The 54,299-nt window shown below is 38.7% G+C and overlaps 2 protein-coding genes across 2 annotated transcripts; one reads left to right on the top strand and one right to left on the bottom strand.

The window, feature by feature from the left end:
* The first annotated feature begins 725 nt into the window (after positions 1–725).
* LOC137256249 (protein Abitram-like) lies at positions 726–21,381 on the top strand. The gene is made up of 5 exons (XM_067793978.1): positions 726–888; positions 3,511–3,562; positions 4,614–4,743; positions 5,356–5,502; positions 21,084–21,381. Exons 1-5 carry the CDS (start codon positions 777–779, stop codon positions 21,219–21,221), a joined length of 579 nt encoding a protein of 192 aa, XP_067650079.1. The 5' UTR covers positions 726–776; the 3' UTR covers positions 21,222–21,381.
* Positions 21,382–23,548: 2,167 nt separating this feature from the next.
* Positions 23,549–49,382, bottom strand: LOC137256248 (growth/differentiation factor 8-like). Its single transcript, XM_067793977.1, has 3 exons — positions 48,424–49,382; positions 37,818–38,191; positions 23,549–29,468 (listed from the first exon to the last, which is right to left on the bottom strand). Exons 1-3 carry the CDS (start codon positions 49,040–49,042, stop codon positions 29,097–29,099), a joined length of 1,365 nt encoding a protein of 454 aa, XP_067650078.1. The 5' UTR covers positions 49,043–49,382; the 3' UTR covers positions 23,549–29,096.
* Positions 49,383–54,299: the final 4,917 nt, after the last annotated feature.

The following is a 54,299-nucleotide window of genomic DNA, read 5'->3' as shown; positions in this document are numbered from 1 at the left end:
ATAGCTCAAACTAAGAAGAAATATTCTCAATAATTATGAACCAGACTATAGTCTACAGGTTTGTCCCACAAGCACTGATTACAGAAAATCAACTGAAAAGAATAACATTCAATAATTTACCAGACCTACCAGACTAAAGGCTCTTTTTCATACATGCATTAAAGAGACTAAGAACGTTTCATATATCAAACTTACGTAGTGTCTTGAATTTTTAGATTGTTCATTGATAGTGACCCTCTCGTTCCCGAGCTGCTGAATGACCTATAGAGGATAACATTTTGCTCGCTAAACCATTCCTGGAAAACTTTGGCCGTTCTATTATTTCCAACGTCCTCATTCTCAAAAATAGTTCTGCTTTTTTGATTGTTGTAAGTATATCGGTATATCTGTGTCAGACATATAATGTATATCGCATAGCTGATACTCAATATTGAATACTATTAAAGACGTATTAAACCCTTGGAGGCTAGAGGGCATGCCATATGTCCATCGATCTTCTTCAACTTCAAAATTCAAAATATATCGCTTAAATGTGGATCTACTGTACAGTAGGCAGTCTAACATGTCTGTGAAATTCTCGCACAATATTCACATTTGACCGTAAAGACGACTAACGTGAGTAAGGTGTTATTCATATAGGCGTTTCACGTCTCCGTTGTATATCTGCGAGAAAGTTTGAAGCAGGAAGGAGTTACCCCCCTGCTTGTCTTCTTTAATACAAAGTTAAAAAAGTATTGACTTCCGGAATAGAGGTAAACCTCTTTCTACAGATCGAAATGAACAGTAGTGAGCCAAATGCGAAGATGGAAGTTGAAGAAGACGAAGCTCAAGGATCCGAGAGACCCCCTTCTGTTGTGGAAAGATATTTTGAACAACGGTTTAAAATTAGTACGTTGTACATGTAAAATTTAATATACTTGTGATTAGAAGGGAGGTAACTCATCACTTACATCAAACCAGTGATAACTGTAAAATCGTAATAATACTACATGTGCACTGCTCACCTCTTACTATTACTGTTATTAACATTTATTCAAGAAATCAAATATGATTAAGCAATGTCTGTTGTGTAGTAGCCAATGCTTAGACGGAGAATTGGCATTAATAGGTGGGATTCATCGATTGACTGCTTGTAGTTTACTATGTGTTATGCAGTTTACATTAAGTAACATGGGTATAGAGAAAGGGTGCTAAGACTTGCTGAATTGGTTTGATTGTCTCTTATTAGACAGTTGCCATATGGCATTTATAGTGATGCGTATGGCAATAAACAACAACAACCAAACTAAGAAGCTATGTAAATATTAGGGTTATAGCTAAAACGGCACCACAGCAGAACGGCACCAAAATCGTTTGGTGAAAACGGCACCAAATTGGCGAAAACGGCTACTGATTAAAGGGCTAAGACGTCACCATATATCAAACATTGTTATATTAACTTTATTGACTTTATTATTATGTTGACTTTTATGGTTTAATTGTTTGTAATGTTTAAATGTTTATTTCAAGTTATCAAGCATTTTAACTCAGTGGATGGGCCCATGAATTGCCGCACATCTCGTCAGGAGTTGGGACAAGGAGAGATCACCATCCTTGAACTGGTTCCACAGTGGAATATCAGCTGTAGGGGGATCGAGTATGGTGGTTTCAATCGTAGTTCGTTCACGGTCATCATGGTCGTCTGGAGGTGGCAGTGACGCTGATGATATATTATGTTAGATATATCAATAGCCCTTACTTCGGCGTCCAGATCCATAGCTTCTTCTTCTGGGGGATTTGACTAGGCAGTTTATTCCAGACTTAGATGGAAGTTGACGGTGTCCAGCATGTTGTCAAAGGAATTCCCTTCACACCGAACACATACATAGGAAAAATCTTCTTCATTTGCGCATATCTCACAGTAGCGTGATGCAGATATACCGGTGCCACAAACTCTTTGAGTCCATAACTCACACTGGTCGCAAGACACAGCATGTTTATTTCTTCGGACAGTCTTATCGCATACAACACAGTGGTGAAACATTGTGATGAATGATGTGTATTGGGTACATGTCTGTGTTTTAAATACAGTATGAAGGGTGCGATGTTTTTACTTTCCAAACATTGTCGGCAGAGTAGACACATTTATTATCTAAACATACTACACGCAGCTTGGGTATGAGAAGCACTTTCCAATCATTGTCGGCAGAATAGACGTATTTATTATCTAAACATAATGCAAGCAGCTTGGGTATGAGAAACACTTTCCAATCATTGTCGACAGAGCAGACGCATTTATTATCTAAACATAATGCAAGCAACTTGGGTATGAGAAGCACTTTCCAATCATTGTCGGCAGAGTAGACGCATTTATTATCTAAGCATAATGCAAGCAGCTTGGGAAACACTTTCCAGTGCTTGCAGTATTGGTGAGTGTTAGTGTTGAATGTTGATAGGCATACTTACCTGATATATTCCTGATATATTTTTTATTTATATTTAGGTAATATATATGTTTTCACAAAGTCTATTTACGAAACACTAAAGTGATCATATCAACGTTCATCCAAAGTTCACAATCCAATAACGTCTACTTACCTAATATATATGTTTTTATTTCACAAAGTCTATTTACGAAACACTAAATGTTTATCCAAAGTTCCCAATACAATAAAGTCATCATATCAATGTTCATCCTTTTTAAAATTGTATTTGGTGACGTTTTTACCAAGGGAAGGATCCGTTCTGTCCAAACGGTGACGTTTTCGCCAGGTGCCGTTTTGCTGTGGTGACGTTTTAGCCTGCACCCAAATATTAGGGCTGCAACGAATGCACTATGTGGCGAATATAATATGTATCATGAATATGGGTAATGAATACGAATAATCATTCATGAATACAGTATTATAGTTAAGTGATTGATGCACAATATGGAACACCCATGTTAATAGTGCTAAGTTGTCCCAACAATAACCATTTAACTCCTGCCACTCAAATTTGGTATGTAATAGATATAGCTGAGTGCAGCCTTGACAAATTAACATGAGTTACAATACTGCAAACCCAGTACTTGTTCCATTTAGGGTATCTCACATTGGAACAAGACACACCCTTCAAAAAAGCATAAATATTTGTTAATATTTGGTTCTGGTAACCAAGAATATCTGTGAATATTTGATGGCTTAAACACATGTTTGAATTCAATGGGATTTTTCTGGAGGAATGTTCCACAGATTAGCTGTGTGATGAGTTAGTAATGTAAATGTGCAAAGTTTCCTTGTCCATGATACTGGTGGAATACTGCTACGTGCCATGTAAAACCATCCTCAGTGTGAAAATTCAAGTTCATTTGCATTATATTTGTTTCTGTCAATATCAAACAGGATATCTAGGAAAGACTCTTGTTGTTGAAGATATGTAGAACATTTACAAGATGTGTAGGATGGGCCTGACTCTACCTAAGTACCAGGTAGTACCTTTCTTTTGCCCAGCTTTTATGTATACCTCTGTTTTTGGTTCCTTGTATTATAGATGTGAAGGGGAGGCAGAGAGAAGACCACTGTGTACTGTCCCATTCAAACAGGTAATGCTCTTTCTTCTGGTCATCGCTTTTGAACTTATCTGCGAAACTGTCAGGTTTCAATAGGGGCAAGGGTGGTTCAGTCAGTTTACTATGCTGGGTACTGCCTTGAATGTACAAGAAACATAAGATTCAAGTTTTAGTTCCCAGTGATTATGTTTCGTGGTTTGACATTACCATTTTCTTGTTGTAAACATCTTACACTTGCATTGTTTAGGGCATTCCTCCCAAACCAACCTGACGGGTTCTGATATAAATGGAATGTAGTTTAAAATGGTATTTAATGCAATCCAACCAAACCATGATTTTCTACTTTCAATTCATTTTGCCCAGGTTACTGTACCAAAGCTAAAGCACTTTCATAATGACTGTTATTAAGAAATGTGTGTTAACTAACCTGAAATCTAATCTTTGAAGGACATTTAGAAGTGGCATGCATATAAAAAGCAAGATTGTGCATGTCAACTTCGTTATTGTGATTCACAATAAAGAATTGACAGCCATAAATTGTGCTTCCTAAAGGTCAGATACAATGAAAAAAAAAACAAACATAACTAAAACACAATTGTCACTTATTCATGACATATAATATACATTGGTAATTGTGAAATAGCAAATAAACAAAATTATAAGCCTGCAATCCCGAATCAAAAGTGCAATACTTTGTACTTTGGTTTACTTCCCTCGAAATGAAGCACCAGGGAGACCGAACCCGGTCAGAGTGAGTGGGTGTGCACTCAAGTGTAATGGAAACTTTTTCGTGTTTTTTTTTGCATTATGTTATTTTTCAACTTTATAAACTGAATTTGAATATTTGATGATTTGTTTCTGTAAGTCCATACCAAAAGGTATCAGAATCTGCAAAATTGTAGTTTAGGTTGCATGTGACTTTTAAACTGAAACCTGTCAGGAATGAATACATAGATTATATTAAAGTGTCATAATGTAGTTCCTAGCTGGTACATAAGATGCCATTTATTGGTGCACAGAACTTTAAATACACACTATACACAATAACATAGCGTGTATATGTACATTCATCTTTCTTTTTCAGAATCTGCATCATCACATTAGCACAATCTCATCCTGTTGTTGCCCAAAAGAAAACCGTCACATCTGTCAACTTTAAAGTAAATGACAACCTTGACAGACTTGACAACAAAGTAACTGGAAAATCAAAAAGAGTGAGTCTTCTTTTTATTATTTATCTAAATGTTGTTTATCTCATGCTGGGTGCTCGTGTATCATGAATAATCATTCATGAAGCAAAATCAAATGAAATGATGATTACAAATCATCCGAAAAGGACAAGCACTTAGTATGCTACACAGTGTTTTATTTTATGGGATATTCTGACAGACAGGGACTGATTTTGACAAGTTTTCCTACTGATGTGTTTTGCCATGGAACTGATTCATTTTCAGGATCATACTAAAGAAAATTTATTTATGGCAGCAATCTTATAAAAATCATTCAATTTAAAATCATTATGGATCAAATTATCAATGGTGCTTGCTAATGTACTCTAAGAAACTACAGACATCCCATAGCAAGGTGACTTCCGTGGAACCTTTTGTAAACATTAACTGAACTGTGCATGAAAAGAAAACATATTCTGATACTTATCTCCTACATTTGGTAAGCTACACTCCGATTGATCAGTTTGAAAGTGGGATGTGCTTTGTTTACTGACATCTTTTGTGTGATATTGTTGGGATGGTTATCTGCATACAATATTGATGATGAGTTTACAAAGGAACATGGATCGAAGGCTTCATGAAGATACTCCATTTCAGGGGGCCCAGATTTTGAAAGCCAACTCGCCACTGTGTAAAATCACATGTGATGATGGGTCGGAGTACACTGTATATAGCTGCATCAGAGGAATGCTGGTTGAGGTCAATGAACATCTGTCACAAAAACCAAATCTTGTTGTAGATAAGGTAAGTTTTTTTCATAATCTCTCTTTCCTGTTTTTCTGTGTAGTATTCTTGAGTTGAGCAGGTCTCAAATAGGTGATATCGGGTTTAACATTGCTTTCAAGACCATATATTGACATGTATGTGTGTGTTCAGACGTGTGTGTTCAGTATTTAGTCTCTGAATATATACTCATGGAACATGACAGTAGAAGTTCTCCTGTATTCTTGTCCAGGTTTCTTAACAAAGTGTATATTGCGCTGTGGGTGGAGTTCTGGAAATAAATAAAGTAACACTTGTACTTTCATGTGTTTCCTTATTTGTTTCTATAAGTATATATAATTTTATTTGTAACAAAGGAAGAATTGTAGTAAGGGAGCCCAAGTGAGACCAGAGAATCGACTTACCTCATTTAGGGCTTTTGCATTGCAGGGAGGGCAAAGTTGTAGGGAAAATAATATAGTTCAGGGATTGTGAGACAAACTATTGTGTGTTACTGCTTGTACTGGTCTGGGTATATTATGCTTGCCCAGCTTCATACCATGCTGTAGTTTAACACAGAGGCCCAGAGTTTCAAAACTCCACTGGACACAGGTTCTCTAAACTTCCCATATCCACTTGACCAAATATTTAATTTCACTGTATCACAAATTGCAATTTGGTTTCGTTTGCAAATAATTTTTATCTATGTTAAACAACTGATGTAAGCTAGTAGCAATTCAATTCATCATCACAATACATATATCAAAACATGTCAGTAGTTTTAGCACTACTGTTCCCAAGGGAAGTTTAATGTGGATATTTACCTGACCAATCTGAGAATTTGGGCATCGGGCACTGGTATATTTCAACACAGCTGCTAATGAGGCCTTGGTGGTGTTAGCCTTCTGGAATGAAGTTCATTGCTGTGCATATGCGCTGGCAAGTTGAGCATTTTCGCAAGAAAAGAGAGATGTTTCATCATCATACCTTTACTTATAGTGCGTTTGACGGAAAAGCAGGCCGATGAATTGCAATCTAACTCGAAAACTATTAAACATAAAATACCCAATGAAATGCTGATCATAATTAAAACATTATACCAACTCTCTGAGGTTTTTGCAGAATTTTTATCCTAAAAATTAAGTTGTTAAACAAACTATCATAAAAATACTGACACAGTTCACGGTTTGTTACAAGGGAGGAGTATAGAGATAGGGACAGCCAGGTGTTCGAGAAGCACGTGCACAAATGCCACCAAAGTTTTTGATTCATGCGCCTGTGCTGTGCTGTGCTGTCCATCCTTTCTCGCACACCTGGCTGGTCCTTTCTCTGCACTCCTTCCTTGTAACAAACAGTGTAAAGCTCCACTAAATGTATTCATAGTTTCGTATTCATCACCACAAGAAATTTTACTGTATCCTGTCTATGAATACATCTATTGTGCACATAATGAGAGACTAGTATACTGATAAAACTGTTTACCACTTTCATTGTTTAATTAAAATTCCAGTGTTTTTCTTGCACCTGTTTCTTACATTGGATGACAGTATTAGTTATGAAAACACTATTTAGAAAAAACCTAGGGGAATTCCTTGCAATTGGTAATACCATTAAAAATGCATATATTTCGATTATATTTGATAATTATTCACCATGAGTTCTCAGATCTGGCTTCTGATTTCCAACACTATTTGCAATATACACAGTTGTCAGGTTTTCTTTCCAGCATCTGTTGGTGCAGATATGTAGAAATTTGTATCATAGCCTAATGTTATACATATTACTATTTCTATATGGCTAGTGATAATATTTCAGAAAGAAGTACAGCTGAAAAAAACAGGCTTCTACTATGATGTGGCCATGGAGTCAGCAGTATCAACAGAGTTGATTATTATGATCTGAAACTTCAGACTGCAATCAGATCAAGTAATTTGGAAATGTATGTTGATTTTCATAAGTTTAATGTTTTTTCAAAATACTATGGTGCAGTGGATATCTCAAGCATAGATACAGGATGAGTGGAATCTGGTACAGTTTGATATACAAATTTGCTTGCCCTACAGAAAAAAAACAAACTTGACTGCGATGTCAGGCAGTGGATTATTTCCACCTCTGTCAAGAGGCTTCTTTATCAGAAGCATACCATACAAACCATACAAATCTTACATGCTTTTTATATGTAAGTGTATACCAGTCTATTACATACGAAGACGACATATTGGGGTTCACATTTTCCATACAATATCCTGGGGCAAAATATCGCTTTGTCATGTTGGCGTTATGTCATGAACAGTGCTATGACATCACGTTTCTTCTGTGACGTGTGTTCAACATGCGGCCCTGACGGGTAGCCAGCCTATGCATGAAAGCAGATTTGGGTTCATTTTCCTCAATTTGACGACTTCGGAAATAAACAGAATATTATATTCGTGCCCATAGCATACTGTGTTTTCGACACTCATGCCTAAATATTGGTATTTATTACCCACGTGGTGAATGTATGGGTAGTTGCATACTAATGTCGTACGTCACACGCGTCATATCGCATTGACTTATGGCATAATGACTTGACCAGAGATTACAAGGTGATGACCACCAACATGCATCTTGACATCGGTTACCAAGGGGGGCAGGCGTAGTGACATCATTACCGTGTGATGTCATGCTAAAAGTGTACAACAGTAGAACATTCTTCCACATTGTCTTTCTTAAACCGGTTTCTGTTCGGAACCATTAATATAGGAAAAATACACTATTTTGTCAATTTAATGCATGTAAGACATGGGTAATAAATATAATACCACACTCGGTGGTATTAAAAACATATGAATTATACGAAACTCGTGGCCTTCCCATGGTATCTGACCGAGCGATACCATAGCAAGGACACTCGTTTTGTATAATTCATATGTAATGAGACCTCGTGTAGTATTCTCTATATCCCTCGCTCTTGCTAGGGAGGTACCAACATTTAGGCACTTGTGTTGTAAACAATATCCTGTATTATAACTTAAAATGGCAAGCGTGATACAATGATGCCTGGAAAATTTACCAGCCATAGGGCCAGTAGCTGTGGAGATTTGCTGACCAGACTGAATTTTTACTAGCCACAGGCTAGCTGGCCAGTGTTTTTGTCACACTATGGTGAGTATGCATTTGTATGTGGATTTAACTAAAATGGTAAATATAGATGGCCATTGTCATATAATAGTGACATCCCTCATTATTTAGGGCTTATTATTAAGACAAAAGATAAGGTGAAAACTATTTGATTATTATTATCATATTTAGCTATCATATCATATTATTATTATCATATTTAAATAGCATATGTATCCATGTAACTAGTACATGCACAAGGCGCTGTTATTTTTTTCCCTCAGTCACTGGATGTCAATCTCGGTGTCACATTGTATTATCAGTACAGTTACACAGAGGATTAAACTCCTTTAACCAGTGTTCGGAGATGTGACGTCACCATGGCAATCATAGCATGAAAGAAATAGATGTTTCTTATGTCTTAGTCTATGCCTCTCTTCTTGGAATATGTGTAGAATGCAGTAAGTCAGTCTGTGAGATATATTTGATTTGTTTGTTTACATACGAAAGCAAAGAAAACATTAGCTGTTTGAAATAGCTTAGATAGTTATGGCCTCAGTCATTACTTGGATGAAGATATGCTAATGATTGGTCCCAAGACATTCTGATGAGATAACTGGAATAGGTGAGCTTTATAGTTGGCAGGTATTCCAGGGTTCCAAATTCCATCTTCTAAGTGATTGTGCACTTCTGAAATTCATCATGCCATAGTTAGATAAGACATGAGACAGGTTTTATTATCATTAATATTATTTATACTATGAGAAATGAACTTACAAGTTCCATGTGAAGATCTGTGTTAGAAAAGGTCTTCAGCAGTCTATGTATTTTTGTCGTGAGAGGACTCAGTCAGAGACATGTATGTGAGATAGTCTATTGTCTCTTGCATGCAAGATGGGTGAGATCATCAGTTCTGACTGTAGCACTTCACCCTAGTTTATTCAGTCACTGTTGAACCAAGTTGAGTGGATGTGAACAGACCGTAAAATCCCCAGGCATGGTGGTTACATGACTGTGGTGAATAAACGGATTTCTCATTCTCAGATTCCATGCTTTCATCATTTGTTCTAAAGAGATTACCAGTTGTAATGTAATTGGGTTGGTTGACTTGCTAACTTGTGTGATGCACTTCATTGTATCCTTATGCTCATGGTGTCAGTGAGTAGACTATCTTCCTAAACGCACAAACATTTCCAAATCCCGGTAAATGGACCCACACACTGACAATAAGTGTTGGGAATTGGAATCTAAATCCACTGTCAGTTATTGGAGGACTTGTGGTGAAGGATTATCGATTATAATGGAAATATGTACATTTTTAATGTAATCACCAGCTTAAAAGAGTTTTTTCCGCAGGTTTTTGCTGATTGATGTTTATTCATAACTAATACTGTCATGCAATGACATGCACATGTGCAAGAAAGACACTGGAATTGTATTAATAAAAGTGTTTGGGGTAGCCTTGTTGTTAAAGCTTTTGCTCTTCTCGGCAAAGGCCCAGCTTCAGTTCCCCAATAGACCTACACCTGGCTTCTTATACATAGAGTGATATCATCCCTGTGGTTATCATAACCCGTTTGTTAAGAGAGCGTTAAATTGTAAAGAGAGTGTTAAATTTATCTTGGACCACATAGTGGGACAAGGCCTGACCCCAGATCAAACTAAATCATCTCCAGTGTTTCTACAGTCTTATATGAATTAGGAGAACACCAACTTCCCATGCTCTTAACTTATTAAACAAAGAGGTCCTTAGATAGTCGACATTGATCATGCTGTTGTGCACGGATCGTCTGGTCCAGACTCGATTATTTACGGACCAGAGCCATATAGCTGGGATATTGCTGAGTGCAGTGTAACACTGAACTCAGTTACTCATTTTGAACATACATTGTATATTAAGCTGTAACCTTTGACAGCAGAATAGTATGTAATTTTATACTGGAAGAGCGATGACCTGGGCAAATTTGGGATGTTGTAATCTAATCCTGGCAATGAATTACTCACATGATGAAAATATCTACGTCAAGTATATTCTTGCCTCGTTAATTTTTTCAAGATATATTTAATAACTCATTCACCGATATATATTTGCCATCTTGAAATAACTTGAAATGTGGAGAATGTTGTTAATCTTCCTGCACTGCATGTACAGTGTCAGTAACACCACATAGCTTGGACCTGTTGATCAATGGAAACAGGAACAGTGTTAGGAGTTATCTGGCATCATATCTCACTGTTTTTCAGTCCTCTTGAAGCTCAAGAGCCATGTGTCAGATGAAGGTCGTAATTTGTTTTCACTTCTTACGTTTTATCTCATTCCTGGACATAATTGAGATTCTCTGCCACTCTCAATTATCTGAAAGGGGAAAATGGGGGTGAGGACTTCCCTGTGCACTCTTCCTTGCCAACATTTTTGCCAGGTTTCTCATACATACAGGTATCTATGAGTTCACCTTGCTGCATTTGTTACACTGGTCCAACTACTGCACTTACCCTTTGTAATACAAACCAATAAAAATTTGTAGTTATGATTGTTCTTTAAACAACTTTTATCCTAAGTTGAATAAAATTTTGAGATATTAATTTTCAATTTGCAAGGTACAATTATGACGATTCCCAAACGTATTTTCTCTTTATTTGGTTTCCTTTTTGGTTTAAGGTGAAATTCATTGCTACGTTTTCACTGCAAACAGACTATGAGTTGTTCTTTTCTCCTTGGTATACAGGCTGCACAGATGTGATAGTTTGCCACAATGTTAGGTTGGATTTGAATACTTTGTTTAGTTGGATTTTTGCCATTTAGTCAAATTCTTCAAGTAGGAACATCACCATAATGAGTTTAGTTTCAATGTTTGTTTCTAGTGTGTTACGATCTGTTGTCAGATAAGATGTTTACCTCAGGTACTTCATGGTGTATGAATACTTTTATTGATGTAAATAATCAAGTTTTCAAATCACATAGAGTATATGTTTAACGGGGGAGACAAAAGGGGTATTTAGTTTAAATGTTTAATATATATTTTGTAACTAGTTACATATTGTGCAGAGCAATTTATGAATTTGTAATATTATGTGCAACGTCATTTGTGTTTTCTGTAAATCGTCTCATTTTAAATAGTGTATGGGTAGAGAGATAATGCTTTGGAAAATCTGAGATGATATTTTTTATTATATCTGTTGGTATTTTGCTTCTAAGGTAGATAAGGCCTTCAGCAACCCATGCTCGCTGTAAAAGGCGACTGTGCTTGTCGTAAGAGGCGACTAACGGGATCAGGTGGTCAGGCTTGCTGACTTGGTTGACACATGTCATTGGTTCCCAGTTGCAGATCGGTGCTGATGTTGTTGATCACTGGATTGTCTGGTCCAGGCTCGATTATTTACAGACCGCCGCCATATAGCTGGAGTATTGCTGAGTGCGGTGTAAAACTAAACTCACTAACTCACTCACTGTATGTCAGGACATACCTTGTGGCTCAGTTGTCTAAGTTGCCACAAATGGCTGAGTACAGCTCCTACATTCCTCAAGACAGAATGCACAATGATGGATGCTAATCCTAGATTTGATGTGTGTATGATTCTGTCAGTGGTACACTTGTGCTCATAGATTTCAAGAAGATTTCACAAGAATGGTAAACATGTATCACTCACTCACTCACTCACTCACTCACTACTCACTCACTCACTGTGGTTAGTGTAAGCATGGCAGTGGCAGTTGGCAAGCCTACAATTTAAAGCTTTTGTTATCAGGATGATTTGATTACCCATACATTTCTGTTGTTCCCAGAGGTGAGTGATATCCGGTACGTTCCCAAACCTTTACTTATCATTCCAAATATAAGAAATAACAAATAAGAACATGTTTCATAACCTCTTCTTTGTGAAATAAAACATTGTACGGTAGATAAATATTAACTACATATGCTTATCTGTGCATATTCAGGAAAACATTCCAATGTTCAAAGACTTCCAATTTTCCATGCTCCTCGAATAAACAACAATGTGTATCTAACAGAATACTTGAAACACATCACTATCCAGTATGATACTTTGCCTTCAGGTTTACAGTGGGTTAAGGCTTTTATCAATGAAACCATGTAATCAGTTGTGATATTGTTGGAACATTGATGAAATAAGCGTAAATGCATACTCGGCCACTCCTGGTCTTGATCAAGACACATCACGTTTACATTGTGTGTTGCATTGTAAGGGAGACAACTTCTGACGGCTTATGATCCCGTCTAAATCAGCTTCAGTACTGTTCTCAAAGGTGTCGGTACAGCCACACAATGGTGATCAGTCCCCAGGCTTTGACCCTATGCAATGGGAGTGTCGTTATTCAATGACGTATTTTCATTGTTATTGCCACCGTGTTTCTTGGCTTCCCACAGGGTGTTGTGCTTGTGCGTTCTATTGGGTCCTCCGTGTAGTAGTAGTTGAAGTATTGGCCCGTCAGTACGACGACCCAGGTTCGATTCCCAACATGGGTTCGATGTTTAAAGCACCAACGTCGGGTATGCCTGAAAATGAAATGTAGAAACAGTCCTTTAACATAAGAGTAGATTGCCCTGGCGATAGAGCCCTAATTGCGTCTCTACACTTGTGACAGGGATCGTAGGTCATCTTTTAAGGTACCATTATTCAGGTTCGGGGAAACCTGGCGTAACTTGAAAACAGAGAGCTGTTTGGAAAACCCTCACTCACTCATTTGTGATAGGCTTTAACCTAAACAGTACTACCAGCTCGTAGCCGCCACTATGTTGATATGTTTCATAACAGAATGCCACTAGGGGCAAAACGTGTCCAGAACCTATGGAGAATCCGTGTTGGTATTGGTTTGCCAACAATCTTTGCGGGTCGTAAAACGCAACTTAATGGATCTGGCAGCCATGTTTGGTGGGTTTCTTTATTTGTCTGGTCCAGTCTCAATTATTTTCAGAGCTGAAATATTGATGCCGGCGAAAAAAACAGAATTCTGTTAACCTAATAAAGACTGAAGGTTAATGTAAGTCGGCAGTAATCAATGATTCTGTTTTGTAACCAGTGAACTGACAGTACGCTGATCTCCTTATTATAACCTGTTCTTTTAGTGAGAGAGGACGTATTTGAACGGTGATCTGGATGCTTATGCACATGCAAATGCTTATCATAAAAATGCCTCCCAAAGAACAAATTTCACTGTATTTTGTGGCCCATATATAAGCCTGGGCAGTTGAGAACGACGTTAGCCAGCAAACAAGCCAATGACAGTTCTCCTGCTTTGGAAGCTCATTCATATTGGATTGTTAGTATCCAGCCCATCGACCTGATTTGGACACATCGCAGACGTACACAAATGTCCCTAAAAGGGATAATCATGTTTGTACGAAATACGAAAAAAAGCTGGTATATTTCGTGCGCAAATAGCACTTAAATGTAATTTAAACTGGTTCTTTTTGAAACTTTAAATGGAATAAATTGCAGGAAATGTCGCCTGATATTTCATTCTAGATCGCCTACGTTTTCCCCACATCCGTTTATGTGTTGAAATATCTGTGTACTGACATCGGCGGGTGACCCAAACTAGAATATTTACCCCCGTAGTTGGTACGCTCCCTCGCATCGTTCTGTTCATGATCACAAGTAATTGAGACAATTTTATAAAATCTCGTAAACTACAAAAACTTGGTTTGGGGGAATTCAGTGGCTGCTGGTGTAACCTTTCAGAAGGTTTGGATTCTGCGTTTGATTTCCAACAGGGATGGTGTGTTTGGCCTTCGGTTGCATTTGATTGCCAACTTGGAAGATGCATTCGGTTTTCCAACTTGGTGTGTCGTTTGGTTTCCAACATGCAACATGTTTCTATGATCTCTGCATGTACGTCGCGACATGCATGAACCTGTGTGTATCTGTTTTGAGTCATTCATGCATGCTGTGTTCGGTTGTTTAAACGCCATGCACTGCAATAAAGGCTGACTTTGATTGATTGTGGGTTCAACAGTCAATCCCGTTAGTGACATCATGAGCTTCGATACACGCGTTTGGGATACGAAGACATGTATGTACCTATTCAGCGAGTGTTACCACGCACAAGCAATGGTTGTGGAACACCAGTTATGACCTGGATGTCCATGAGGTTATGTGTATTCAGGGACGTGCTGTGGTATGCATAATCACCTCCGATATGTGATGACAAAAATTTTTAAAAAAAAGTTCCAGTTACCTCTGACAACGTGTCTTTGACCAAGCAAACCCCAAACAGAGTGCAATTATGAGATGATAAATATGAATTACAAGGAACTAGTTTCTTCAGATGTGTAAACAATTCGCTCATCGCATCTTTCCAGACAGGATGTTGATGCGCGGATTTATACTGGGAATTAAAGTGATGGTATCTAAGAAACTCGAACGGTCATCGTGGACGGCAAACTTCGTATCGTCAATATGAAATGCTGCACGAGAATCTCGTATTCAAGCATGGCGCCTTTCGGAGACTGTGATGTGTACATTGGTTATTTTGCGTTGTGTACGAGGTGTTATTCCCATTTGATTATACAAATTACACAAAATCTACAGATAACAAAAATAAAACGGAAAAAACAAACACACAAAAAAACGCAATCTACGAGATTACAAAATAGCACTTTATACGAGACTTACGCAATGTGCATAGCAAACGCTGTTTGCAAGACAAAGGCAAGATAAAGGTACTTGCAAGACAAAGGCTATTTGCAAGACAGACTGTAAGGCTATCTGCAATACAAACACTATCTGCAAGACAAAGCAAGGCTATTTGCAAAACAAAGACCATCTGGAAGACAAAAGCTATTTGTTAGACACAGGCTATCTGTAAGACAGAGATCATTTGCATTTGCAGAAAAAGAGGCAACTTGCAAGACAAAAGCTATTTGTTAGACACAGGCTATCTGTAAGACAGAGATCATTTGCATTTGCAGAAAAAGAGGCAACTTGCAAGACAAAAGCTATTTGCTGAATGCAAACTATCTCCAAGACAAAGGCTAACCTGCTTTCTTGTACTTATCCGATTTATCAACGTATCAATGTCTTTTTTATGGTTGATGACATTTATTAGTTTCTTGACTGTTTATTGTTTCGTCTCTGTTGCAGTAAATGCTTCTAGTGTAATAATTATTTCCAAACTGTGATCCATTCTGAAAACTGTGTGATACGGACGTAGAGACCGATATAAATATACTGAACAAGGAATGTCACGTCTGGTGCCATAAGAACAAACTAATTATGTACTACTCAGATGACCGACAAATTATAGTTGTGACCCTGTGTTTATGTTTGCATATAACTCACCTGTTTCATGTTAATTGTATCTTTAGCATGAAACAATACGCGGGGGAACTCTGTCCGAATCGTTGACGTCCTCCTCTGTTGTCGAGGCCTGATCAAGCGAACAAACATGATGTCAATTAATGAGTATCTTCTTGCATGACGTTGAGCTGATCTGAATAGGGGATCAATAATGACGTGGTAACTCGCTGTTAAGATCTTGCAATGTTCTCCTTCATTTTACAGAACAGCTGAAACTCGAAGGACTGAAAGCCGCTCCTTTGTTCCAGGACGATATTGATTGAGAATAAATAGGTCATTTCTGTTCAAAGAAAGGATGGGATAATTCATTATATTTCATTATCCAAAAATGTAACTCTCAAGCGTAAAAAATGCAAGTTTCTAATGAGAAAGCTTTATCGATTTCTGCAACCCTTCAGCGTTTTGCTTGTTAAATGTGTTTAATCCGGAATAATATCTGTAGTGATCTCCCTCAAAACATAACATCGTTAATCATGGCGAGGTGAGGGTTTACTTTGCATTCAGTGTTATTGCACTGCTATCGTGACGTGCATGCGCGGGTGTGTTGCTGCTTGCACTAGTCTGGACAAATGCTGGTTTTAAAGTGCTAATCCACGCCGCAATTTGTCACATACTACATTTTTGTTATGGGTTTTCTTATCATCACGAATCCGGCAGGGTAAGACCATGTGCCATTTTTACATGTCTTTCAGTATGATGCTTCCGGGGAGATGGTTTGGGGTGGTGGATGTGTCGAACCACCTTCCGTTTTCGCTGAGAGTGAGTTGGGTTTTACGCCCCTTTTCTTACCAACAGAGAGCACTGGGGCTGTTATATTTGTGCCGTATTGAAACTATCGGTACTTAACTGTACACGAATTCTTTATTATGCTTGGATATGTTAAGCAAATGGGTTGCTGGTGGGGGTTTGTGGTGGTTTGAAGTAGGTGTGAATGGGTGATGTGAGGCGGTTGGATCATACCCGTTATGGAAAAGGTGACATCTATGTTTGTTTTGTTCTTCGGGAAGCCCAATGACTAAAATAGCCTCACATCAGCACCCCCCCCCCCCCCCCCCCCTTAACATTCTTCCACTATTATGATTGTTGTTTAGATAGGGTGAACTCTTGCATCATTTAATCATTCAGATATGAAATCGTAACTACGATTTGGTCCCTGGATGCATGTAATGGCTAATGAGTGAATAAGTTTAGTTTTACGCCACACTCAGCAATACTCCAGCTGTATCGCGGCGGTCTGTAAATAATCGAGTGCTGACCAGACAATCCAGTGATCATCAACATTAGTTTCGATCTGCGCAATTGGGAACTGATGACATGTGTCAACCAAGTCAGCGAGCCTGACCACCCGATCCCGTTAGTCGCCTCTTACGACAAGCATAGTCGCCGTTTATGGCAAGCATGGGTTGCTGAAGGCCTATTCTACCCCGGGACCCTATGGGAGGGTGTACGGCAGTTGTCCGTCTGACCCCGCCTGCTCACCCATGTTGCTATCAGGGGGGATTTTGTTTTCTGATATTATAATTTATCCATTAATGCTGATGACAAGGGTTAGCATTATGAAAGGATGTCTCGTTCTTAAAGACGAAGTGCTGAGTACTTATGTAATGAAACCTTGTAGATCCTCCTGATACTGTTTCAAAGGAAATCCGGGGCGGTTTGGTATAGCCTTCGCTCATCACGCCGAAGACCCGGGTTTGATTCCCGACATAGGTACAATGTGTGAAGCCCACTTCTGGTGTCCCCAGCCGTTATGCTGATGGAATATTACTAAAACTATTAAACTATACTCACTCACTTAACAGTAGATCCAGAAATCTAAATATGTAATACATAGTACGGTAACCACAAGAAGCACTCAGATCGAGAGTATATAAAGAGATTTTCGGACAAGGAAGTTATATAGGGTTATCACTGTATGCCTTGATAAAGTCCATATACTGTATTGGGTTGCAACCCATGACGCCCATTTTTGCGAAACTGACATGCCGACGTCAGTTAATTATTATTGATGATTGATCGATTAATCGTTTGCAACTGTGATCATCATTCCAGTCCTTTTATTTAATGGCCATCTGGTTTCCATAGAGAAGAGCTGGCCTCGTGCACGGATGACCCTACTCGCTAGTGGATGTATTATACACACTACTGACACAGATGTATGTCATTTTGTTAAGTGCCAGCGGGTTATACTGGGATGGGTTCAATGTCCCCTCTCATTACAACGGAGATAGTTTAAACACTGTCAAGTCAGCGATGTTAACTAATAGCAGCGTGCGAACGAACATCCTTCGTTAGCCTAATTAAGACTACAGAGATTCTCCCATCGCTTTAGTCTTCCACAAAAACCATGTACGTATGTCATGGTAGCAACTGAAGGGGTGATTTGTTTACTCAACTCATTACCCTTGCCAGTTTCAAATTTGTGCTTGTCATTTTTTCAAGGAGAAAGCGCGCAATGTCTTAACGCGAGGCGGTGGTTATTTATCACCGGAGCGATGCGCCTGGGGCTGCTTGATGTATATCCTGGAAGCCTCCAGTCGATAAGAACCTTAAATAAATTGATGTTATGACCCTGGTATGGAAAGCGAGTTCTCTTCTAGTTAGTGATATCATGTTCGTCGTCAATTTCAGTGAGCAGTCCTGTTTTTGTTTCTTTAGATATCTATCATCGTTAATAAGACTTTAATTGGAAACTCAGAATTGCGATAAGAGAGGTGATTATTTTTTCTTGCAGTGCGATTTCTAGTGTAACATCCATGTGTTTTATCTTTCAATTGCTTTTTCGTTTTCATTTCCAGCTAAAATGATTTATCAGAAGACAAATTTCCTTTGCCCGCTTGTTTATTTTGTAACTGATATTATTCTATTAACGACTTCATGTTTGTTTTTCTAATGATTGAGGCCGGGACTTGTATATCTTGTATTGCTGCATGGAACAGGGTGGTAATGTTGGCTTCTGGTAAGGCATAAGTGAATAAAACATGACTGTTTGATATTCGGAACTCAGTGCATACAATAGGCTCCCTACATAATCATTAGAAGCAGACTTTGAAACCGAGTTAGTACTGTGGACAAATGCTTTCGTTACCGCATCATGGAAACATCACTATACAATGTAGCAGTAAGCGACAAATAATACTTGATTATTTCTGGCGTCCCCCTTTGTGATATTGATGGACTATTGCTAAAACTATATTCACTCACTCCTTATCTCCTTGTTAATCATTGGTGTTCTGATCCTGACTCGAATCCTTGACAGGCTACGCCATTACGGTGTAATGATTCAATGCTTAACAGTTTCGGATTTATTGTGTGATGTGTACAACTGATGTTTGTTAGAGCTGTTTTTGTTTGTATGTCACGATGTGTCACGTTTGTCAACAGATTAAACATTGTGGTGACACTCTTTGTTTTATTATCTCCGGAGCGGTGAGGTGGCCTTTTGGTTAAACTCTTCGCTCGTCACGCTGGACCCGGGTTCGATTCTCTCCAAGGGTACAATATGTTAAGCCAGTTTCTTGTGTTCCGGCCGTGGTATTGTTGGAATATTGCTAAAGGCTGTGTAAAACTTCTTAACATGGGCTGTTTATAACATTTGACCCTTTATTTATGACGGGGAGTATATATTTCGAGTCAGTATAATGTTGGGCAGCACCTGTGGAACTACGCCATTGCCGCCTGGTTATTACAAGCTCGTAAACGTACTTGTACATACATACACTACTATGTAAGTTTAACACAAGGTTACGTCTTCTTTCACCTCACCTGAGATAACTTGACTATTGCTGACGGGCGTTATACAACAACTATTTTTGTAAACAGATAATTTGCGAAAAAAAATGCTGACTTGGACGGAAAACACCATTCACTGAGTACTTTTGTGTCAAATATTGACAGCGCTATTCATCGTAATAAAGTGCTTTGGCAGTTAATGAGTAGGAGGAGGACATGATTCTTTGTGTTCAGTCAGGGATGAAAATCAATACTTAGGAGCACTGCACAACATCAAGTCAAATTAGAATGGATGTATGACATCTCAGTGCCAAGAGAATATTCCACAACGTAATAGGCGCAATAAAGTGAAAGAATCGAAAATTGCTGTCAACCGGCATGGTTTTCTTGCCATATATGCATCCATGTAAACTTTGACATTTGACGTTTCTGGTGTTTCATTGCAAACTGGGCGCTTCTTAAGCTGGTTTGACATTGTTTCCGCTAGTTGGATAAAACAGATAAATGTGTTTCCTAGTAAAGTGATCTCAAAGTGAAAAAAAACATCAGCAACGAAAACCATATTGATGGCTGGTCGTATCACCTACGACAGCGTGATGTTGTTGTTGACTTATGAAGTCTGATACAAGAAGGAGTGAGAAGTCTGACGTTAAACTTGGCAATAGTTTGAGTCTTCGCTATCTGACCTGGAGATCATAACTCTCCTTGGACGTCATTGTATTGTCTTTCTTGTCTTATTCCTTAAGGAAGATGATACAGCAGCTCAGAAGCAGACAACCTATAGATGGTGGAACAAAAACATCTGAGAAATAAAACTATTATTTACAATATTGATATCAATGTTTACTCAACCTATATATTGATATAAATGTTCACTCAACCTGTAATTTCTGTAAGTGAGAGTCCCAAGTATATATTTGACTAAGAAGCGAATTATCGATGGTTGGTGGCATAAGCTCAATTACATGATGAAAGACGATATGTGAGGAGGGGAGCTGCAGGGGTTAGGTGCGCGCATCATATAAGTCATGTACGTCCTCTGGTGACAAAGTCTTTATATATCTACTAATATCGAAAGCGAGACTGGCAGTTACACGAGATGTTCTTCCGAAATTATTTCGATGCGACGCTGTTTGTTATCAGGGGTTGGTTTCTGTGTTGTATGCGCTAACATTTATGATCGCCCGTCTCGTATGCAGTCGTTTGCAATGTACGCATAAGTGAACACCAAAATGTTCGATACAGTGCCTTATTTTGACCTCTTCCATATGTTCCAATGTCCTTTCTGGCGGACGGTTAAGTTGACTTTATATCTAATTTTAATGCATGGCACCGGTGGTGCATGATACAAACACCCTTTCACGTAAAAACACGGTGTCGTCCATTAGCACATGCTATACTCTGAATCGCACAATGTACGTTTATCGTTTATGCTTTTGCCGCTTAATTCAGGCTTAAGTTTTACTTTTTAGTTTCAGACCGAAGGATACATTGCTGTCGTTCTTCCACGCCTGCATGAATTCGAGAGGGAAATGAAGTCATTACTCTCACACGAAGATTACAAATCCAAAATGGCTGAGCGAGATTTGGAGGCTCCAGGTGACACTTGATCGTAACCGGTTAATATATTTGAGTGGATTAGAGAATGGCAGGAGAAATCTGCTACACACTTGTAGTTCAGCCTATGCTACGGAAGGAAAATGCAACCTATTTTTTGTATTGCAAGAAAGTAAAGAAACTGATATTACTTTTTCTGTTTATAATATTCTCGAGGATGTCCTGTTTTCTTGTGATATTTTGCATCCTTCTTGCAATATTCCAGCAAAATATTGACCCATACCATCTATTTACTATTCAAGGCGAAAATACAGTTTTGTAGGCATATCTTCTCATATCCTGACGTAAGAATCCCGATTGGACAAGCTGCTCAACATCCATGGGTAGCTGCAAGTGGCCATTAACAGGGCACGGTTGTCAGTTTTGGTGACTTGCTAGGTGACTTGATCTCGTAACTGGTGGACCAACGCTATAACATATTTGTTATTTGACGTTTAAAAGTTCTCCATATTTAATTCTCCTTTGCATTTGTTTTAACGAGTTTTCAAGTATCTTCCTCTCATCTTCTTACGGTATTTGCAAGGTAATACCACCTGAGCACTAAAACATGTGAAGACTGATTACATACTAAGCGTACCAATGAAGCAATGTGTAGAAGGGTGACTTAATAGCCAGTTTCCGTTACCGGGCGACCTCATCCTGCCCTTGCTATGATCTGGGTGTGTGGAAGATGAGTGTTGTTGACCAACTCACATCTTCACAGTTAATTACCTAATAAATCAAATCTTTCCGACGACACATGATGATTAAGTCTACTTTACCAGATTCCGCTGTCTGATTCTGACTGGGATATGATGCCATTTGGAAATGTGGAAATACCAGAATAAATGTTCGGGTAATATAAGATAAAACAAACTCTGGAACAGATAATCGCTTAGTTCAAGTCATTTCGAAAAATGAAATATTCGGAATTATGTATAAATTTCAGAAACAGTGTTTCATTTTTTGTCAGATATAACTTTGGTGCATGAACGTAAAGGAAGGACACTGTAGAGTTGGATTCAGATGCAGATTCCTTCTTTAATAATTTCTTGTCTCTTTAATAACACATGTATATTTATCATTAAATGATTTAGTGGTCAACGCCATCGTCAGTAATGTCATATTTATCTACGTCTGTGTAGTATGCTCTAACCACTGTACGGTACGAGTTGCGGTACGAGGCCTTCTGTTCGGCCAGTTTCGGTTCGGTATATGGGATATGATCAAAATTTAAAAAAACCTGAAAACACAAACATTGACGAAGAAACAAGATCCAAACCATACACTCTTTGGTAACATCGAAAACAGTAACCATAATCTGTGTTATTTTGAATGAACAAAATTATACTTTTATGACTTGACTTGACTAGAAATGACGATAAATACCGCGACATACCTTTTCAACCCTACTTTGTGTCATGGAAAGATATCATTTATTAGTGAATGTAGTATTCGGCTTGATTTGATGTCCATCTTCAATTTCCGCCTCAATGTTTCCGACGAGGAATCAGAAACAGACAGGCCGGCGTAGAATATGCCCTACAGATGATTTCGTTAAAAGGTATACATAAATGTGAACTGTGACACATGCTTTTCTCCACACGATTTCGGAAAAAAGACGAACCAAACGTGACTTGTCTGTGCTTATCCATGTACTTGACCTTTGCCTCTGGGTCAGATTTTATGATACCGCCGTTACCTGATATTGACGCGATGTGTCGAGTGAATGGATGCAAGACGATGGGATGGGTTGCACTAATGATTGGAAGGGTTTACTCTTTGAGGCTTGATTTATTGGATCAACGTAACGATTACGCCACTAAGCCGCCTTATCTGTTCAGTAGTGACGAGTAGCCGCGTGTGTCCATAACCATGAACTATCGACCATGAACCTGAACACACAACCGTAACAAGGGATAGAACACGTATATATGGATGACAACTTCTTTAATTCTAGAGCAGGGCGTTTCTATACAGGTTCTTGTATCGTCTTCAACTATGCACTGCGATGCAAGAACCTGTATCAAAACGCCGTGCTCTACAATTAAAGAGTATCATCCATATGTACTTGTTCTATCTGACGTCCAACACTTAAAATGCCACTCAAAGAAGACATGACAAGATAGGCTTACTCCCCAAAATCCATCACTTAATTGTTTGTTCAAGACTCGATTATCTACATGCCGTGTCATAAAGCTGGACTATTGGCAGTTGGCCAAATTATCACTCAAACGAACCAATAAGCATACAGCTCAACAAATATATCCACAAGGTTGTCAAAGGGTCACTGTGGTGGTATATATACACAATACGTGAAAAAACAATAGACACAGATGGATACTTTTTCCAGCATTTATTACGATATTCGTCGACATTTGCAGCCTTTACAAGTATATGTACATTATTTTATCACATTGTCAGCAATAACGAGATTCCCAATGAGGATGAATCCTCACCATAATCTCATCAACCATAAAGTCACAAACACAAGGGGAATAGACTGCTGCCACAAACATTGACTCATCATCTCATTCTAACTCCGCATCACGTGTCATAGTTGCAATAGTTTCAAGATCACCATTCAGTTTTCATATGTGATACCGGCTACACACGTTTATCTAAGTAACAAGCCAGAAGACATTAAACTGTCACCAAACCGTCTTTTTGAAAGTGTATCTTTCACAAGGCTGAGGTGTGATTCTCAAGCAATGGCTGCGAGTAGTTCCACACTTCAATATTCATATCTAACACATTCGCTACTTATTCAACACTTTTACACTTCCTTTTACAGTGCACGCTTGATGGTTGGTATGGTATACTACTCAAAATAAGTAAAGGACACATCCTTTTCATATGACTAAGTCTGTCACGTATACTCATGTGATAAAGTGTGTGTTCTCTACATCTAAGAAACGTGTCAGATACCAACACTCAAATTATATAACTGTGCAATGGACACAGGATATACAATTTGTATTTAATATTCTTGGAAGGTCAATTGAAACATCAAATCACGACACAAATTAGCAATTGTAAAATATCTAATAAGGTTTAACCTTTGCGGATGGTATTTACAACGGATACCACCTCACGGGAGGAGGTCGACAACATTAAGAAACATAAATAAAACTCGTTTTGCTACAAAGTTTAGTTGATCATTTTTGTGTTCATCTACTAAAAGAATTGAATCTTGGGGCAAAGAGCTTGTATACGAAGGATATAACACAGGAATCGATAGTGTCTTCTTGCATTTGTTATTGATAAAATCAGAATCGACATGAAACGTTAGATCCAACCACTGTAGATGTCACACCCAAAGGGTCACTTCACATCTGGCCCACGACCCTAGCGACTCTTTAGAGACTCCACTTGTGTTCGTCAATTATTAACGGAAAAATAAACGTCCGTTTTTGCATCATTTTGAACACATTTTTCGCTTGAAATACATATTAGCAAGTGTTGTCCTCGAAGACGCGAGATTCTCGGAGACTATACCATCTTTATAAGGAATGGAAAGTTTCATTTCACGCAGACCAAAATATGTCTCTGGCAACACTTACATACACTGATGTCATGCCACACACCCTTATCTGTCCCTCTAACGCTCTTCGTGTTTGCATATTTGCCCACTTAATCTCCCCAACATGTTAATATATTATGGCTGCGGTATCTCGTTATTCCTTCTCCAGTCGTTTACACATTTCTCTTCATATATACAAATCATCGGACGTATCTAGACTAGTCTAGTTATTCTAGTCAGCACATGGGCGGACTGGTAAGTCTTTGTTGGGTTCAGTAAAACTCCACTATTTACAACTTGGCTGGGAGCCATGTTCTGGATTAACTTACATGACACCTGATCTAAACGCTGACCAGACTGGGCTGTTCTGCTGATTCAAGTCAAAATACCACAAGCACATCACATTAAAACACATTATCGCGTTTGAAATAAAGATATAATCCGGTTTGATAAATGAGTGTTAAAAAGAAGTTTTAGTAGGAAGGGACTATGTAATTTGACATTGAGACTGATTTTTAGTTTAGCTTCATTTAAAGACCCAAACAATATCCATAAAGATGTGTTGTGCCACAAATATGTAAATCTTTTGTCTAAAACAGTCTAAAGCACTAATGTTTATTTCGAGCATTTACCGGCACAGTTTCTATCTGTTGGGCTAAAGCTCCACGTCCCCTCCAGAACACTAAATAGTCATCCCAGTCCCAACATGGATGCATCCTACCCTCGCACTGATATTGCCGTACCCACCACCATACATGTCTGAAGTACGGTTGTGTTCAGTTTAGGTTGTTGAAAGGAATAGTAATCTGTTTCGACCCGAATCCTGTGTCGAAACGGATTACAATGAACGTTTTGTAAAGTTGACTGAGAACGGCTTTGATAGAGTATTGAATGATGAAGTCATTTTTTTCTATAACCTAGATTGAAAAAAGAGGGCGTAGGAATAATCATGGCATCCAAGAGAAAAAATCAATCTAAACTGCCCTACAAAAGATACTCCAATCTTATTGAATTCACATCTTAGATGTCACTGCCGCTTAACGAAGATCTGAAGACATTCCATAACGGTTCAAGTTAAAACGACTTTTCGTTGGGCCAGTTGGAACGTCCAGATCAGGAAAATTGTAGTCCGAATGAGTTTTCTGATCATCAAGGCTCGGTAAGGTCAACACAAGGCATTCCGAAGGACAGATTCAGGCTATACGTCTTTTTCCTCGTTGAAAGCTCGCTTGACAAACGTTTTTAACGGAAAAGACTTGTGTCAAGGGAGTTACTGGCATAAAATCTACACAAATAATTAAACAATCAAGAATCTTCTTTCCTGTATTTGTCATATAATGAATAGAGAACTTTGTCAAACTATTTTCCAAAACCCAGTCTGGAAGTCGCCATATTTAAACCTGAGCTGCAAAGCTTGAGAAAGCTGCTTTCTGATTGGCTAATGTGGACTTCTTGTTTGTCATTTCCTTCGTCATTCAAAGTTGACAAAAGGTCGTCCTGACGTGAACGGAATGAGATTCCTCTGATCCTTGTTAAGCCGAAGCGACAACTGAGATAAAATTGTAATGAACTTGAAGATAATCCATCTTTCATTCGATCTGGTTGTGTACTTGATCACACGATTTTCTCAAATGTCATGTTAGTGACTGATCTGCTGTAACAGGTCTCTTTAAATACTTTATTGTGTACGTACCACAATATTTCTGGTCTAAACACTTTTAATAGACATCGTTCAAATGGTGAAAAGTTAAATTTTTCAAGAATTTCAAACGTATGTATATCAAGTTAAGCTGTCGTGTGTTCCTCAAACATTCTTTGCATAATTTCAACATTTAAGAGAAAGGCCCATATACGCAGAACAGTATTATCACAGGTAAAGATCACAAATACACCATATCTATTCAAATAAAGCTCAACAACTGAAACATTATGCAGCGTATTCTTGCCCTATATTCAAACAAAACCAGCCAACTCGTGGTATGTATTATGTCTCGTGGTATGTCTCCAACAGATGGTGTCATCTCTGGGTTTATCTATCGATATTTTCAAGATATTGCACCAACAATTCAATCACATGAGGGTACACGACAAACTCATCATATATCGTTCCCATGCTGGGAATCGATCCCAGGCCGCGCAAAGGACAAGAACGATTAAATTTTCCTACATTGTTCATTGTTCATTCAGAACATGAATGTGATGTCAATCCCTAATCAGCTCAGATCTATCATTAAAATGGATGTTCAGTTTTTGGTCTAACTTGACAATGGATGTTTTCATATTTTAACCTTCTTATTGCAACACCAAGATTATAGTAACGGATATATAAACACTGAATAGCACAGACAAATAGATACCACGAGTTGCAGCTGATCGAGGACATTGGTGTGATGCAGAACAATAGGTTACATGTAACAGTGACACCAGCTGATACAAGACGCAGTGCTGTGTAACATTGTCAGACACTGATAAGTTACCTACATTTTCACCCATACATAAACAAAGTGTATACTAAAGGGCATTCTGTATACTGACATCCCTGTTTCACGCATAACTCAACAATTTACTGTCTTGAAACGATTCCTAGATTAATAAGCATGGCCATTTTTAGCATAAACCACATAACAAATTATATGAAACAGTCGAGCAAGCACTATCTTCGCTCAGGGCGTTTCTTTGGAACTACCTAGATGTTACATCTGTAAAGCCAGGGGCTCCTTCCACGAAGCAACCTTAACTAATGTCAGCCTTAACTTGTACTCCTTTACATTGCACTGAGGTTACCTTAGTGACATATGATCAACTTTGTGCTATGTGAAAGGAGGTCCAGGGACTCCTTTCACAACCTTTACTAAGGTTAACCTGAACTTAAAAGTTACTTTAGTTGCTCAAGACCATCTAAGTGCTTTGTGAAAGGAGTCCCAGGAATACAGTATCATCAGCAACTACAGTACATAGGCATGCAAAGACCGTTGACAATAATTCAGAATATTCATGCAATACGGACGTATTCCATGTTAATGCAATTTAAAACAAGTCTATGATAAATTATTCCAATATTGTCAAACTGCATAATATCAAGCATGTATTTCATTAGGTCTGATGTTAAAGGCATGTTTCGTAGGCGATTGGATGTCATGCCACAAGCTGAAAGACAAGGTCGGTTTCATGATCACTTTCTGAAGTTTTACTTGTCACAAATTACACCGTTATAATTCGTATTTTATAAAGAGGTTAACTTTTCGTTGCATTGTTAGGCAGATATACGAAATATTTAGATGTATGTCAATTTACAAGCTACAGTATATTTACAAAACGTTGATGATATTAAACAACACAGATAATATAGATTCATTTGATAATGATTTCATTATAGTGTGTGTTTAGTTCCAAACATATTCTAATCGCAAACATATATACAGTTTTGTCATTTCCTTTTGTACATTCACATATGAAATAGGCTATTCTAAATCTGCACAGAATCATTGCTTCTAGCAATGTGATAGGTCATTGCATCTGTTATGGATTCGTATGTATATATTTAATGTCCTCGTGAAGATGCACAATATATTCATAATAACAGGCTGCACATATGCAGCTTGTTATTCAAGGGAAATCTCTGAAAAGCACATATCTATGTGCTTTGTGTACCCCACGGGAACTTGTACCTGTTTACCAAATAAAAGGGTGTATAGAAACTCCTCGTAGTTATAGAGATACATCGTAATTGTGTTACAATCGTTGTTTGGGGGTACTAATTTAATAGACGCTAAGCTAGTTCTGATACAATTATTATTCTAACAGGGGGCCATAGTCACCTGAAGATTACACGAAGCCCGACTACTATAGTTGAGAACCGCACATCACATATTATTACTGACGTCATAATTTGGAACAAATCGAAAAGAACTTGAGTCTGACGTATGATTAACCCACAAGTATGTGTCCACAAGATCGGTGAATAATATCCTGAAAAGATTATACTGATGTCACGGTCATCGCGATAGGCTTCGAGTCCACGTTTAAACGCATGATAGTAGCAACTTCAGAGGCAACTTTGGACCGAGCAATGATGGGCTGCTTCGATCATTAATAACGAGCTTTTCTCTATTGCTTTCTAAACTAAGCCTCAAAAAAGGAGTTTTCACAGCTATGGTAATTGTGCAAAAGCACAGTCAATTTTATTAAGGGCAGATGGATGGTGATCCATCACATGGCGCCAAATATCTCCGCTCAGCGATCTTTTCCCCATCACATTCCCGCGCCGTATTGGGATTGTAAAACCGATGGCGAAAGACGAGGACTTCGGTAGACCTTTAATCATGCAATGCAATACCTGTTCTCGTTGTCTGCAATACAGTCCGAATCAAGCACAACCGCACCTTTCGACTTTCATATCTTGGAGTTTTGTGAACAGAATATTGTGCTCGTGGTCAAAGTAGAGTAATGTAATAGGGGACATCAAGGTGGGTGTGCAACAGGGACCGGTGTCCGTGGCTTGTTGCTGAAGGTAACTATGATGGCTTTCGTCCTGCATCACATAACGGCACTCCCCTGAACAATAATCGGCATTATAATCACGTGGGGCGATTACCCAGTCCCAACCAAAGTCGACGAAGTTCACGAGGAGGGGAAATCGGCAGCAACGATCTTCGGTGGAGTTGGCAGAACAGCTGATGGCGCTCCTTCTTACACGTTTATAATTCCGTTTTACCGTCTTCAATTCAATCATGGGTTCCTGGAAAAGCAAGAACCAAATTTAAAGTTGGTACAACTCAATTGGCATTCACAGAGTATGTAAAGGACTGTGAAAGTAATTAAAGATAATAAGTGAGCCGGTCAGTCGGTCAGTCGGTCAGTCAGTCAGTCAATACGTTTAGTTTTACGCCGCTTTTCGCACTATTCCAATAATATCACGTCAGATATTTGCTTCACACATTATTTCCATGTGGGGAATCAAACCCGGGCCTTCTGTGTGATGAACAAACGCTTTAACCACTGGGTTACTCCGTCGCCCCTTAAAGATAATCAGTGTTGTAACACATATACTGTTATGCAAAGCCACATTTGGCATACTAGCATTCATTCATCAAACTCCAAAATGACGTCTGATGCAATTCCTTGTTTTGACTTGCGCCACATTGTACCACCTTTTCCAGGTGAACCTTGTACAAGCCTTTGCATGCATCTGTGACAGGTTTAAATCATTATTGTTATCTATTTTGTTTATTAATTTTGTTTTATAAGAATATTATCAAACACATATTTATGAATTACAATACCTTAAACGTGGTAAAGGGGGGTTCAAAATGGCGACAGTCTTTCAGACAATCCAGTATTTGTGTAATTACTGCGACAAATGTTTTTGAATAGCCATCATGCATACAATAAGTACTAACTCAGCCTCTTTACCTATGTGATTAATAATATGGAATCATCAGCATTCATTTTGTGGAGGTAATTATTGCGCATATCTTTTGTGAATTTTGAATATAATTATTTTGAGGCCGATTTTGATGCAAAAAGAATTTCCTCCCTGATAATTAAGTTAATCTTCTGATACATACCGTTTCATTTCGAAACCGCGGATATTTTTCTCTAAACCACATGGCTACTGATGGCATACTCATCACATGTATACCCAAATTTCTACACTGTAGCATATACCACGCACTCGCTTCAATACCAAGCGTGATCGTTTCATACTTTCCTCATCGGGGTCTAAAATAGACTCACTTGAAAAGGAATCAATTGCCTTTGACAGATGTGTAATTAAAAGTACTAATATTGCATGCTAAGCCACAGAATACGTGCTCTTGAACGAATGAATGTCGTGATCAATAGGCTCTAAAAACAGCTGAGCTAGCATCTTTGAACTTGTAGCTTCAGAGGGGTTTTCATTGCGAAATGAAGGCATGTCCAGTTATCCATGCTGTGTTGGGGGCGTTTGAAGCGAGGGATACTTGACATATTACTTGACAGTTGGCCTAAAAAATATGAATTGATGAATATGTCTTGTTTGATATTAGCGCGAAGTAAAAGGGCGTTCTTGAAGTTTCGGAATCTTTGCAAAGGGCACACATTGCCTCTGAAAGTGACATTCCGAATTTGGTGAGCACAGTTGACAAAGGCCCTTGAAAGTTTTCAGTGGACAGTTTAAAAATGTATATCAACAGAAAAAGCTACAGATTCTTTTACGACCCACTCGTGCCCTTTCTGTGACATTTTCCAATATAAGAGTACAACAAGACGATGAGAGAGAGAGAGAGAGAGAGAGAGAGAGAGAGAGAGAGAGAGAGAGAGAGAGAGAGAGAGAGAGAGAGAGAGAGAGAGAGAGAGAGAGAGAGAGAGAGAGAGAGAGAGAGGTAAATATGTTGGTTCGTTCACATGGCGAAATATTGCAACAACGTAATGGATGCACAACACATTTTCTATAGTTATTAAACACATTTCATCAATAGTAACTTTTCATTACAGCACACAATATCTGTAGTTAACCATTTGTGTGAAATCGGTTACATCGCTCAACGCAAGCACACCCATTCTAGATCTAGTCTCAACCAATCAATGGTCTAATTTCCGGTTAATGGAAAGAAAAAACAATAATAAAAATAATAATAAATTGATAAAAAACATTGCTAGATTATCCATTATCTCTTTGGGAGATATTAGAATCGTTAAGAGGTCCGTAAAACAGATATGATCATATCATGGGTTACATTAGAATGATTAATCAATCACATTTTTGTATGTATATATAGCTTTTATCAACACAGCCTTTGTGTTTAAGTGTACTGTTTCATACTCAAATTAGCTGTATCAAGTTGTTTTTAAAGCAATTAATGCGGCGTAAAACAGGTCAAAACAGGTGGAAGTCCCTATAACCTTGGCTCATGTGATAAAACTTAGGAGGTTACCCTGTAAAGGAACTGAAATAAACCAGTTATTTCTGATGGGGTCGATTATATTTCGAATTGGTCGTCTAGAAATATTTTCCTCTCTAGGTCAGATGATGAGAAGTCTCGTAAATGTTTAAAGCGTTTAACAGTACTTTAAGTGTTAAGAGCGCTCATTTACCCTCCATGCTGTGAGTAGAATCTATCAACAATCGCAGAAATAGAAAGCAGCAGGCCTATGCTCCATATCCACAGTTTGGAAAGCGTATACAATTGGAAACGGTTTCGTTTCTTTCTGAACAAGGTTCAGCCAAGCAACTTCACAATCACTAGATTTAAAATGCGTGTTGTAAAACATCAAGAATTATCAATTTAAAGTTGCTCTTATGATTAAGACACCGACTATCTCATAATCAGTGGTGATGCCTGACGATACCAACTATAGCCAACCAACCTCATCATCCAGCATGCCATGCGGTGTGCCAAATAGCCAGTGTCCCTTAGCCCGTGGTTAGTTAAAATCCAATCGGGTCATTACATTTCCAGCGTCACCGGTCCGAATGGCTAGTGAATTTTCATGGGGTCATTTATAAATGTATGACTGTCTCCGACTTGTTAAGTTAATGCACTTTTGAATCATGCAAGAATATGGCCTGATAACAGCGTTCTTGATATTAGCAGTTAATTGCGTGTCGTGCAGACATTTTCTTATTGTTATCTATTTCTGCTTAGTTTATGCATTACAATTTCTGACTAGTGATTTATTTGGTGGGATAGTGACTTTTAGGCAGATATAGCCCGACTGGCTGACAAAATGTGAAACTGTTTCCCTCAATGGTGACATATCACCCCAAAAATAGCCAACCCAGAAGTGACTTTCACTTCTCCAACAACTCTCAAAACATCAAAAATAGCATGGTTTAGCTCCTGCTTATTCCACCCCAACTCCAGGAGAGACTTAACGTCCCATAGGCACCAGAATTGAAGAACACATGACTTCTATTGAAAACTCTGAAATGTAATCTGTCCATCCGTTTGATCTCATAAAAATCGTGATCACCACATTTCCTTGCCACAAACCAAGATTCTCCCCATCAACATCATTCATTGTAAAGAAGAAAGTTCAAGAAATCAGCGAACTCCACAGAAAGAAGCCAGCCATCCACAAAGGCCAAGGCATTTTCCATTTCCTAATAGGGTGGCTAAAATGAAGGATAATCGGAAATATCGCCGATATTAAAATTATTCATGACTATCGTTATAAAAATTGTGTTATCGATAATTTCGTACATTCACTGACAAAAAAGTCTTAATGTGCACCCACAAGTTAGGTCTTTATTCATGATCTGTTTTTAAGTTATGTCCAGGACACTGTAATGTTAGTAATCCATACAAACACAAGTCACAATGCCCCATTAAATGAAATAAATCAATTTCTTTCAAACTCCTTTTGACATTTTTGCTCAAAGTTACATTTCCGATATTTATTGATAATTGATCAATACTTAAATTAACCACTATCGACCTCTATGATCTCGACAGCCCTGAAGTGTACACATTTGTGTTATAATCACATCATCTAGCACAATGCACTTATTGACTGTCTGATAAATGTGTCAGAGAGTCCGTATATAACATCTGTATACTTCAGTGAACTGAAATCATTTATGCTCATTCCCGTTATGCTCATTCATATCTCACTGGCTTCCTCGACGTACTGTCACCTTTGTACATCAGTTCTATGTCACTGCCCTTGTCATCATACTCTTACTTTCGTAGATTTATCCTGTATTACTGACTTTATCACGATACTGTTACCTTTGTACACCAATCCTATGTCACTGACTGTACTGTACTCTTTCGTACATCATTCCTGTCACTGACTTTGTGATCATACTCTTACTTTCGTAGATTTATCCTGTGTTGCTGACTTTATCACGATACTGTTACCTTTGTACACCAATCCTACGTCACTGACTGTACTGTAATCTTTCGTACATCATTCCTGTCACTGACTTTGTGATCATACTCCTACTTTCGTAGATTTATCCTGTGTTACTGACTTTATCACGATACTGTTACCTTTGTACACCAATCCTACGTCACTGACTGTACTGTAATCTTTCGTACATCATTCCTGTCACTGACTTTGTGATCATACTCTTACTTTCGTAGATTTATCCTGTATTACTGACTTTATCACGATACTGTTACCTTTGTACACCAATCCTATGTCACTGACTGTACTGTACTCTTTCGTACATCATTCCTGTCACTGACTTTGTGATCATACTCTTACTTTCGTAGATTTATCCTGTGTTACTGACTTTATCACGATACTGTTACCTTTGTACACCAATCCTATGTCACTGACTGTACTGTACTCTTTCGTACATCATTCCTGTCACTGACTTTGTGATCATACTCTTACTTTCGTAGATTTATCCTGTATTACTGACTTTATCACGATACTGTTACCTTTGTACACCAATCCTATGTCACTGACTGTACTGTACTCTTTCGTACATCATTCCTGTCACTGACTTTGTGATCATACTCTTACTTTCGTAGATTTATCCTGTATTACTGACTTTATCACGATACTGTTACCTTTGTACACCAATCCTATGTCACTGACTGTACTGTACTCTTTCGTACATCATTCCTGTCACTGACTTTGTGATCATACTCCTACTTTCGTAGATTTATCCTGTGTTACTGACTTTATCACGATACTGTTACCTTTGTACACCAATCCTATGTCACTGACTGTACTGTACTCTTTCGTACATCAGTCCTATGTCACTGTCCTTGTCATCATACTCTTACTTTCGTACATTTATCCTGTTACTGAATTTGTTATTAACTGTTACCTTTGTACAACACTCCCATGTCACTGGGTTTGTCATTATATCCTTTCTTATCTCTTACGTTGTGATTAAGAATAAAGGCGTTGCTTTCCATAAGTGTCATGTATTCGTGAGAGCTTCTGTTCCGTTTATGTGAACCATCACAAACAGATTGGTTCACGTGAAAAGACACAATTTAAGATTCTTTCAAATCAGCTATTACTCTAAAATTGTAATTTTTAACAATCATTAAATAAAATGGAAAGTATTAATGATAGATTATTCAGTAACCGTTTACTATTGATAAAGTATTGTTTTTAACCAAATTAGCGAAGCTACTGTGTTTATCGAAACTAAGAGTATAGAAACCAGGCAAGTATAAAGCTTACCAAGTGCAGAATGTTACGATATATTTTGACGTGTCAAAGTGTGTGAGCTTACTGAAATGGAAATGTCTCGTGAGACACTTGTGCTGACAAATCCAGTAAGATGAACCGGGATTTAAACCCACAATAGGCAAGACGACTTTGAAACCACTGGCACAAAAGGAATGTCAGTATCAAGAGATGCTGTGTCACATTAAACAACAGTTTGTAAACGGACTCGCTGTTATGGTACTCTGGTGTACAATATGGTGCTGGAAGCATTAAGCATTATGATAGATGGATCTGAAATTCAAACACATTTCGAAAACACGCAACGGTATCTATTGTCCATATACACCCATGTGGATAAGTTTATTGAGATATATATTGTGACCATGCGGTTCGGGTCTTGGTTTACACGTGGCCTTGCTTTAGTGTGGCCATGTGGATAGGGTTATTGTCACCATGTGGCTCAGGGTTATTGCTACTTTGCTTAGGGTTAACGTGGTCACATAGCTTGGCTATTGTTACCAGGTGGCCTCAGGTTATTGTGATATGTGGATAGGGTTATCCTGGCCATGTATTTAGGGTTATTGTCACCACGAGTGATGGTGGCCGTGTGGTTAGGATTATTGTGATCTGGGGTAAGTGTGGTCATTGGGATTAAGAATATAGCTAACACGTGACCTGGGTTAGTGTGGTCATGTGGTTAGGAATATAGTGACCACGTGACCTGGGTTATTGTGACCATATGGCCTTTGTTATTGTGGCCATGTAGTACGGAATATAGTGACCATGTGACCTGGGTTAGTGTGGTCATATGGTTAGGAATATAGTGGCCACGTGGCCTGGGTTATTGTGATCATGTGGTTAGGAACATAGTGACCACGTGATCCGGGTTATTGTGGTCTTTTGGTTAGGAATATAGTGACCATATGGCCTTTGTTATTGTGGCCATGTAGTACGGAATATAGTGGCCTGGGTTATTGTGGTCATATGGTTAGGAATATAGTGGCCACGTGGCCTTTGTTATTGTGGCCATGTAGTACGGAATATAGTGACCATGTGACCTGGGTTAGTGTGGTCATATGGTTAGGAATATAGTGACCACATGATCCGGGTTATTGTGGTCTTTTGGTTAGGAATATAGTGACCATATGGCCTTTGTTATTGTGGCCATGTAGTACGGAATATAGTGGTCTGGGTTATTGTGGTCATAATGTTAGGAATATAGTGGCCACGTGGCCTTTGTTATTGTGGCCATGTAGTACGGAATATAGTGACCATGTGACCTGGGTTAGTGTGGTCATATGGTTAGGAATATAGTGGCCACGTGGCTTGGGTTATTGTGATCATGTGGTTAGGAATATAGTGACCACGTGATCCGGGTTATTGTGGTCTTGTGGTTAGAAATATAGTGACCACGTAGCCTGGGTTATTGGTACCATGTAGTTTGGAATATAGTGACCTCCTGGCCTGGGTTATTGTGACAGGGATGTTGAGGATATTGATGGAATATGGATTGAGGTTAATTAGACTCGAAAATCTGGGGTTTACTGAGACAGTGTGGCTTGAGGTTATGGAGACAGCCATAGGTGGGGGTTATCGAGACTGCGTGCCAAGAGGTTAAAACGACTTAATTATAATTAAATTGGTGGTTATTTGGGGGTTATGGAGACTGTGTGCCTGGACACTGAAGACAATGACGTCGTTATTAAGCAAATGTGGTTTGAAGGTTAGGAGACTTACACCAGGGGTTAAACACACTCGCCAAGCAGGGGCTACAGAGGCAGTGTAGCTGAAGGTTAAAGAGGCAGGCTAGGGGTCATTGAGGCAGTGTGGACAGGAGATAACGAAATTCAGGTAGTTCTTTGTTTGAGACAGTGTGTCTGGAGGTTAAGGAGAATCATGTCGTTGGGGGCTATTGTGACTGTGGGTTATTTAGACAGTGTGCCTGGAGGTTAAAGATGCTCAAATATTTGGGACCCGTGAAGGTCCCGGGGTAGAATAGGCCTTCAGAAACCCAGGCTTGCCATAAAATGCGACACTGCTTGTCGTAGGAGGCGACTAACGGGATCGGGTGGTCAGACTCGCTGACTCACTGGACATGTCATCAGTTTCCAATTGCGCAGATTGATGCTCATGTTGTTGATCAATGGATTGTCTGGTCCAGACTTGATTATCTACAGACCACCGCCATATAGCTGGAATATTGCTGAATGCGGCGTAAAACTAAACTCACACACTCACTCAAATATTTGGGAGTTATTAAGACAGTGTGCCTGGAGATTCAGGAGAATCACACCATTATTGAGCAGGGTTTGTTTTTTGACGCTGGAGGGCTAGGAGATTCACACAAGGGATAAATGAGCCTCGCCTCGCATGGGTATAGAGGCAGTGTCATTGAGGCAGGGGGTCACTGAGATAGTGTGGACAGGAGTAAATGAGACTCGAGTAGTTCTTTGTTTTGAAATGTGTGTCTGGAGGTTAAGGAGAATCATGTCGTTCTGGGGTATTGTGATCGAAGTTGTTTTTAAGGAGTTTGGGGTTACTGAGACCACAATGCAAAGATTGACCAGAGTAGTTGTAAAAGTAGTAAAAATAGGGTGAGTAGTATTATATAATCATTGCCTTTACGTTTGTGACTGTTTGTGACTGGAGGTTAATGAGACTCGTATGGTTGGGGTTTATTGACCCCAGCAGTAGTAAAAGTAGCAAAAAGAGGATGAAGAGTGTATGCAGTCATTGATGTTACGTGACTTTGGTCAAGATTTTAACGACTTTGGACAAGTGATATTTGCAAAGGCAAAGGCAAAGAGCTGAATGTCGCTTTCCCAAGGTCGATAGGTCATTAGATCAACCGAAATTGAAATCAGTTTTCTTATCCTCATTCTTTTTGCTATGCAGTCGAAGTGACAGTTCGACCAGTCAGATCAAACTTGTATTACCCATGCAATAAAAATGGTTGTCAACTCACATAGCCTGCATCATCCGAGGACGTTGGGGGTGTAACGATAAGATTCCTCATGGTATGGTCAAAAGCTGTCATCTGTAATCCGAAGTTGAGTAAGGGTTTGTCTACCCACTCCTGCACTGTCTTCCTAATGTCCAACTGATGCCAGTTCCGAGACCTCTTAGGGAAAAGCTTTTTGTATCGTAGATATATTTTCCGGGGCGGTCTGTACTCCTGGGGTTTAAATGTACGGATGTGCAGCTCAACCGCCGTTTTCTGCTGCTTTGACGGTCTCACGTAGTACCACAGAACTGCCTTTTTGATATAGGAGTCTCTTGTCTCATCGGGGAGATTGAAGTATGCCACATAACTCTCGTTCAAATCACGATCCGGTGGAGCTGAAAGAATCCAAATGGATACTAAACACACCTTGAAGTTGATGGACAAGACATATCAATGACCACATCTAACGTACAGGTAACTGCATGAACGGTTTCAGGTAAAGAGTTGAGGTAGCTTTGCTTGTGTTTATGACGGATACACGTTAGCTAGTGAATGAGTACGTATGGTTTCACGCTGATTTTACCAATATCCCAGCAATGTCACGACGAGGAACACCAGAAATGGTCATCGCACATTGTGTCCATGTAGGGAACAAACCTTCGGCTTGTCGAGCCAGCGCTTTAACGACTAGGCTGCCCCACCGCCCCCATCCTCTAGCGAATACCTTCAGTGATGATTAATACCTCTTCATAAATTCACATGTGTTATATGTCGTATACGAGATATTTTATGATAAAGGATATTGCTTGTATTTAATCATTAATTAAAGTGTGTACACCGCTCGTGACTTATACTGTATGAAAACGGTATTATATTAGTCTTCTGCAGAACGAATTTCACGGGAGTACCGGTTCGCCCCAATTATGTTTCCAGGTTTTACAGAATCATGCCCGTGGGTTCATCAAATCAGCCCACGTTGAGCTCTGCACCAAGTCATATCTAATACTCCTAAATATAACTCAAAGGGGAGTTAATCCACACTCACTCATTCACGGATACAGATGGGTCTCTCACGTGCTCCTTGGCTTAAGAAGGGATTATGCTTAACTGTCGAGGACCTTGCCGACATGTCTTTATAGACTTAGACGTTGTTACAAGTTTACTGCGTTAATCGTAGGCATTGTTTCTGTGTGTGTGGGATAATCGTAGACGTTGCTGATCGATATGCATCATTAGATTTGAGTCATCAAAGGGAGTTTTGAAGAACATGAATGGCATTTACTAAGCCACAATTTGATGAAGATTAGTGCTCGGTAGTTGTTTACAAACCATCCCAATTACGTCCATTGTTCGCGACAACGTCAACACTCATGAAGTTGTGAAGCGTGAAAGATGATGCAGCTGCAGAATATTGGACGTGTCTTCAACCTAACGGTGCGGTTTTTGTAAATGTCCATGGAATACAAATCGCCGTGGAAAGTAATGGGATGACTGAAGCTGAAAACCTGACAAGATCCAACACTGGCCAAGGGACAGCGTTATTCCGTTCTTATGATTTCAGCTAAATCTTAATCCATGCCGCATTTTATCTCCGAATTTTACTTGTTGATTTATCACTGCAGTATTTTATCATCATATGCTTTGTCTTTATAGTAGCTTTAACTATAGTATTTCATCACAAGTTATTTTACTTATTGATTTACCTGTGAAGGTCCCGGGGTAGAATAGGCCTTCAGCATCCCATGCTTGCCATAAAAAGGGACTGTGCTTGTCGTAGGAGGCGACTAACGGGGTCGGGTGGTCAGGCTCGCTGACTTACTTGACACATGTCATCGATTCCCAATTTCGTGGATCGATGGTCATGTTGTTGATCACTGGATTGTCTGGACCCAGACTCGATCATTATTTACAGACCACCGCCATATAGCTGGAATATTGCTGTGTGCGGCGTAAAACTAAACACACTCACTCACTACTTATTGATTTATCTCTGCAATCATAATATGCTTTATCTTTATAGTACGTTTAACTATAGTACTTCATCACAAGTTATTTCACTTATTGATTTATCATTGCAAAATATTATCACCTTATGCTCATCTTCATAGTACTGGTACATCATCTGGTACTTATCACCCACATTACCACAGTAATTTATGTTATTTTCAATGCACCCCACTTACAAGCGAGGTACATAGCAATGTACCCCGCTGCCAATAGCAAGTCATTCGGTACTTCGTGGTAGTACTTCTTAATCTCGAATAACATTGCATCACACATGAATGGAAGGGGGATAACTCTAAATTTGTCTGCAAAATCCAGAGATGGCTACGAAAAGACTTGCGTCGCATTCTAATAAATAACTTTGACGAAATCATCAAATGTAGTCCCTGTGAATATTAAGAAGGGAAATTACATCGTGGCGACTTTATTGGGAGAATACCTGCGGGAAAAACAGCAAAGATGCAAGATTCGAATCGTTTGATTCATACAGATTGAAAGAAGTGTACGATCCGATATCCATGCTTCAAGCATTTCAAAATTAACAGTGAGGTGTTCGGTAAGATAAATATGTTGCCTTCAGGCTCAGGGAACTTAAACAAATATCGAGGGTACATCACCCCATTGTTTCATGTTACCTCCAAGATAATGCACATAGTATCTTTAACCAGATGCTTTCTAAGTTCCATGTTTTCCCCTCTTTGGCAAATCCCTTATAGAATTAGGATTGAATATCTACACTAATCTATAAGCATGACGTCATACTTACTGATATTGTATCAGTATTCATCCGTGGTTTGTAATCATTATCACAAAACATACAAACAGCTGCCAGATATAGTATGTAATTACTTGTCCAATGTAATGTAATGTAGTGTAATGTAATGTAATTTCTTATTTACGTTGTGTAGTGTAATGTAATTTATTACATGCGCAATATAATCTGATGTAATTTAACACTTGTATTGTATAATGTTTTGTAATATGATGTAATTTAACGCAATGGAATATAATGTATTACTTGTATAATGCAATGTATTGTAATTTATTAATAATTTTTTGTTATGTAGTGTAATCTAGTATAAGACAGTCTATCTGGAACGTCATGTATTCTAGAATCCTCTTACCATACTATCTGATATCTGTGTAACTAAGATTTGCTACAAGCTTTCTTTCATCAACTGATATGAAAATTTGTTAGGAAACGCCTCAATAGATAATTCAGAAACACTGACCCCATGACCCTAATTTATATGGGGTCAAAGGTGAAGCCTCAGACACCTTATCACGGCAAGATACCCCTTAAAGCTGTCGGTTGTCATCATATTGTGCGCGTGCTACCGTTGGACGTAAACCAGCTGGTTTGGTTCCAAATGATCGTCATGCTGCTTGTTTCTTACACTGCGGTCATACTTGGGAGGGACAGCCGTTAATACTGAATATCTCATATAATTACTGTGTTTAACATTCGCAATTACCGCACTGACTGAGGTCGAGAAAGAGGTCGTATTGCATCTTGTAGATGGTTAATTAATTCCCAAGAGCAAAGCCGCTTGTCGGTTTCATATGAGGATTAATACATTACCTCTATGTTATAATCGTATTTCTCTATCTATAAGGAATGTTTAGGAACAAAATGCAACTGTTTTCTTGCACTCAATTATTTTGAGAAATTAAAACAGTTATTTATTTGTTCATTATATTGGCATAAGATTTGTTGCCATTTGAAATATTCCGTCTTTGGCATCTTGGAACAGATAGACAATACAAAATCGTTAAAAAAGGTTGATTTTAGACTTTTAAAAAGAACGCTGTTCTCGCATTTGAACCAACAGATTACTTATAACTAAAGAAATTACAAAATTATCTAAATATTTTCATTCAGAACAATTGTCATCAAATGTTGTAATTCCCAAACTTGGATGCATAAGGAAGACTATATGGCTAGCAGTGAGTCATTTGAAAATTACGGTCATTTAAAGTTTTCTTAAACTTTGCAATGGGTCATTTCATATACCATCTGCAAATGGGAAGACACTCTGATGTATATCTATGTGTGGTTTCTTGTGTGTTTTGTAGAGTTGTGTTTGGCAATGAATATCGGTCTACACAACTGGGATACGATAAAAGGAGAATCAAGTCAGCGAGCCTGGCTACCCGATCCTGTTTGTCACCGCTTACGACCAGTATGAGTTGCTGAAAAACAATGCTAACCTGGTAGGTGCACCTGGGAGGCAAATTCCGTTTATATGTTAAACTGAAAGATCAAGACGTTTCATGTGTACCCCATGTACTTGTGACTACGTACACTGTAAACGACACATACTTCACCCTGGGTACGTGAGGAATATATTTAAGGAGTATGCATGTCATGTATGATATAAGCAACTAAATTGTGACCGATAACATTCAGTGCAATAGAATACATTTGTTAGATTGTGGAAATAATACTTTGATCAATATGATCATGACGCAGATAACAGAATACACCCAAGTTATATGGTAGATACAACTAAGATAGACAAGTGGTTAGTAGATGGTTATGTATTAGAAACTGATACATAGTTATGCATTTGGGTCTACCTTAAAGTATAATTTTCAACCCAAACCAATTTGGTAAGGCGTGCATTACTTTTTCGAGTGGCATATTTAGAAGTTGGTGAAACAGATAAGGACACACTTTATGTATAAACAACTTCTTTATTCATAAATTACTTATGAATAAAAAATAAAAAATCATCCGTAGAGTTCTTAAAGTTTGTATTGTTTTGGTCAAATCCATGTCTTAGGTGTACTTTCTTTCGTAGTTTAGTAATCTCAGGCATATGCAGTTTTATTAGTAGAGCCTTACATTAATATGTGAAATGGATATATTTCCCGTTACAAACATCAAGGGTAAATCGACCCATGCCCACACATGGATCTTTGATAGTCACCCGAAACTTTCTAGTCTTTATATTCCGATTAAACTGAACAACCACTTTCGATTATCGAAATAGTACATTGGTCGTACAAAGCAGAGTGGCAATGGAAGTTTTTTTTAAAGTATAACTCGAAATCGGTGATGACACCAGGTGTTCGCAAAAAGACATGAAAAGTAGAATAGGGGTGGGAAACTCGTGCTGTTAATGTTCACTCTTCTTTTGTAAATGCACTTTCATTTTTGCTACACATACAGTAAAACATGCGAGCATAATTATTTCTGTTGAGACTAGTATCATTATCACGATGTCAAGACGCGAACAAAGATGCTGGAAACGGGCTTAGTTACATCATTTAATATACCGGTGTCTCTGTTCTAAGATTCTGAGACTATTTATTTATTTATTTATTTATTTATTTATTTATTTATTTATTTATTTATTTATTTATTTATTTATTTATTTATTTATTTATTTATTTATTTATTTATTTATTTATAACGTCGAAGCTGTTTGAATCAGCAATTTGTTCAATTTCAATTACTATAGGTAGCTGTGGTCGTTGACCTAGGATACGAATTACATTTGGGTGCAATGTTCCCTTATTGCTACGGTTCTTCTAGTTTTTATACATAACGTTCCATGGAAACGTTACACATCCCATACCAGAATGACAGTGACACATTCCACTGTCACATACACGCACGCATGGACCCCTATTGCACGCACGTACATATATTACACAACAGTAATGCACATTAACAGAAGATGATAGATCAATAATGACACAGTTGCACATAATAATTGATAAAATCTGAACGTATGAAGACCATTTGTGTTTCCTCATCAATGCCCTTGAGTTGAAACAATGCAAGAAACCTATAACAGCGAGTGCAGTTGAGAAGCAAAGAGACATTGAACTGAGAAGTAATGACGTTGTACTTTGTTCTCAGCTGAAAGCTATATTCCTCGAGGTGTCAGAAAAGTACTTGGACTGACAAGTGTAACGCCGTTCTTGGCATTCCTCACCAGCTCCGGATACCGCGATGCCGAGTCTCTGGTGCGTGTCAGGCTGCAAGGTTACTAGGCGAAGATACGTAAGCCAGCCCATATGTTACTATGCGGGATATATATAATATTGTGAAAACAAACTGTGAACGTAAAGAGTTCCCGAGGTCAGCTGTTAATCTGAAAAGGGGAACACTTTCTTATAAAAAGAGCGATGTTTGTTCATTCCGGGAACACGGTGATTTATTATCCGTCACTGGAGTATATATTTGTTTGTATCAGCAAAAAATTGTTGTTCGAAAGATAAAGCCGCTGTTTGGAGGTCTTTTTCAGGAACAGTCGTCATTGTTACGTTGAAACACTTTGGAATGGTACTTTGCAGTGCATTTGGACATATTTCCGTTCTGTGAACGACTAATGATGACGAATAAATGTCATACAAGCCTGTTAGCGTCGTTATGCTGTGTTTCATGTTGGCATGTGTCATATTAAGTCTGCTGAATAATACCTATGTCACGTTGTACCATTGACAGTGAAAATCCCTCACCTGACACATGTACGAATATTCCATTTACTATTTCCTGAAAACTCTATCAGTAACGACTGGCTATCGGTCGGGAAGGAAATGCTCTCTTTCATGAACACCTAATGTTACCTCTGGTATATACTGGTCCTTAATTATAAGAATCTGTTTCAGAGACGAGTTATCACATTCACGTTTACATCAATTTCAGTTTCATTCCTATTTTTGCCGTCGATGAAAAATATGTATAAATGTATACTGACAAGACGATTTGATAAGAGTACAAATCTCACTATCATTGAATCGAGAATTTTCTGGAAGCGGTATGTTCCACCAAGAATCTGTTTCAGAGACGAGTTATCATATTGGCGTTTTACATCAATTTCAATTTCATTCATGGTTATGCCGTCGATGAAAAATATCACTATCACAGAATCAAGAATTTTCTGGAGGCGGTATGTTCCAGCGTGGGTGTATGAAGGGAATAATATGCAGTTACATTAGTATGTATGGGATATTAGAAAGGGAAACGCTAACAATGGGGTTCATATTTTCTACGCGTCTTGAATCAAACTCTGGTCTGTCAGCTTGACCAGTATGCCACCTACTCTAATGAAACCAGTTGATGCAACGAGGATGGTGTTTTGGAATCTCTCCGGAAAACCCTCAAATTTAGCTGTAAATATTTGACGTGCCTATATAAATATATCCATAAAGACATTGAATAACATATTTTTCTCTATGCACTGTTGTTACAGAACAGATTGCTAATCCAATGAATAGCTGCGTGGTAAACATAAATGTTACATTTCTACCAGATAAACAGATTACCAATTACGGTCAAGGCGCCAACGTGGTGAATATTGCTGTCATGTAAGAACAAAGGGAGTGTTGCTGGTGAGATGGACAATAGCTGCGACGTCCTATTTCTGTCATTTCACAGATAACGGCATAATTAGGGTTTATTGCAGAATAATGATTATAATGTGACAGATTAGCATTTAGTCTCTGAAATGCAAAAGTATGTTTGAAACTGAATAAACCTTGACTTGTCAAAGAGTATTGTTGGCCAGATCATCAGAGGCTAGAAGTGCGACCTACAATAGTAAAATGCCGATAGGGTACGGGACTCTCACCTTTTTGCAAACACTTGTAAAATCACTATTTGCTAGTGACTTATAAACACACACGTATGACATGAAATCGGACAATAGTCCTGAAAACAGCATTCATTGCCTCAACTGTGGTCAATGTCACATTCGTAAGGATCTTAAAGTTATCTAGTGCATAAACATGAGATATGCCGATATTTGAAACTTATGAAAGTGAGTATGTATTTCACTTGAATTTGATACTTTTCATAAATGTTAATGTAAAATACTTGGCAGAATTCTTGCACGACGCATTTTCCTCACAGAGGGCTCTATGACAACGAATAACAACGAGGACGTGTTATATGCCTCGGGTCTTACATAACCTAACTAGTGAAGGGTGGGAACATCAACTATTCCCGTAGGGAGGGTTCAATAATTGTAACTAATTGGCAATACTCGACCTTTTCTAGTGTAAAGTAAGTAGCTAGTACGGCACAACAGGCCATGTTGACGTCATACAGTCAATGAAGTAATGCTTAACGTAGTATTTCAGCGGCGTATTTCTATGTGAGAACAAAGGAACCAAACGAGATTATAGGATATACGGTTTACTAGGAGCACGATTGTGGTGGTAATTAATGAATACAGGTTGTAAGGGACAGTCTAGCCTTCCTATCTAACAATTTACATCTGATATAAGGGCATCCAAGGAAAATACAGCAAGAAAAGGGATACTTCGCAACAACTGCGTACTGGAGACCAGTACTGAATGTATGATAATCATTGGAAGCTATTTACACGTGTGGATGTAAAAGTACTGGTTTGTAAACTGTTGTCATATTACAAGCTTTAGCACGGATTAAGTATGCTGCACGAGAAATACTGGTTTATTCACCAATGTCAACCGAGAAGCAAAAGCACTGAATGGGCATGTTGCACGAGAAATACTGGTTTGTACACTGTTGTCAGCTAAGAGGCTATAGCACATATTAGGCATGCTGCACGAGAAATACTTTTTGGTACACCGTTGTCATCTTACAAACTAAACCACGGATTGGGCATGTTAAACGAGAAATACTGGTTTGTACACTGTTGTCAGCCAAGAGACTATACCACGGTCTGGACATGTTGCATGTGAAGATAATATTTTGCTACGTGACATCAACCTCGCCAGCAATAGAGTACTGATTATTCGTATTGCAAGTGGCGATATTGGGTTGTCATACAATGCCAGTTCATGCTGGCGATAATACTTTTTCACTTTTTCAGCATAACATGACATAGTAAAGAGTCGCATGTCAGGAATAATGTTTCCCCACAGCTGGTAGCCAACCTTGCTGGAATGAAACATCTACATTTTACAAATCAAATTTGTTTAATACCTCAGTTATTTGTATTTTGAGCCTCGATCCTAATTGAGAATACAACGCCACTGCGTAAGTACAACATACGTGGTCTTCAGTGATGTGATGCAGTTAAAAAAATTCGATAACCTTTCATCATTCTGGATCGATGAGGAAGGAAATCTCAAGGATAGCGCCTTCACCAAGGCCTAGTTCGATTGTTAACGTGACATAGTTTTTGTGATTGCCTGATTTCCGATAGCTGCGTGTTGGATGTTGTACCTGGATACCCCGCCTCGTATTGTCATTATTTGGTATTCGTTCAAAGAGACTTTCTCATTATACTTTGTATTTGTAGGTTGGAGATTTCTTATACCTATGCAATCACTCATGCACATATAAATGGCGGAGACGCAATACCGAACTTGTCTCTTAACTGAATTTAGTTCTCAATTCATTTTCATACTAATTATTATTATACTAACATTTTGTACAGCGTCGATATCCAGCTCAAAGGCGCTTTGTTTTCCCCCTCGATCACTGGATACCAATCTCAGCGACGCGTAGTATTTTCAATCTCAACTCCCTGGGGATCATGCAATAAATATATCTTCAGTTTACTGAAACGTCAACGGTGTTTAATATCACAGATTGTTTGGAAGGCGATGTTGTACGTGACTGACGTGTTCGAAGTGTGTGGCTGTGAACTATTAGTTATCTGCTGAGACATATTTATACCTCATATTCATATACAGAGAGATTACAGTATATACTTACATAAGCATGTTGGTCGAAGTTATCTGACATGCTGAGATCTGTTATTGCATGTAACAACCCACCCAGATTGTATCACCTATTTCAGCACGGCTACTACATAGTTTTAGGTAGCCAAGTGGTTAAAGCAATAGCTTGTCACGCAGCAAGCACGGTTTCAGTTCCACACATGCGTACAATGTGCCAACCAATTTATGGGTGTTTCTTCTGCCTAATTCCAGGAATATCGCTAAAGAGGCTTAAAACTCACTCACGTTCTGAGGTGAAAAAGGTATACATGTATATTGAATAAATCTCGTTACCGCTCTCGAAGAAGCAATATATTTGTACATGGCAATTAAATTGAATGGAAATGTAAGGACAATCCAGTTTGACTGGAATCCATTCTTTAACGGATGTATGGAGTTCCATCCATGTCATCCCAGCGAGCATGTCAATTGAACGACGGAAAGAAGCGCTGCTTGTCAACACGAAAGTGTTATTTCAGTACAAAGATCGATAATAAGGTTTCAGATGACCTCACATGGTATTGCTCACGTCTAAATGACAAAGAACAACTGCAAGCTATTACGTAACAGGGACACAATAATATCACTATCATGACAACTGTTCATATTGTATTATTGCCTGCTCTATGCAGTACTTATCCAAATTCAGGACGTAATCACTTGATTTTCTTTACTTAAGAGTAGACGGCGTGTTTTAGAGCTTTTTCACCAATTGGGCATCATACGCTCCTCTGTATCAAAAACATATATCATCATTAAACACGATTGCGATATAGTCGGAATCGTACAAAGGACTCTGCATTAAGTGGACTCTTGTTATATGAATATGGGAATGGTTCTGTCGCTTTTATTAACGTACCAATGGATTTATGCACCTCAGACAGATGTGTGCAGTGACCGTTTACAGAACATGTAACCGGTTGCATGTCATTCATGAGCTTGGTATACTACTTACGTGTTTTAGCAATTGTGAAGATACGTTCTGTATGGCCGTAGAGGCGATCATCATAAAAGTATTTGTCGTGGTAACCGTAGTGATCCGGTGAGTCCCCTTGTATTCCCGACCTCTCGAGCAGCTGAGCGATCTTTGGCGCTTTTGGCAGCGTTCTGCCTGTCATGTTTGGTGGACTGTGGAAGTGCAGTTTTTCAAGAATCTGATTCTTAATCACCGCGATTCTAAACTTGCGGTCATCCTCTCTCATAGCACACGTGACACATTTGTTTACAGGCGTTGCTGGGGTGAAACCAGTTGCACTGACGTTCCCATACAGATTGTCTTCCGTCTTGTTAACACTAGTTGCATTCATACTGTCATTAAACCTCCAAATACTGGTACTATTCTCAGTCACCTCTTCTGGGACGTACGTCGTATTTAGCTTAACGTCAACGTCAGCGTCGACGTCGACGCCATAGTCAATGGTATCCTCATCATCACCGAAACTACTATTTGATGCTCCTTGTGTTAAACTGTCGTTCCTTTCGGCATCATCAATGAGGGAATAATTTCCAAGCACGCCGAGTGTAGTGACAAGAACAAGGCCAAGAACGGTAATATGGTCAAAGTGCGTAACCATTCTGCTGGTAGGGAATCAGCTGATCAGCTGCTTACAAACTCCACTGCGGCACTAGCGATCAGCTGTTCACTCAACCTTCCGCCGTCACTGTGTTATCGCTGACGGGTCTATGTTTTATACAGCATCCACGCTTCCACTACTTATAACACCATTTCTCGTGTTGACGAGCAGCTTGAGTGGGCAGATGTGCGGAGTGATGGACATATTCTCCGCCCAAAGGGATTCTCACATCGGTGGAGATTGGCACGAACATTTGATCCTTTAACTACTAGTAACAGATGACAGTCGACTCTGATACAACGGCTAGTGTGACTTCATCGGCAGATCAATAGCTTGTGCCATAAAACCACGTGAGATGAGCATCTTTGGTTAACTCTTGATTAATCCACCCTTGGGCTATTGATTTTTATAACTATGAAATGTTACAATACACAAAGCGGTTGAAACTCGGTTGCAAAGAGTTAATTCGCGTTTGAACGTCTTAATGGTTTTAATTCCGCGGTGAATGTGCGTTGTACAGTTTGCATGGGTGGTTGTAATGCAACACTAACTAACATTGATGCTTTTGTGTTTGTATTTCTGAAGGCAGAATATACATTGAAATATGTATACCCTGATACTACGTGTGAAATCTGATACTGTTACTACTTAGGACATATGACCTTACATATTGTGCCATTTACTTCGAAATATGGAATTCAGCGTCTTACGTCACTGTACACTTTTTCTTACGTCATTGTACACTTTAAGTTGTCAAGTCTTAGGTCTAGTGTCAAGACGTATACTGGACAAAATAGTTAGGGATATTTGTTAATTTTGAAATTATGAATAATGATTTATTTATTCAATGACATACTGATAAAATGTCAGTCATATAAATACCAATATCCCTAACATACTTTGTCCAGTATATGTTGAATCACTAAATCCCATGTCATGTCATATATGTCATATATATATATACTGATGGATACTTTATAATATTCTATATATACCAATGTATATTTAGTCATATTCTGTATATACTAACGAATACTTTATACATATTCTATGTATTTTAATGTATAGTTTATGATATTCAAAATGTGAGTGAGTGAGTTTAGTTTTACGCCGCACTCAGCAATATTCTAGCTATATGGCTGTCTGTAAATAATCGAGTCTGGATCAGACATTCCAGTGATCAACAACATGAGCATCGATTTACGAAATAGGGTACCGATGACATGTGTCAGCCAAGTCATGGAACCTGACCACCCGATCCCGTTAGTCGCCTCTTACGACAAGCATAGTTATGGCAAGCGTGGGTTGCTGAAGGCCTATTCTACCCCGGGACCTTCACGGGTCTATTCAATATGTACTAATGTACATTTAATATTATTCTATATATACTAATGGAGACTTTTTAATTACGATGTGACTATACATTTATAATACTGAGCTTTAATTATCCATGGAAGTGTCTCTTCACTACAGAAACATATTGTGCCTAGTCTTCCCTCAGGAAGGGAAGAGGTTGCGTCGCAGTAAGCTCCCAAGTAGAATACCTCGTAATCTTTCTTTGTCGTGAGAGCTGGCAGTAAACCTGATCACAAGTAGGAATACCTGCTTTCGTCAGTGTGTGTAGGACTCGCTGACAGTCACCGATGTGCGTAGCTAGCTGCTCTACACTGTATTCTGGCCTTGCCAAGTGTTGTCGTTGACGTTTACGTGTCAAGGACAACGCACGAAAGGGAAGTAGGCTAGAATACCGAAACGAAATCGTCCTCCAACACTGCGTCGACTGACCCCCTGGCACAAATGCAAAGTGGTCAACCGGTCTATCCGTTGTCTGGCATGATTTGCCGAATCCTGTACTGTCCTGTGTTATGCCAGTCAAGCTGACGTTTCATGCGATCGGGGTGTGGTTGGCACCTGTTTGCCTCATTGCGACTGTCCTCTCACTTATTTGTGAAGTTAAGTACGGCAATCTTTTATTCTATTTCGCCACCTGTTGTGTTTTGGCAATGATGTGTTCAACTCTCTATTTTCCTGCTTCTGAATTTTTACGGATACCCATGAAGAGGTGTTCAGCGATTTAGTGTATTATTTCCGTGTCTGGTTGTATATATCGGCTACTGGATATGAAAGGTTCAATTAAGCTGTTAAAAATGGCGGACGAGACAATGTTTACATTTTAGCGAAAGTTTGAAATCTGACGTGAAAGTGGAGAATACTTGACTGGATGTTGAATCAGAACCCTCCAGAATCGAAGAATAGATCCTTTTTTTGATCTCATCAAAAACTATTGATTTTTAGGCTCGGCGAGTGTCGATTGTGCTTTCATGTACCACCCCGGCATGCGGCAAAATAGTGACTGTGCCGTTTTGTCAAAATGTGTGTACATGCGACTAACTTTGGATTCCTGGAAACTTTGTGTTCATCATGGATGTATTGAGGCCAAGCTTTTCTCAAAGTGTATGAACATAACAGTGACTGCCTTGCGGGGATGATGGCAGAACAGAACTCAGGTGGTTCAATTTTTTACATAGATTATTGTGACATGATGGAGTGTGAGTAGCATAAATTTGGTGTTTCGCCATAACCGTTATCTTGTGAGTTTCCCATTCTAAATGGAAACAAATATACTATATTCCAGGTAGGTAAATGTTTACTAACGTTTTGCTGCTCAATTTTGTATAGATAGGGTGTTTCGCCATAACCGTTGTCTTGTGAGTTTCCCATTCTAAATGGAAACAAATATACCATATTCCAGGTAGGTAAATGTTTACTAACGTTTTGCTGCTCAATTTTGTATAGATAGGGGTGTATTTTGGCAAGGCATTCTGATTTATGTGTTAGATATTGTTTCTGTTAGGGCTGTGTATTGTAATTGAATGTTTTTATAATAGAAGGTAATATGGTAGCGAAATCGTATAATTGTATTTTTTGAGTTTGAATAAATGTTTTTTATCAGCGTTTCCATCAGGTCTGTTGTGTTCATATATCAGTCCTGTTGGTGGTCAAGCTGAAGTAGTGCGACAGTCTTGTATATTGTTTGTTGTTGCTCATCGTGGCACTCAAAAGCATCATAGCGAAAATAGAAAACCAAATAAAAAAAACCCCAAAACCACATAAACACAACAAACGACAAAATAAATAAATAAATAAATAAATAAATAAATAAATAAATAAATAAATAAATAAATAAATAAATAAAAATAAAACACACACACAAAACAAAAACAAATACCCCACCCCCACCCCCCAACCAAAAACACAAAACATAAAAAACCGAACCGAACCAAACAAAAACTAAAAAATCAAAAACAAAACAAAGCAAGCAAACAAAGTCAAACGAACAACAAAACAAAATAAGAGAAAAAAGGCAGAAAATTCCCCAAAACACAAACAATGAATACAATGAAAGATTTTAATAAATACATGAAACAACGGACCCAAATCAGAAAATAAACCAAAACCAAACTGAAGATACACAGGTAAGCCAAGATTGTAGCGTGCATGAACTGATAGCTGCAGAAGTAATGCATGGAGTATTCCGGAGGGTCTTCTGTCTACTTACATGCTGGTCGCATGGAGTGGCTAACGGGATCGAGTGGTCAGACTCGCTGACTTGGTTGACACATGCCGTTGTGTCCCAAATGCATATACCATGAAGCCACGTAGCTGAAATATTGCTGAAAGCGGCGTAAAACTAAACTCTCTCACTCGTCATATTAACTGCAAACTAACCCGCTATCTGCACGGCTACATGCATTGGCCCCTACACAAGCGGCCAGGAAGCACAATTATAAAAAGCGCCTCAAATAAATCTATGCATGTTATTCCTTTAGACTCGAACCCCGACGTATTAACTGTAAACCAACACACTATCTGCTCGATTAGCCCCATTGCCCCCTCCAAGTGGCAAGGAAACATAATTATACACATATCATGCACTGTAGGGTGAATACTCCCACTGAAACCGTGTTATCTCCTCAGAGTACTGAAGTCGCGCCAGTACATTTTCATCTTGAGGATGACATCCTGCCCTTCGCTACAGCATGGAGAAACTGTGGCTTGAAGCACGTACACTTAACAAATGCTGCCTTTTCACTGCTTTGTTTAGCACATAATAGGCGGTAAGCATTTTATTCGAGCAATTTACACAAAACGCATGGATTAGAAACTGCTTACTCGACAGTTTTTGTCCTACGTTCAACGCCCTTTGATGTTCTGGAGAGATAGCCATTGGGTCGATGTGCCACTGGGAGCAGCTCAATCTGTTCTCTGTGGGCTGTCATTCAGCTGGTTTGCTGTCCTAGATTCAGTTACCATGTGTTGAATCACGACCAAGCAACTCAAGGCTGTCAAGTGGGGCAGTTTTAGCAAAGGGAACGTGCCCCAGTACGGCAGAACGTAACCTCTGACGGACACCTGGTGTCGTCATTGACTTCAACTTACCCATTCATGGAATATATAGCTTTGTCATATATACCCAATGAAATATATGGAGGTATATAGCCAGTAGTGTGTCCCTCACGTCTTTGGAGAGTGTGTGCGTGCGTGTGTTAATGTGTGCGTGTGATTGGAGTGGTGTTGTCATAGGGCTTGAATTTGGGGTTTGTTAGAGACAGGATTTATACGATAAATATGTTAGCGATCATATCTATACTGTAATCTACTGTATCTATCTATAGGTAAGGCCTAAAAATATTTTGGCTTCAATTTTTCCAAAAACAGTTTTTTTAAAACCGAATCTCATTTTGAGAAGGATTTTCTTTTTGAAGACTAATTTTTAGACTGTAAGATATTTGCTTGAATATTCCTGACTGATGAATTACTCAGACTTTCCTCGAAGTGCTGATCTTGGGTCAAAGAGGGGATATATTAGTATAAACATTTCTTGCTTGAAACATTCGACTGAAATGTTCCACAAAATCGAACATTCCTTCGTTAAACTAGAACAATATATGATTGTCTTATCCAAAGATCTTAGACCTCATGTTTGAATGACTACAACCTGCTGTCACCGTACTGTCACCCGATTGCTTTGACTTTGGCTCATAATGTCGGTAAAATAATAATTATGGCTTTGTGCGTGCTAAATCAGACATGTAGTGAGTGAATATAGTGTTACGCCGCTTTAAGCAATGTTCCAGCAATGCCACGCCTGGGAAGCACCGGAAATGGACTTCACACGTTGTACCCATATGTAGAATCGTACCGCGGTCGTTGGCGTGACTAGCGAACACTTTAACCAGTCGGCTGCGTACCCCAC

Source organism: Haliotis asinina, chromosome 11, assembly GCF_037392515.1.
Source record: "Haliotis asinina isolate JCU_RB_2024 chromosome 11, JCU_Hal_asi_v2, whole genome shotgun sequence".
NCBI lineage: Eukaryota > Metazoa > Mollusca > Gastropoda > Lepetellida > Haliotidae > Haliotis > Haliotis asinina.
The sequence above is the reverse complement of the archived record's forward strand: the minus strand, read 5'-3'. Positions and strand labels throughout refer to the sequence as shown.

Excerpts from the sequence above, each read along its gene's own strand:
- LOC137256249 (XM_067793978.1), top strand. The coding sequence starts at position 777 with ATGAACAGTAGTGAGCCAAATGCGAAGATGGAAGTTGAAGAAGACGAA. Across the intron at positions 889-3,510 it reads TGAACAACGGTTTAAAATTA|ATGTGAAGGGGAGGCAGAGA; the intron begins GTACGTTGTACA and ends CTTGTATTATAG. Across the intron at positions 5,503-21,083 it reads CAAATCTTGTTGTAGATAAG|TTTCAGACCGAAGGATACAT; the intron begins GTAAGTTTTTTT and ends TTTACTTTTTAG.
- LOC137256248 (XM_067793977.1), bottom strand. The coding sequence starts at position 49,042 with ATGGTTACGCACTTTGACCATATTACCGTTCTTGGCCTTGTTCTTGTC. Across the intron at positions 38,192-48,423 it reads CTTCACAATTGCTAAAACAC|CTCCACCGGATCGTGATTTG; the intron begins GTAAGTAGTATA and ends GGATTCTTTCAG. Across the intron at positions 29,469-37,817 it reads CCTCGGATGATGCAGGCTAT|GAACCCATGATTGAATTGAA; the intron begins GTGAGTTGACAA and ends TTGCTTTTCCAG.